This window comes from Leguminivora glycinivorella, chromosome 1 (genome assembly GCF_023078275.1).
Source record: "Leguminivora glycinivorella isolate SPB_JAAS2020 chromosome 1, LegGlyc_1.1, whole genome shotgun sequence".
Taxonomy (NCBI): Eukaryota; Metazoa; Arthropoda; class Insecta; order Lepidoptera; family Tortricidae; genus Leguminivora; species Leguminivora glycinivorella.
Genome location: NC_062971.1, coordinates 9,203,353 through 9,257,880, shown reverse-complemented (window position 1 = coordinate 9,257,880; position 54,528 = coordinate 9,203,353). Strand labels below are relative to the sequence as shown.

At 38.1% G+C, this 54,528-nt stretch overlaps 7 protein-coding genes across 11 annotated transcripts; 4 read left to right on the top strand and 3 right to left on the bottom strand.

Annotated features, from left to right (window-relative positions):
- Positions 1-7,803: 7,803 nt before the first annotated feature.
- On the top strand, positions 7,804-8,333 carry LOC125242565 (COX assembly mitochondrial protein 2 homolog). The gene is made up of 2 exons (XM_048151338.1): positions 7,804-7,968; positions 8,154-8,333. Exons 1-2 carry the CDS (start codon positions 7,888-7,890, stop codon positions 8,331-8,333), a joined length of 261 nt encoding a protein of 86 aa, XP_048007295.1. The 5' UTR covers positions 7,804-7,887.
- A 49-nt stretch (positions 8,334-8,382) lies between these two features.
- LOC125242557 (protein Abitram) lies at positions 8,383-8,928 on the top strand. The gene has a single exon (XM_048151325.1). It carries the CDS (start codon positions 8,383-8,385, stop codon positions 8,899-8,901), a length of 519 nt encoding a protein of 172 aa, XP_048007282.1. The 3' UTR covers positions 8,902-8,928.
- A 2,830-nt stretch (positions 8,929-11,758) lies between these two features.
- LOC125230902 (aminomethyltransferase, mitochondrial) lies at positions 11,759-13,164 on the top strand. The gene is given in 2 exon segments (XM_048136185.1): positions 11,759-13,012; positions 13,015-13,164. Coding segments are annotated over 2 exon segments (1,236 nt in total). The 5' UTR covers positions 11,759-11,916; the 3' UTR covers positions 13,155-13,164.
- A 7,808-nt stretch (positions 13,165-20,972) lies between these two features.
- On the bottom strand, positions 20,973-27,006 carry LOC125228350 (myosin-9-like). Its single transcript, XM_048132887.1, has 11 exons — positions 26,794-27,006; positions 26,316-26,451; positions 26,070-26,175; positions 25,775-25,973; positions 25,382-25,561; positions 24,794-25,058; positions 24,398-24,508; positions 24,068-24,258; positions 22,716-23,279; positions 22,421-22,591; positions 20,973-21,410 (listed from the first exon to the last, which is right to left on the bottom strand). Exons 2-11 carry the CDS (start codon positions 26,347-26,349, stop codon positions 21,315-21,317), a joined length of 1,917 nt encoding a protein of 638 aa, XP_047988844.1. The 5' UTR covers positions 26,350-26,451; positions 26,794-27,006; the 3' UTR covers positions 20,973-21,314.
- LOC125228359 lies at positions 26,873-31,620 on the bottom strand. The gene is made up of 9 exons (XM_048132899.1): positions 31,361-31,620; positions 31,164-31,275; positions 29,851-30,069; positions 29,451-29,527; positions 29,214-29,358; positions 28,713-28,869; positions 27,390-27,439; positions 27,089-27,155; positions 26,873-27,012 (listed from the first exon to the last, which is right to left on the bottom strand). The coding sequence occupies exons 1-8, from the start codon at positions 31,478-31,480 to the stop codon at positions 27,118-27,120; spliced, it is 918 nt and encodes a 305-aa protein (XP_047988856.1). The 5' UTR covers positions 31,481-31,620; the 3' UTR covers positions 26,873-27,012; positions 27,089-27,117.
- A 3,292-nt stretch (positions 31,621-34,912) lies between these two features.
- LOC125227393 (pseudouridine-5'-phosphatase-like) lies at positions 34,913-48,031 on the top strand. Of its 4 annotated transcripts, none has more exons than XR_007177179.1 (5): positions 34,913-35,195; positions 35,331-35,549; positions 36,371-36,606; positions 36,720-37,527; positions 37,744-37,819. XR_007177179.1 is itself a non-coding variant. In XM_048131713.1 (5 exons), exons 1-4 carry the CDS (start codon positions 35,138-35,140, stop codon positions 36,897-36,899), a joined length of 693 nt encoding a protein of 230 aa, XP_047987670.1. In that variant the 5' UTR covers positions 34,913-35,137; the 3' UTR covers positions 36,900-36,905; positions 47,343-47,461. The 4 variants fall into 4 exon arrangements, 3 of the variants coding, with proteins under 3 accessions (XP_047987670.1, XP_047987659.1, XP_047987679.1); XM_048131713.1 differs by lacking the exon at positions 37,744-37,819 and adding an exon at positions 47,343-47,461 and having other exon boundaries at positions 36,720-36,905; XM_048131702.1 differs by lacking the exon at positions 37,744-37,819 and adding an exon at positions 43,203-43,869 and having other exon boundaries at positions 34,914-35,195; positions 36,720-36,905.
- Positions 48,032-52,063: 4,032 nt separating this feature from the next.
- On the bottom strand, positions 52,064-53,685 carry LOC125227412 (pseudouridine-5'-phosphatase-like). 2 transcript variants are annotated; one of them, XM_048131730.1, is made up of 4 exons: positions 53,420-53,680; positions 53,104-53,322; positions 52,528-52,760; positions 52,064-52,425 (listed from the first exon to the last, which is right to left on the bottom strand). In XM_048131730.1, exons 1-4 carry the CDS (start codon positions 53,472-53,474, stop codon positions 52,249-52,251), a joined length of 684 nt encoding a protein of 227 aa, XP_047987687.1. In that variant the 5' UTR covers positions 53,475-53,680; the 3' UTR covers positions 52,064-52,248. The 2 variants fall into 2 exon arrangements, with proteins under 2 accessions (XP_047987687.1, XP_047987693.1); XM_048131736.1 differs by having other exon boundaries at positions 52,260-52,439; positions 53,420-53,685.
- Positions 53,686-54,528: the final 843 nt, after the last annotated feature.

The following is a 54,528-nucleotide window of genomic DNA, read 5'->3' as shown; positions in this document are numbered from 1 at the left end:
GGAAGGAAGGTAGGTAATTTTATATTAAGTAATTCTATGAGAAGATCTATATGTTTGACAAGTTTCTAACGTTCCTGTCCTGGCCTTCATATGTTTGACCTCGCTCCTATTTTTAACGACACCCATCTTTATTTTTCTATGTCAAACATGACATGACACAGGGAGTTCCGTTCGACACGCCGTCGAGGACGGACGCATCCTTGTCCCTTAAAGGCTGTAAAATCCCGGCCGCCAGAACAAAAGAGAGCCCGCGATAACGCCGCAGGCAAACTGACCGACCGACGGTCCAAGTTCCTTAACGTTTTGTAATAATTCGTGTTTGTATTTTCTCGGGATAGTGATAAAGAATACCCGTAATAGTGCAATATGTTACTAGTAACGAATTAAATCAAGTGCGTGTGGTTTTCGTCTCCATCATCATCCTGCGCTAGCGCGGCGGCGCCGCGGCGCCTTCGATCCAACGCCGATGCGCCGTGACGGCGGTCAGCTCCGCCTCTACAATGGCCAAATTGGTGAGCTCGTTCCATCTGTGTTACAGGCATCAACATCCTAGGTGCACTAAAACCAGTGTCCCAGGGCCCATGCCTAATAACTCTATATAGGTATACCTAGTATTTAAGCGATTGATTAGGATGTATTACGCGTGACGCGTGATCCTGTAACGACGCTTTTCCTGTTCGCTTCATTTTTATATCTAGCCAGAGTTGGTTCTTAGTACGACAATTCAAATCATTAGTTCTAGTAGTGAGACTTTAATTTAGCCAGCTTTAATCTACAGCCTACATACAGCAACCTGAGAGACAGCGTAGGCTTTTAGCACGTATAAGTTGAAGTAGGTAACGAGGCTGATTAAATACATAATTTATTTCAATTATATACCTCATCATCATCATTTTAGGACATAATAGGTAGCTGAACTGTAGGTAGGTTCGTAAATGTAACCCAGTGAGCTGCCATCTCAATGGGTTGCTAAGTGCGTTATCATGTATACGTATATTATGTTCAACTCGAAGTCCTGCAACCACATTTAGGTGAACAGTGGGACCTTTAATTGGCCTAATTAGCAATACGTTACCTAATGGAACAATAAGTTATCTAATGAAATAAAGTCAATACAGAAAAATAATATCTTCGCCAACAAACTCAAATCCGTGTTATTAGAAAAAGAATTCAGGCAGGACGATCTACATCGAAATTAAATACAATTTCTAAACTTAGAATGTTACAATGTAATAATGTGTGTAGCCAGTGTAGTTATAGCAAATTTAGGAACAAACTAGATATCATTTGGTATATAATTAATGTATAATAAATAGCCAATATTGCCATGGCCTACCGGGGTGCCATGCGACCTCCTTCATATTGTGGCACCTGTAATGTAATACCATGGTTTGCAGTAAATGATATTGATTGATTGATTAACGACAGAGGAAGTAAAAGCTAAGGGCCGTTCTATGTTTCCTTGTTTGCTTATATTTTGCATGGTCGGCATTGATTCAATGGATAAATAAATTACTTATGGTCCAGGTAGACCAGGCCCTCGCTAGGTTGCCTTGTAATCGCCATAATCCTGTTTTTTTGTGAACAGAGAACAAATCTAGTTTTTCTTATTATCCCTAGCCATATCACTTAATTATGCCTATGGAATACACAGGGCGTGCCTGGGACCATTAGCCCTTAGGTTACTCTTCGCGCACAGATCAGACAAGGTGTTAATAGAAACTTCGTCCGAACGACCTTACAACAACGGACATACGACAAATATCTATAAGTTTGAACCTATGTATGTATGTTAACTTAGCGACGGCACAAGCCCTATACTATTACTTATGAATTGCATACTATGTTCATCAAATATGAGCTAGTAATTGTCTCGATTTGTTGTACAGTTATGATTAATTGGTTTGTGTTTAGCCCGGGTTATCTTTGGCAAAGAAATGTGGCAATCAATATAAAGGAAATAAAATTGAACACCAGTTAATGACATCTGCCGACCAAACGTTGACGCCACGCTGTTGCGGCAATATTTATGGATACATTTTTGTTTATAAAAACTTAGCGACATTCCAAAGATGAATACAATTAAAAGCGTATTGTGAACTTGTCCCGTCGACCAATAACAACACATTTCCTGGTACAATAACTGCCGACCATAAAACAAAAACCAAATGTTTTGTAAAAAAAAAAAAATACTCGCCACAACATCTGGCAAACAAGGGGCCTGGCAATGTATCAAATACAACTCTACGAATTTGGACCCTTCGTTGGCTTGTCTGCGCTATTGTCCCTTGTCTACAAAATTCTTGCTTCGCTGAAATCGGGTACCGATCACCACGCGTCCATCAAACCAGTACACGCCACGCCAGAAAGATGCAACTGTAGACCTGCGACGTTTGACTTTTACCTTTTACCATGGCGCAGAAGAAGAATGCAACACCTACACAATAATATGGTAGACACTTAGAATACCTCAACATAAAAACGCACTTTGAAATTATTTTTAGAGTATTATGACATGAATTGCAACTTGCAACCGTGTGAAGCGAGAGTCATCAAGATTTACACATAAATTGAAGTTACACGATTAGCTGCCGAAACAAGAAAAGAATATTTGTCTTTGGCATGTTAACCACCAAAGCAGACTTATGACTGACAATGAAACTGTCTGATCCAATTTATAAGTATTTACTATTAAAGTGGTAGTGTTCTATATAAAAAAGTGATAACCACGTTCTACGTTGTTCCTTTCTTCTTCTAAAAGTGTCAGTGTTGTGCTAAGTGCAGTACTGAAATTCAGTTGAAACGTAAGAAATAAGTGCAATGAACCTTAACCTTATATAATTACGGTGTTGAGTGCTATGGTGACTATTGATACCTACTGTTTAATGTGCAGTGCTGGATGTTTGAAGTACAAATATTTTGTTTTTTTTATTGTGTTTGTTTTGTCTATTATATATAAGTGTCTAAAGTAAATACATACACTTAGTACGAAGTGACAAGAGATTTTCCTCCATTGAACTTTTCTCTATTACCTACTTCCAAATTCTCAATTAATCAACATGCAGCGCACCCTCTTTGGAATAAAATAACTACTGTGAGAAGTACTTCAGGATATCATAGACAAGGATCACCGACGATATGGATAACCTATCTAACATGCGCCGAAGACACGCGCAAGCGAGTTCGACGATGTCGCGTAAGAGCGCGGAAAAGGCACAAGACAGCTTGATGTCGCACCCTCATAGTTAAGGACCTCACAAGGACTGCATAGTGACATTAAAGACACTAAGAAAATCCTCATCTTAAAATACTCCTTGAAGACAAGTCAATCGAAAAGTTGATATGATGATATCTGATGACGATGGCTACAAACCTAGCGATGACAAAATTTCTAGTGAAACGAAAAGTACTTACATATTATGATATCTGATGATGATGGCTACGAACCTAGCGATAACAACATTTCTAGTGAATCGAAAGTACATACATATGATATCTGATGATGATGGCTACGAACCTAGCGATAGCAAAATTGGTAGCGATTGATCGTTTCACGTGAAAATTAAAACTGGCTATACTTATTATACTACTATTTAAAGCAATGAACGCAACTCAATCGCAGTCACTATCCTTTCGTACATATTTACACAAGTATTTATCTATCTTCCTTCACACTGGGCACGATGCTGGTATTCGGTCTGGTTCTTCTACTCCCGTCACTCCCATTCCCATTGACTGCACAAGCCCTACACTCCCCACCCGTAACATTGGCTCACCGGTGTCTCGGGCAGGAGGGTCCGCTGCCCATGCAGGGGCGGCAGAAGACGGTAGGAGAGCTCGAGCAAGCCCGGATGCTCGTCCTGGTTTGACACAGGCTCGTCTGGACGGAGGTTGTTAGCGTCCTGCATCATACGCCTCTGATCGACTACCTGGGTCATGCGTGCGCGTGCATCCGAGCAGGCTCGATGCACCCCCCTGTCCCTTCCTCCCTTTCGTGGCCGTCGCCTCCGAGTCCTTGCTGCAGAACTGCTGGCTGGTGTAGTCACTTAACGGTAACGGTAACGGGTCAAACATGACATGACACAGATCTGCTGAACAAAGTTTATTATTTATTCGAACTCTATTACACAGTAAAAGTTGTACAAAAGGCGACCTTAATGGCAGTGGCTGTCTGGCTGTACCAACGGCAAAAAAAGAAATAAGCTAAGTATGTTTAAGAAAATCGTAGGCTTTTTATAAAATTCTTCGCTTTCTTGTAAAATTTTGGTATGCTTACCTACACAGGTAACATCGGATGGAGGATACGATCGTATGCTTGAAATAGCTGCCAAAATATAGAGGTCAGCGCCACCTATTAAATATTATCATAACTACACTGATGATGCCTACAAACTTCTTTATTTCATAATGTGTATTGACGTGATCGTGATCATGAAATAAAGAAATATGTCATTTGGTTCTCATAAAGATATAAAAACACGCAAATATATTTGGGGAAAATATGATTTTCGCCACTTCCAGGCTGCGGAACGGCGCCATCTAGTTTTATCCCTAAAAGTCCCATACACTTTAGGGGTACCCACTTACTACGTACTTTTTTGTATGGGCTTTGTCAGTCCTGGTATGTCGTCCTTGGTGTAAGTAAATTACTCCCTATTCCTTATCAACACAAACAGTTTTGTGAACAGACCTATTGGTTTTTAACCCCCGACGCAAAAACGACGGGGTGTTATAAGTTTGACGTGTCTGTCTATCTGTGTGTGTGTCTGTCTGTGGCATCGTAGCTCCCGAACGGATGAACCAATTTCGATTTAGTTTTTTTTTGTTTTAAAGCTGAGTTAGTCGGGAGTGTTCTTAGACATGTTTAATCAAAATCGGTCCACTATGTCGCGGTCGGGGTTTTTTTCAAAATTTTAATTTTTGTGAAACGGAATTGAATTGACGTTTGCATAACATGTGAGAATGAAGAAGTATTGTACAGTCAGCTGTAATAACATGTTACTCTTCGATGGCAGCAATAATGTCAGACACGATCTTATTCGTAGAGTCAGAAGAACGTCCCATATGTTTAAGGCCTCTAAAGAGTAACTTGTTATTGCAGGTGACTGTACTAAACTCCAATTGCTAATTCGAGTCCAAAAAAACTACTACGATGTTGCCACTGCAATAAAATGTTTGTAAAATAGTATAATCCTTTTTTTATAAAAACACACGTCAAGATAAATTATTTATTATTTATTTCAATCCTTTGATTTATATATTTAATAGTCTTTTATTATTTACATAAATACTAGGTCGCTCGATTTTTTTTCTTTTTTTCCGTGATTTTTAGTTGTAAAGTTGGTATTGCGCTTGTATCACTTCAGGTATCAATAACATTTGGTGCTATATTTTGCGGTATAGAACAAACTATTGATGATATAGATATTGTGACCAATTTTTTATACATGTATTTTACAATTAGCTAATCAGCGAAATAGTGTATAGTGGGTTTATGGTTGCCACGGCCGCCATTGTTTTGGAAGCGGCCATGACCCATGACACCATGGTCTGTCAAACTAAACTAAAATCCATAATCCTACGGACCAAATTGACAAGTAAGTTTGAACAAATGTTGCCACAGTTTGGCCAGTGCCGTTCTTATCGATATTAAAATTATTATTACACCGTAGATTTAAGGTGCACCCAGACGGTACAATCAAATTGCCAATTTGATATTTTAATCAATATACCAACTTTTTTTGTGATTTCGACAGATCGAAAGGTCTGTAGACCCCTAATTAGATATAAAATGTTAATTTCAAACCAGCAATAATGTAAATGAAATTTATATACTTATTATGATAGTTTATTGAATCTTTACAAATGAATTATTACAATAATTATTGTGTTACAGCCGAAAGATGAAAAGATTGTGTAAATCACATAATAAAAACCGAGGACAAAATGTTACAACTCGACCATTTAGTGTACAATATCTCGGATCGTTTTATTATAAATGTAACTGATGATGATGATGATGATGAAGATGACGAAATAACGGAGCTTGGAAATGAATAATATTTTATAATAAAGACTACTCATTGTCGGACAACATATTTTTTTTTACTTACTGGTTCGGATACCTTTTTGTGCTATAAAACTAGTGGGTAAAAACGCATTTTATCCATCCACTACCTCGAAAACCGAACAAACCAAAATGTTTACCTTGTATTTAAAAGTAACATTCGTATTTTTTTGATTTAAACTAGTCTGTTATTTGTAGTTTACAACTTGTCGATATATTGTTATCGACATATACCCTTCACTATTTTTATTTCACTGTTCCTGGTAACATTTCATATGTCAGTCATTTGTCAATTTAGTCCGCAGAATTGTGAATTTTAGTTTATATTTGAATTTGACATTATTATTCGACGTCTAACTTCTGTTCTGATTGTTTGAATGTTTTTTTGCTCCGTGGTGATTTTTTGCCTTGTTGAGTTTTTGTTTTTTGTTAAGTTTTTGTTAACTGTTCAGTTACTGTTATTTCAAATCGTTGTTAAGATTGTGTTTTCTGCGAGGACTTTGCGTGAGCGCAAGCGCAAAAGTACGAGTATGATGGAACCTAAACCAGGGCCTTCTCGTCAGGTGATTCTTTCCCCAAGAAACGAAACCAACATTTATCATTAGTGGCGACTGGTGGAACTAATTTGACGTATGAGAATTAAAACAAAAAAACTAAAACGAATTTTCTTCACAATTTTATCATCAAGTATTCTTGGATTTCTTACGTGCCAAATAAAGAACGTAGAAGGTTGGCGAAACCTGAAAAGTATTTTGACAGTGACATAAGTGACATTGACAGCTGTGACATTGACGTATCTGTCGTAGTTTTTTTGGACTCGAATTAGCAATTGGAGTATAGTAGAAGTAAAGCGCGAGCGTACCTGCAGCCCACCGCCACAGCACAATGGCGGCAGACGGGGGGGTTGTTTAGTGGGTAGACTTGGGGTCTCATTAGCCCTTAACAAGGAGTCCCACATAACCACTCGGGTCTTTCCCCGTACCCGAGTGGTAATGCGTAATGCATTTTTCCCCTAAAAAAAAAAGTGGCTGTACTAACTACTAACACAGTATAATGTAATGAGGTATATTATTTGCAGGGCCAATTAAATCCATGCGATGCGTCGCGCGTTGTCGCGGTCGGTTGTTTTCCGTTTCACGAAATACATAGCATACATATGACACGTGTAAAATGTTTTCCCTAGTCATAATCGTAAATCATAATTCAATTTCTAATGACCTAAAATATGAATTGTCTGAAATGTCTGAGGTTAGACTTATATTTATTCCCATTTAAATGACGACGACATGCTGATATGCTGATAATTCGTAAAACGGAAAGCACGGCCTGTCAAAAATTAAAAATAAAAATGTCACAGTACACTTATGTCATTTCATTTGTATGTTGCCTTGCCATTGCCAGCCTAAGGCTCCCCACAGACAGTCTTAAAAATTCATAATCTTAAAAAAACTTGTATGCAATCTGACAGTTCAGATCTGTCAGTGTCTTGTCAGTGTCAGTTTGAACTGTCAGATTGCATACAAGTTTTTTTTAAGATTATGAATTTTTAAGACTGTCTGTGGGGAGCCTATGGCTTCCCACAGACAGTCTTAAAAATTCATAATCTTAAAAAAAACTTGTATGCAATCTGACAGTTCAAACTGACACTGACAAGACACTGACAGATTTGAACTGTCAGATTGCATACAAGTTTTTTTTAAGATTATGAATTTTTAAGACTGTCTGTGGGAAGCCTAAAACTGATTCAGTGGACAGTGAATCGCATGTGATTAGTTATTTTCTTTATTGAATATTACTTGGTTTTCCTTAATATCTAAGTTATGCATACAGATTTGTCACCCCATTTGCATACCGATGAGTGTAATGTTTTGATAAAAAAGTTAATGGACTGCCACTCCGAGGTAGATAACAGTTTATTGTAATTTGTCGTTTTTTTTTGTAAGAGAGAAGCGTGTTCCTTTTCTGCCCTGTTATAATTTTGTAAGTTGTTCCTATAATACCTTATTTTGTTTGTTTTAGCTGCCTATTTCAGCTTGAATAGTTTACGGGAAATGTATAAATCAAAACATAACCTTATACGTTTCAGCATCCATTCCTCAAATTTACGGGCTACTGCAACAGCTATGACAGTGATATGCGAAAGTGTTTGAAGCAAGAGCGTCTTCGGCGACAGAAAGCTAATCTAGACGAGTCGCGAAAACGGCATGCGGATATCCAAGCTAGAATACTAAACTCCCAGAGAGCAAAAGCAAGTCAAGCACAGTAATTAAAACTCAATATTAGTTATCTGCTTTAAGTATTTGTTACTTAGTATTATGGAGCACAGTATCTTAGATGATATACCTGATTTAACCACCTACCAATCTTTCACTGAGAGATATTTCACTAAAAGGTATGTGCTCAATGTGAATGATATTCCAAATAATGACATTATGATAATGTTCCATTCAAACAGAATAACTTTGATAACACTAGCCCCTAGTCACTTCTTCTTCAAGACAGATGGAGAATATAAGCTTAACTTTACTGTTGGTAATATTGACAGATTGACTAACTCTGTGAAAGGCAAAGGGAAGAAAGGTGGCCAAGCACTGCATCCAAAGTCTGTAGTGTGTAAAGTTGAGTTTGACAATGGCCCCAGTTTTGATGTGTTGTCCTGTATGAAAGGGACTCTTGTTGAAATTAATGAGGAATTAGTGAAAAATCCAATACTATTAAAGCAGTTCCCAGATTCTGATGGATTTATTGCCATAATATTGTCAAGCATTGCTGTTTCTGAAGCAAATAAAAATGAAATGCTGACTCATGAAGAGTATGTAAAAAATTTCAAGTAGAAACGAGTTATTAAATAGTTGAATTCATTTTTTGTATTTATTTAAATTTACAACCATTCTATTAGCATGCAGATTCTTTTAATAATAACCAAGATAAATAAAGGGAGTTTATAGATACTGTTGTATGTTTTGACGACCGGTCTGGCTTAGCGCGTAGTGACCCTGCCTGCTACGCCTCGGTCCCGGGTTCGAATCACGGTAAGGGCATTTATTTGTGTGATGACCACAGATACTTGTTCCTGAGTCATGGATGTTTTCTATGTATATAAGTATTTGTATATTATATATATCGTTGTCTGAGTACCTGCAACACAAGCCTTCTTGAGCTTACCGTGGGACTCAGTCAATCTGTGTAAGAATGTCCTATAATATTTAATATATTTAATCATTGAAGCAGAGATTAAATTGGTCTGCTTGGTAAGGCAATATTTATAAAAGTAAAAAAAAAGTACAACCTGGATATTCTAACACTTCACTGTGGTATCAGGTTGAAAGACCTTATACAAAGTATGGTTAATTACAAGTCAATTACCGTAGCAAATATATTAACAAGCAGAAAGCATTTGGTTGGTTACAATTTCTTATTCAACATTAACGTATTCCACATCAAACATAAGTATTAGCATTAGCACTGCAAAAATGTGATGCTTCCCAGCAACCCCACTTTGCATTTTAGCATTTTTTATTAAGTATATGAGGATTTAGTACACAATTAATACTTGAAATAATAAAATTAATATCTCTTTAATAAAGGAGCAAATTAGCCTTGCCTTAGATGTGCCTCAAGGCGAGTCAAGGTAGTGGACGGTTGTCACTGGTCTACATTTGACGTTTTTATGACTTTATGAAGTAGGTAACTGTTATTCATAAAATTGGCACTTAAAATGAGTTTTAACGTTCTTTTTTTCTAAAAACCTAATTTTTGAAAGGTTCTAATTTTCTGGGGGCACGGCAGTGAGCCCGCCAAGACGAGCCAAGCGAGGCGCAAGGGCACTACCTGCGTGATTCTCGAAGTGATTCGTCGTTTTTTTAAACCCTCACCATGCGCGGATCCAGGGGGGTGGCGGTCATGGGGGTCATGACCGGCCCCTGGAGCCTAAGTTGGCCATACAAATATACCACGTTACCTCAATGGTCCATCTTCGGTCAGAGTAGCCTACACAAAATCGATAAAAATGAGAATTATAAGAACCCAAAGAGCGATGGAAAGAAGTATCTTAAAGATCAGGAAAATACAGAAAATTAGCAGCACTAAAATCAGACAGAGGACGAAAGTAGTTGACGCTCTCACACACGCTCTATCCGTCTGATTTTAGTGCTGCTAATTTTCTGTATTTTCCTGATCTTTAAGATACTTCTTTCCATCGCTCTTTGGGTTCTTATAATTCTCATTTTTATCGATTTTGTGTAGGTCCATGTTTGGCAGCCGTATAGTAGACATGGCAGAAGGCAGGTGTCCATAACTACTTTCTTCATATGGAGGCTGTATTTGCCCTTTAGCACCTTCTGTTTTCAGGATATGATGTCATTACCTACCAACCTTATTAAACATAAAAAGATTTTATGGCATAGCTTTACCTACTTCACTTATGGAAGAGTCCTAGAAAGTTGAAATTTAGTATGTAAGCTACTTTTAGTACACAAACCACTAGAAAATCCACAAAAGAAGAACTTTCACCCCCCTTCCCTCTTAAACGGGGGATGATTGTATGTATGAGACTTATTTTAATGCTAGAAGTCTGAAATATGATATAGGGAGACCTTGTTATAAATAATAAATAAAATACTAACGTATTTCAGGATTTTCTTTAGTCATTAGAAAAACTCTTCAATTTAGGGCATGCTTACAAAAATAAGTGAAATACCACCAAAAAACATTTTCATGTAAAATGTTGCCAAGACGATGCCATAAGGCTGGCCACACAAAAAGTTATCAGATCTCATGTAGAGCCAAGCTTCTAACTCTACAAACCCCAATTTTACCTAACGTGTAGAGTTTGTGAAGTTGGGGTTTATAGAGTTAGAAGCTTGGCTTTACATGAGATCTGATAACTTTTTGTGAGGCCAGCTTTATGGCGTCGGCTTGGCAACATTTTACATGAAAATGTGTTTGGTGGGATCACTCTATGACATCTATTAATGATGATAGTAGGTAAGACTATTCTCCATAATGGCATCAACGCCGTTAAAAAGGCCTGTTGTGTTGAGTAACATTAAGATTATTTTTTTCAATTGGTAATAACTCTGAAATTAGGCGATATGCAGAAAAGTTTATATGACATTATAGTCTCGCAAATGTGGTGAGGACACTGTTAAAATCTTTCGGGTTATTCAGGCTCACGGTGTATACCGGCCGGGACTGACAATCTCGTACAATAAAGTGTACCCCTGAAATGTATGGGTCTTTTAGGGATAAAACTAGATGGCGCTATTTCGCAGCCTGGAAGTGGCAAAAATCATAATTTCACCAATATTTTTGCATGTTTTTTTAAATTTATTTTAAGAACAAATGACAATTATTTCTTTATTTTAATATCATGATATCAATTCAATACACATTTTGAAAAAAAAAACTTCGTAGGCATCATCAGTGTAGTTATGATAGTATTAAATAGGTGGCGCTGACAAATGGAGGTACGATTCTCAGTTAGGTATATGAAGATTGTCAATCCTTTATAAATCATCCGTGCTCAGTATGACCTACCTATATAATATATTATTCGGCCTGGAAATTCTTTATCGTCAAACTTCTATGAAATATCAAAATATCACTTGCTGCACACTCTGTTTCTGTGCTATCCCTAGTTGAAGTTTCTTTAAACAAAACTTTTATCAAGCTTATGCAACTTATTAGTCTCCACACACAAGTTACGTTATCAGCAACTATTTTGTTTGTTTCCAGCCGTTTAGTGACCCTTGACCCACCATTACGAGACACTGATAGTGATAAGTACAAATTGCAGTCTTCGCAAGAACACAGTTTAGAATAGTCAATAACTCGGTGTAGCTGTGAAAATGGGGTCTCTGAGCAGATTTTGCGCTTTTACTTGTAAACATTCCAATGTTAAAATCACACCTCTGTTTCAATTCCTACGTGCGTACAGTGACGGACATCAAAAGGCCGTGAAAACACCGCTGTATGATTTACACACTAGGTATGGGGGCAAGTTAGTGAATTTTGTTGGATTTTTACTGCCGGTACAGTACGCAGATATGAGCGTGACTGCCTCCCATTTATTTACACGTAAGAGTGCTTCAATTTTTGACGTATCCCACATGCTACAGACGAATGTGCGTGGGAAAGATTGTATATCATGGTTCGAATCGCTCTGCCCAGTGGACTTGAAAGGAATGCCTAATGGATCAAGCTCTTTAACAGTCTTTTTGACAAATAAGGGCGGCATCATTGACGACTTGATTGTGACCAAAGTGGATGATGAAACACTATACATAGTGTCAAACGCTGGACGGCTAGAAGTCGATAAAGAACATATGTTAAACTCGTCTAATATATTTAAACAACAAGGTAGAGACATACACCTCGAATTTTTGGACGTCAGTGAGAGAGCTTTGATCGCTGTACAAGGCCCAAAGGCCGCTTCGCTGCTACAGTCGCTGACAGACGTCTCTATGCCCGACCTAACATTCATGACTTCTCGCGTGGGCTCCGTCGCTGGAGTGCAAGGCTGCCGCATCACGCGCTGCGGCTACACCGGCGAAGACGGCGTGGAAGTGTCGATCCCGGCTGACAAAGCAGATCACGTCACGGAAGCCTTACTCCAATCGAATGACATAAAACTGGCGGGCCTGGGAGTGCGGGATTCTCTCCGGCTAGAAGCGGGGTTGTGTCTTTATGGAAACGATATCGACGAGACTGTTACTCCAGTGGAAGCCAATTTAACTTGGCTCATATCTAAGCGAAGAAGAGGCGAAACGAACTTTCCAGGAGCAGACGTAATCTTTCGACACATTAAACAGGGGGTCGAAAAGCGGAGAGTTGGCGTCCGTATGGAATCTGGAGCTCCGGCAAGAAAAGATGCCATCCTTAAAAATCCGGATACTTTGGATGTGGTTGGAAAAGTGACCAGTGGGTGTCCGAGTCCGTCGCTCGGGGGAACGTGGCGATGGGCTACGTGGCGGAATCTTTGAAGAAAGCGGGGACTAAACTGTTGGTTAATATTAGAGGGAAGGATGTCCCATGTGTTGTTGCCAAAATGCCTTTCGTCCCATCCAATTATTACACAAATAAATAAAATAAATATATATTGAAGTATTACTTTTATTCAAGAGTAGGGTACCTTTAACACATAACAGAAATAATACATTATAAAATACCTAATACTAATTAAAACAAGTCATTCATACAACAGTGTTTTGAGCTATAATTAATAAAACTAATTGAAAAAAGGAACGTCATGTCATCATATTGTTATATTACTTATATTACTCTGCTAATAGGCAGTATAACATAACGCATGTAAACATAGTGAGCATGGAATCCAAAGGAATGTCGAGTGATTTGGCACTTCATTTAAAATACTAATACTTTAATAAGAATATTTACATTGTACTTAGCGTTGACTATCACAGGATTACTTGAATGGAATATTACTTTTATAATCACATTCTAACTTATCAGTCCATGTTTTGCCAGAACCATCTTAACTGACCATTTGGGAACCGTATGGCTATGCACTAAGGTTCACAAATTGTCGGCTGAGAGTGTTGACGGTTTGTTTTCAGTAACTTTTGTTGTAATTTAGCAAAATATATATGTATAGGTAGTTAGACGAGGTATTCCTGATACTAAAACCGAAATAAATTACACATATGAAAGAAAAAGTGACCAAGTCCTCTGGTGCCTGAGGCTGGAATCGAACCAGCGTACTTTCCAATCGCGGGAAATGCCTCTATCCGCTCGGCCACCCAGGTCACAGCTGTCGAGGTCGAAATTATCTCTCATATGAGTAATCTATACAAGGACTCGTAGCGCCCTCTGTCCACCCCTAGGAACCATACCGTTCTGCCCTAGGGGTGGACAGAGGGCGCTACGAGTCCTTGTATAGATTACTCATATGAGAGATAATTTCGACCTCGACAGCTGTGACCTGGGTGGCCGAGCGGATAGAGGCATTTCCCGCGATTGGAAAGTACGCTGGTTCGATTCCAGCCTCAGGCACCAGAGGACTTGGTCACTTTTTCTTTCATATGTGTAATTTATTTCGGTTTTAATTTAAATACATAGTAGTGTGACTACTTTAAGACAGCACAAGTTGAAATATTTTCAATAGATTATGATTTAACTTGTGTTCATTAGAATTCATTAGAATATTCCTGATACCTATAATTTACTCAGTCATACTAAAGAATATGTACAGTAAAGTTGTGGATTGTACCTTAGTAGGCCTAGCACAGGACGGACGGGCAGGGCGCGACTGAATCTCATCCGTGAGATGATCTACTCGACCTTTTGTCACTGCATTAATAAAAAATGTAGTCCATTCCAGTGGACAAGATACTTTCACGCCCGTGTACTAGACATATACATATTACGAATCTAAATAAATTTTTCAGTACAGATGGTGTTTTTTTTACGCACTAGTGCGAGAAGTGGTTCATTATATGCCAGGTCGAAACTTCGGAGGCTCATCTGTACTGAAAAACGTCGTACGATACACGTGCGAAAAGGAAATTCGTAACTCGTGTCGTGTTTTAATTTATCGCCACTCGTTTCGAACTTCCTTTTTTACGCACTTGTATCGTAATGTACTATTTTAGCATTGGTTTTTTCTTTCTCTAGACGAAGAAGTCGTAATTTAAACTTTTAATAATACAAATTCACGAAGGCACTAGTCGCACCAAGGGAGCGGACGCGTTTAGCTTGTAGACTATTTTTCTCCCAAGGAACAAATAAAAGATAAAGATTCCGTGATTTCCGTGTGGTTAAACAAAGAGGTATTATAGATAGTTATTGCTGTTTTGACTTTTCACACTACCTACTCTACCTACAAGGACTCTCTTCACTAGTCGATTGGATCGATTAAAGCCTAGTGACATAACCATCGGAACTACAGACTAGCTTCCCACCAACTCGTTTCTAGTTATGGTTTGTATCTCTGCCAAATTGCTTCTCGCCTGTCGTCGGCTGTGGGACCAGGAGGGCGATTTTTGAATCTCGCATACGGGATTTTGTCACTAAAATACCGGTTGAAAACGGTGACTTGCTTATTATTTTCAGTGACAATTTTCTGAATTCGAACGCGTGAGACTCAAAAATCGGCCCGCAGTGCCGAAAGCTATCTGTTAGGACACTTGGGACCCTAAACGTTGTAGCGTCCCTGCGCTAATTGCTTAGTTTATTTTATTTTATTTGTGATTTAGATTCCAATATCTTATAATTACTAAAACTGTAAGTGAATATTTAAGTGGACTGCGACAAGTTAAAAACGAGCGCTTAAACTTGACAGATGAAGTTTAACTCCGTGAAGATTCTATTTCTAACGAATTCAGATATACATTTATCACGAAATACTTCGTAATAACTAGCTTAAGCTAGTCAGAAAAGAAGTTCTGTCATAAAGAGGCAATTTATCCAAAAACAAAAAGGACGGATGGATATGAAGTTACTAGTGAGCACTTTTGCCGTGTTTGTGCGACTGTACCAGTGTACCGTGTGTGTGTGGATTGAGTGAGCACCTTCCGAAAATAAATAAAAATATGCTGATCATTTAGTAAAAGTTCTAAAACAAATGTAAAACGAATCTCTGAATTTGTAAAAAGATAAATCAAAAGATACAGCCATTAACATGTGCTCACTCAGTTCTCACAAACTACCAACGAAAACAGTAAATATATTCATTTAACATATAATATTTATATACTAACATTTAGTAAAAAATAGGCCAACCTACCTCTATAAATATTAGATCACCTAGTGACGTATTTAATTTTTTACAAATAGTTTATTATGCTCACTCAATCCTCACACTTTTGAAAAGCCGAATTTTGATGAAAAACATAAGATTTAGACCGCTATTATATGTGTATAGTTTAGTAAAAGTGAAATGGGAATTTGTAAAATACAAAACGAACCACTAACGTGTCAGGTTTTTTTATAATAAAATTTTGTAAGTGCTCACTCAGTCCACACGTTTTGAGAAAGTTAAAAATGTAAATATCTTACGATTTGTAGCACCTAAGACACTCGAAAGTACTTCAACATTTAGTAAAAATTTTTACTAAATATCCACCATCTAATATTTTATATTCGTTGTCTGGTTTTAAAGATATTCAGACATAACTTTTCTCATACAAATGTATCAAGTAGGGTGACCACACTATGTCGGCTCCTGATTTTCCCCACCTTCCCATTGTCATATTGAGATTGGGGAGTTTCGTTCAATTTTGATAATAGTTTATATTAAACTAATACCATATTAATTCTCCATCTGCAAACAGTTTTTAGGTTATGTTCTTGGCCTAGTGATGATGTGTATTGTGTAATTTTTATCGACGTCAGGATAATAACCATATCGACATTCATGCATTAAAAAGGACATGAATGATAATTGGTAAGAAACAAAGAATATAATACTTCACTAGTAAGAAACCAGAACCTGGTAATCTAATCGTGCTAACAGATGAGCGTACCGGATTTGTAAGTGGGAGCGAGAAAATAATAACTATTTCTAGCTCCCATTTACAAGCTAGCAAGCATCCATATGGATGACTTTGGTGCGGTACGGTGCTCGTACGGTCATGTGTTAGCAGCTTTACAGCGTGCGTAGCCGAATGGCATTACTCCGACGCCAAACGAAAACGAAACGCCGTGCCAGTTAGTCTGGCTCTGTCGCGCCAATACGCACGAGCGATATAGATTTCGATATGGTTATTATCCTGACGTCGATAAAAATTACACAATACACATCATCACTAGGCCAAGAACATAACCTAAAAACAGTTTGCAGATGGAGAATTAATATGGTATTAGTTTAATATAAACTATTATCAAAATTTAACGAAACTCCCCAATCTCAATATGACAATGGGAAGGTGGGGAAAATCAGGAGCCAACATAGTGTGGTCACCCTACTTGATACATTTGTATGAGAAAAGTTATGTCTGAATATCTTTAAAACCAGACAACGAATATAAAATATTAGATGGTGGATATTTAGTAAAAATTTTTACTAAATGTTGAAGTACTTTCGAGTGTCTTAGGTGCTACAAATCGTAAGATATTTACATTTTTAACTTTCTCAAAACGTGTGGACTGAGTGAGCACCTACAAAAATTTATTATAAAAAAACCTGACACGTTAGTGGTTCGTTTTGTATTTTACAAATTCCCATTTCACTTTTACTAAACTATACACATATAATAGCGGTCTAAATCTTGTTTTTCATCAAAATTCGGCTTTTCAAAAGTGTGAGGATTGAGTGAGCATAAGAAACTATTTGTAAAAAATTAAATACGTCACTAGGTGATCTAATATTTATAGAGGTAGGTTGGCCTATTTTTTACTAAATGTTAGTATATAAATATTATATGTTAAATGAATATATTCACTGTTTTCGTTGGTAGTTTGTGAGAACTGAGTGAGCACATGTTAATGGCTGTATCTTTTGATTTATCTTTTTACAAATTCAGAGATTCGTTTTACAATTGTTTTAGAACTTTTACTAAATGATCAGCATATTTTTATTTATTTTCGGAAGGTGCTCACTCAATCCACACACACACAGTGTACCTACTCTGGGAAAGAACCCGCACGGCTAAGAAATGGTTTGTTTCTATATTATATATCGTAAACTAAGGTAATGCGAATGTCATATTGTATCCTCCCTTTACCATTTGTTCCTGTCACTATTCATTTGTAGGTCCTATTAAGAGATGGGCTGAATATGGTGTTTGCCGATTGAAAATATTCGGCGGAATGTTCAGTTCAGATATTACAGACCTATATTATTCTAATAAACTATTTGAAAATGCTTCCATCTCGTATTTTTACGCAACTATTTTTTTATTCCATTCAAATTCAAAAACATACTACGTATTTAAACGTCCTACGTCCCTTTCATGTATTTAAATACAAAAGGAAAATGTACCTGGTAAACAAGAGTCGATATTGCAATCAGAATGACTACAAAAAATGGCGATTTTTCTACACTAACGGAATGTGAACCTCGAATAACTTGTCAACTATAATTTTTGATCTATTTATAGTACCTACCATTTACATAGGTAGGTATACGGTATACCAGTTACAATATAATAACATTGCAATCACATAATTATTTTGTTGGATCTACTTATTATTATTGATCCGTTTTTAGAAAAAAACGCAATTATTATTAAGAGCGCTATGACAAAAAAAGGCGATATATTGTAAAATGTACAATATTTATCGGCAAAATTGTACACTTTACTCATACTAAAAGACAGTAAAAGTACTTGTTTCAGTTAGAACATCTAATTAACTGTCGGTTCATTAAAAAACATATGGAAGAAAAAGCTTTTTCAATTAGTAATGATTTTTTTTTCTGATGCTCGTTTAGGAAAAACCGCGCGAAGCACAGATTTCGGAGCTCTTATTATGTACAATTTGATAAGCTCACTCTCATAAATGCGGTAAATTTAAATTCCTAATATCTTGTACTTTAGGCCCATTAAACAATATTTATCATTTAATCCTTTGAAATTGAGAAATTGAAAGTAAAACGAACTCAATTTTGTCTTGAAAATACATCGAAACAAGTGATCATTTCTCCGAAAATCTACATGTTATCGAAGTTATTTCAGTATATAAATAATCTGCACAATGTGCTTAAATTGCTGTTACCCATTTATCGTTATAATATTTTATCATGATTTTTTGCCAATTTTTTGAAAACTAGCCTTCCTGTCGCTATTTTACCGGCGACGGACGCCTGCGATTTCAGTGCCGCGCCGGAGCTCGAGGAGGTCAGACGTATGTCGCTTCGCTCTCCGAGTTTTCATCGCGAACGTCGAGAATATTTATCGTTGTGTGGGTCGGACGCCTTGTTTATACACGGGCTATCCTCGCATTGTGTGTGTGTAAACAGCGACCAACGAATTTGATCCTAGATCCGTAAATATTTGCTTTTGTAATATTTTGTTATGTTTGAATGTTAAAGTATTACAACGTTATGATGATAAACATGTGAAAATTACAATACGGTCAAGATGATAAGACACATCAAGATGGTACTCGGGATCTGATGATGGAGCCAGAAGGTGGTCACCAGTACCAGTGAACCATGTAAGTAAACGACTTCGTGTTTAGGCTCGTTGGGTTCGTCTCAACAAGACCTTTGACAAGAGGTGGTACTCAGGGTCTGATGATGGAGCCAGATGGTGGTCACCAGTACCAATGAACCATATGACTAAACCACTTCGTATTTAGGCTCAATGGGATCGTCTCAATAAGACCTTTGACAAGAGGTGGTACTCGGGATCTGATGATGGAGCCAGAAGGTGGTCACCAGTACCAGTGAACCATGTAAGTAAACGACTTCGTGTTTAGGCTCGTTGGGTTCGTCTCAACAAGACCTTTGACAAGAGGTGGTACTCAGGGTCTGATGATGGAGACAGATGGTTGTCACCAGTACCAATGAACCATATGACTAAACCACTTTGTGTTTAGCCTTATTGGGTTCATCTCAATAAGACCTTTAACAAGAGGTGGTACTCAGGGTCTGATGATGGGGCCAGATGGTGGTCACCAGTACCAATGAACCATGGAACTAAACCATTTAGTAATCAGGCTCATTGGGTTCTTACTTCTTCTTAATAAGACCTTTGACAAGAAGTGGTACTGAGGGTCTGATGTTGGAGCCAGATGGTGGTCACCGGTACCAATAAACCCATGTAACTGAACCACTTCGTTTTTTTATGTTATTCAAATATGCGAGTTGATTTTTGGTGACCACAATCTCTCTCCATCATCAGACCCTGAGTAACACCTCTTGTCAAAGATCTTGTCGAGACACCCAATGAGCCTAAACACGAAGTGGTTTAGTCATATGGTTCATTGGTACTGGTGACCACCATCTGTCTCCATCATCAGACCCTGAGTACCACTTCTTGTCAAAGGTCTTGTTGAGACGATTTCAATGAGCCTACACACGAAGTGGTTTAGTTCCATGGTTCATCGGTACTGGTGACCATCATCTGGCTCCATCATCAGACCCTGAGTACCAGCTCTTGTCAAAGGTCTTATTGAGACGATCCCATTGAGCCTAAACACGAAGTGTTTTAGTCATATGGTTCATTGGTACTGGTGATCACCATCTGGCTCCATCATCAGACCCTGAGTACCACCTCTTGTCAAAGGTCTTGTTGAGCCGAACCCAATGAGCCCAAATACGAAGTGGTTTAGTCATATGGTTCATTGGTACTGGTGACCACCATCTGGCTCCATCATCAGACCCTGAGTACCACCTCTTGTCAAAGGTCTTGTTGAGACGAACCCAATGAGCCCAAATACGAAGTGGTTAGTCATATGGTTCATTGGTACTGGTGATGGTGACCACCATCTGGCTCCATCATCAGACCCTAAGTACCACCTCTTGTTAAAGGTCTTGTTGAGATGAACGGTGAACCCAACGAGCCTAAACACCAATTGGTTTAGTTACATGGTTCATTGGTACAGGTGACCACCATCTGGCTCCATCATCAGACCCTGAGTACCACCTTGAAGTAATTAGAATTGTATTTGACTTATTTTATCATCATATTAATATATACTTTACTCTAATACTTATCATATAACAAAAGCAAACATTTGGGATGGGATCTAATTAAATATGATCATAGTTTATAATTATTACTTTAAATTTTTAAATAAATTTTAACGTAATTAATATTATTTTGCGCTATATTCTAGTCTTTTCGTACAAAATAATGTTTATTAGAAATCAAAAGTTTATATCGAGATAGTAGATTGTGGTTGTTATCAAAATTCCATAGGAAGGATCAAGATTGTTTTGTCCATTATTGTAGTGCGAGCGAGTGATAAGACGTGCTAGAAAGGGTCGGCATATTGGGCTCGCGCGGCGGGTAAAATACCTAATTTCGCCCGACGCCGAAATGTTATAACGCTCTTAAACAAAGAGTATTTTACTCTAGTGCTCTCTATCATCTCAAACCAGTGCTATTTTTAACAGTGCTTTTATAAAGCGTTGAACAATACATTCAGTTAAACAATAACATCACTTCTCGGGAATAATTCAAATTTCAAACTTGTGACTATCAAGGTCAAATACGAACATTACTTTCAACGCATACATGAATGACTAATCGGAGAACCTCCAATACTATACACTTCATTCTTCTTCACATTCGAATTATCAGGACTGATTTAATTTTTAATAATAGCTTACCAACGGGTCTTATTTGTTGAGATCCGGATAATGACTGGTCATCGCAACTGTAGACTGAGTGAGTTCTGCAAACTCCTTCGTCAACTTGTTCATTTTTTCTGTAAACTGAAAATATAAAATATTATATGTAAATGCCTACTGAAAAGCCTAAGCCCTAAAGGGATATACCTATATTAATATTCTTTTACCTACTAGATTATGAACCAAAGTGAAAACAGGTAAGTCTCGTGCACCTTAGGCATTTTTATGCCCTTTTGCGCATAAATGTTGTCTGGAACTTACGTACGATTTTTTTATACCTGCACTGTCCGAGACTTTTTTTTCACTAGGGCTACAAGATTCTTCTTGGTGGCTAGTGAGCCAGAGACTTTCAACATTTAAAACAATATTATCCATACTAATATTATAAATGCGAAAGTAACTGTCTGTCTGTCTGTTACGCTTTCCCGCTTAAACCACGCAACCGATTTTGATGAAATTTGGAACAGACAATCTTTAGACCCTGAGACAGAACATAGGCTACTTTTTATTTCGAAAAAAAGGGATGAAGGGGTTGAAAAAGAGGTTGAAAGTTTGTATGGGATTTCTTAATTTTAAAAGATAAAACCATGAAACTTTATATTTTAGCACTTGATAAGAAATCATTGAACATCTTGATAACGGATAGGGATAGCGATAGCGATACGGATACGGATAATATGGGTACCTATCGTTAGAGGGATACGGATAATCGGTCGGCAGTCTCTTACAATCAATGTGCTCTAAGACGATCGTTGTTTGCTTGCTTGAAGATTACGTTTGCGATAAGTATAAGCAAAATGTAAAAAATTTTAAGGGATAATAGAAAAAAGTACTTTTTACCCACCGATCATAGTGTCGAAATACGGGCTATGTGGGATGTTTATAAAGGTTTCCCCAGCGTATATAGAATTACCTACGCTGTGGTCGATGTGTAATATTTCTACAATCATTGCAAGCAAAAGTATTATGTGCAATCGAAATAATCGCAGATAAATATACCTACAGAGAAACCTAAGGATCCAAATGAAAATCTTAATGAATACTATTATTACGCGGGCGAAGCCGCGGGTAAAAGCTAGTTATGCTATAAATACCTCGTAGTGATTCGTAGGCGTGGCGGGTCTCCCATTTGTTTTCTCCTCCTGTACCCGAAAGTTGGAAAGATAAGTTATCTGACTTTGCATTTTCACAAAGATTTTTCTGTACTCATCTTGAATTCTTTTGAATTCGTTATTAATATGTGCGTCTTTTTTTGAAATATATTCCTGGAAGAAAAGTTTTGTTATTAGTGTACATTTCTAATACATAATTATTATTATTACATTACAGGTTAAGAACGACTATTTTATATTATAATTTATATTAGGACTGAGTTAAACAATTACATACCCTATGTGTCATTACAGATTTTTTAGCATTTTTGTACTTCTCCAACAAGTTCCGGTGCTCTGCCTGCAAGCTTTCGTAACTCTGCTCGGAGGTAGCTACCCTTCTTTGCAAACTATTTATTTTACTTTTTACATTTCTTAATTCTTTTTCACAAGAACTGTGACTGTGTTCCAACTCCTCCTTTTCTTGTTTAAGTAAATCTAACCGCTGTATCTTTTTCTCATATTTCTCGGCTTTGATCTTCCACTCATTGAGGATGTCCCTAGTCTTTTCGCATTCTGCTTGCATCATATTATGTTCCCTTATCAACACGGATATTTCGTTCTCTTTTGACTCTAGTATCTGCGACACCTTAGATCTCTCAGTCAGTATGAACTGTTTGAGGGTCTCCACCTCCTGCATTTTGCGCTCTAGCAGCTCCTTCAGCTTGGTGACGGTGGCTATCTGCTCGTTTTCCATTTCCTTCAGCCGTCGCGCACAGTTCATTTCTGCCGTTTTCATTTCCAATGTGAACTTTTCGGCTATTTGATCTCGTATAGCTTTTTCTTTCATCATGAGAGCAGTCTGTAAATAAGAAACGAATCTAAATAATATTTCAAACAACTACATTACTACAACTACAACTTTTCTGCATTCTGCTTTGCCTAATGGTTGACTGGTAGAGAATGCCTTATGGTATTAAGTTCGCCTATTGTACGTTATATTTCTTTGTGCAATAAAGATTAAATAAATTACTTCTAACAGAGTTGACTTTTGGCATGATTTGTTATGAGTCGAAGTTGACCTTAGTGAAAGCAGAGTACAGCCTCTGCTCACTGCTGTGCACAATATGGTCGATGGAGTGGTCGCGGAGGTGAGTGTTGGTGGCGAAGGAGGCTGGAGAGTGTACTGGAAGCATACCTTGGTCGCTATGGCGTCGTCGCAGGTCTGCACCATGTGCTCGATGGAGTTGTCGGACGGCGTGGGGTCGGTGTTGGTAGCGACGGAGGCTGGAGAGTGTACTGGAAGCATACCTTGGTCGCTATGGCGTCGTCGCAGGTCTGCACCATGTGCTCGATGGAGTTGTCGGACGGCGTGGGGTCGGTGTTGGTGGCGACGGAGGCCGGAGAGTGTACTGGAAGCATACCTTGGTCGCTATGGCGTCGTCGCAGGTCTGCACCATGTGCTCGATGGAGTTGTCGGACGGCGTGGGGTCGGTGTTGGTGGCGACGGAGGCTGGAGAGTGTACTGGAAGCATACCTTGGTCGCTATGGCGTCGTCGCAGGTCTGCACCATGTGCTCGATGGAGTTGTCGGACGGCGTGGGGTCGGTGTTGGTGGCGACGGAGGCTGGAGAGTGTACTGGAAGCATACCTTGGTCGCTATGGCGTCGTCGCAGGTCTGCACCATGTGCTCGATGGAGTTGTCGGACGGCGTGGGGTCGGTGTTGGTGGCGACGGAGCGCTGGTCGCGCAGCTTGTTGAACCGTTCGAGGATGTACTGTTGGAAAAACTCCGCTTTGCCTTTTAACTCCTGCATTAAGGCTTCGTTGCTCTCTTGGGTTGCTACAAAATAAAAAGGAGAATGTATTTTATCGCCTCATTTATTACATTTACTAGTTAGTCAATTAGTATGTTTTCTCGAAGAAGAAGCTGTTTCGCTCGTATTAGACTTGCAAGCTTGGAGAAAACATATCGTACTTACCTAATTTTACACTGCATTTGCTGAGCTGCTCATTCAATTGTCGAATTTGCATTAAATTTTTCTCACATTGCGCGCAAGGTTCCATTTCCTTTCGCATCGCAGTTTTTTCATCTGAATAAAAAATTGTGCGGTTAAAGCAATTTCATTCGATTTTATTCTCTTCGCCGATGATTTAAACAAACCCGACGATATATAAACGCCGAGATATCATGTTAAAAGGCCCTGATTGATTATCGTCATTCGTTATTTTGCGCAGACAGTTATTACTTCTAACTTACATGCCGTTACCGTCTGGCAAACTGCTGTTAGTGGACCTCTAAACTGTGCGCGTGTTTGATTTTTATTTTGCATGATGTTGATGTGGTATAAAAATTGAAGTAAATTAAATAAACATACCTTCAAGATATTTGTTAAGCCTGTCAGTAAACTCCTTCTGTTTGTCGGTGAACTCTTTCTGCAGCTCCGATATCCTCTTGTTGGCTCGATCGAGCTCCTCCTTGGAGCTGGTGAGTTCCGCGGTGAGCTTCTCTAACTGCTGTCGTTCCTTCTCTATTCGTTCCACATATTCTTTCTCTTGTGACTTGTATAGGTCTCGCTCTTGTTGTATTCTTGATTGGACGTCTTTTAGCTCTCTTGACGCGCTGTCCCGTGTACTACAAGCCTAAGAGACAGTGGTGAATGAATAACATGTTAGTACATACTAGTTTATCAGTATATTTAAGAAGAAATATTCATTTTGAAAGGTTCCAAATCAACAAAAACACATCGAAAAGATGTGCATATTTCACAGTTTACTATAGGGAGTATTATGACTCCACGTGTATCAGTTTACTTCGTAAGTTCATATCGCGGTTTACAACTCTTCAGTGCGGAACGGGTTGAGTCGTGGACTAGGTATGTTATATGGGAACCAACAGATTCTACCGGTCTACCTCTTTTCACACAGAATCTACCATGCGGCTACCATGAGATGATGATGGGTACCTGCAGGTACAGCGTCTTGAGCTCGGTGTTGTCGCCGACGGCGGAGCGCAGCTGCGCGGAGCAGCGCTCCAGCTCTCGCAGCAGGTCGGCGTTGGCGGCCGCGGCCAGCGACGCGCGCCCCCCGCGGGACTCCTTCACCTTGTCGTGCTCTAACTCCAACTCCGTGTACTTCAGCTCCATCTGTGCAACACAAGAAAATTAACCCACTTGCGAAGGCCGCTTACGGTACGAAACGAACTGTTTATGCGAATCGTGGTTTTCTCCAAAATTGACAATGCAGTGTTTCATATGGAGTTATCCAGTGGTCTATGACGCCCATTTATGAATTATGGGTAATATGTAAGCACGTAACTACGTGGTCAAGCTTAAAGCTGAGCTAGTGGTACAACTTACATCTCTGAGCTGCGCGCGCACGTGGTCGAGCTCGGCCTGCAGGCGCTCGCTGAGCTTGTCGTCGCCGGTGCCGAGCGACTCCAGCTGGCTCTGCAGCACGGCCACTCGTGAACTTAGCTGCATTTCGACGCCCTTCTGTTCTTCTATCTTACTTCGGAGTTCAGATTCTTGTTTTCGGTGCTGCTCCAATTTTTTGTCCCTTTAAAATTGAGAAGGACGACACTAAATCTTTGCACAAAAATCACATATCTAACTTATTGGTTTTACAGAAATTAGAAACATATGATTTGCTTACCTTTTAGCAATTTCTTCTTGTAACGCCGAAACCTTGTAAATCTGTTGCTTATATCTACTTAGAGCATCTTTCAGGGTCGATAATTTACCCGGCGACGGAGGTTCACCTAGAAAAATAATAATTCTTATATGCTTATAAACATTTTCATTCACAAAACACATACATCATCCACTAAGCTATGTGGAATATATCAGATTGATATACCGAAATATCAAAACCACATTTTATCCAACATGTGCAACATACCAAGATATGTGTTTTCCGGGAGCGAGTCGACCATAATTTGGTGCAGCGCAGTGCGCCAGCTCTCGTACTCCTTCTGACTGGCGGCCAGCTTGTTCCGGCAGAGGACCAGCTCGTGCGCCGTCACCTCTAGCTTAGACTGAAATTAAACATTTACAGATGTCTTGTTTAGCTATGAGAAAAGTGTCATGAAAATTTGTGATCTGAACATACGGATGAACGCGATGAAACATTGCGTGTTTTGTAAATTGAACAACTACCAATTTTTTAAATATTAAGAGAGCCTTAAACCCTGGCGTCCACTAGGCTCGCCGAGTCGAGTCTCATTAATTCGCCTTCTGCATTTCTTATGAAACTGCGTTCATTAGCTTTAGCGACGCATCGAATCGCATTCAAATGTATGAGGACTCGATTCCGTCTAAGTGGACGCCAGGCTTCACCACTAGTCGTGGTAAAATAAAAAATAAGTTTTGCCACTTACCCCTAATTCCTTAACCTGTTCCCTGGCCGCATTCCTCTCGCTGGACAACTGCGCTACCTTCTCCTTTAGCCGCGCGGTCTCGCCGTTCACTAATCGACTCTGCGCCGCTTCGAGTTCGCTCGCCAATCTATTGATAGTTGCCCCTTTGTCGATCAACAGTTCCTCTTTCTCTTTGTCTTTTTCTAGGCATCGCTTTTCGAGTATTTTTATTTCATTTGCCTAAAATAATAAGATATAAATATTATATAAATTAGATGAAGAAAATACAAGTAAATTTAGATAAACAATAACTTACTTTCTCCTCTAATCTGCTTTTAGCTTTCGTTAAATCTGCGTGTAGTCTATCGACTTCCTCTCTATGTCTGGAAAAACAATACAAAACATTTTTTTCAGTACAGATGGTGTTTTTTTTACGCACTAGTGCGACAAGTGGTTCATTATATGCCAGGTCGAAACTTCGGAGGCTCATCTGTACTGAAATTACATATTAGTCTAGGAGAAAATGGCGGTCCTTCTATCGGTATGTCCATTAAGGTGATGAGAAATTTCGTTATTTGGATTGAAAGGTACTGAAATACTTTCTATTATGCACTTACCTCTCCTGCTGTTCTCGAAACAGTGCATCAGTGTCGTGCGTGTGAGCAACCTACGAACAAACAGAATATCCCAATAATGCCACTGTGGACGTACCAAATTATTGCAGTGCACCAAACTTTCGCAAGAAGAACTAGCCGGGTCCACACAGAGCGAGGCGCTGCAATCGTTCATTGTAGACGTGCCTCGGCCGAGGATCATTTGCCATTTCATTGAACATTTTCCGCGCGAACACGTTGCCTCGTGACGTGCCTCGCCCTGTGTGGATCCAGCTATTGGCGTATTAATGAAAATTGCTGAAATGAATCTTAAGCAAATAATACAGTAATCGTTTCGACGCCTGGAAGACGACGACAAGACAAACGCTTATCCACGTACTGTGAGTTTACTAAACATGTCGCGCCTGTATTACTCAATGACTTTAGTTAAACCATTATGATATGACGCCAATTTAAATTCGACAGTCAATCTTATGCTAAGACCTTGAAACTTTTCATGAACTCTTTCTCGCTCTCACTTACAAGATAGTATGTGGATGACCTTGGCGCGGAGCGGTCATGTGTCAGCACTAATAAATCCATAATGATGCAAAATCATTAAGAGGGCTTTCGTGTTAAAAATAGTGAAATCGCAACCGAGCGCTCGATCATACCGTGTGTGGTATCAAATTAAAGGGCTTTGCGAGTAGTTTATAAATATATATCACATTATAGGACTTTTTCTACTTGGTCTAACAAAATATCAGAAAATGTCCAAAAGTGGTAATAATTGTACCGGTGAAGGCTCGTTTTCAAAAAATTGGCAAAAATCAATAATAGCAATTTATAATCACTAAGACATAACAGCAATTTAAGTAAACGTTGCTGATTAATTAAGTACAAAACTTACTTCGATGTGATGTAGATTTTCAAAGAAATTGTCACTTAATTTTAGGTAATTTCTGAAAAAATTTGAATTCGCCTTAGGCTAGTTTACTCTTTTTCAAAAACTTAAAATAAAAATCTAGTCTGAAATGATTGTGGTACAGGATATACGAATTATAAATTTACCCGTTTTAATATTCAAAATTGTCAAAATTTTGCAAATTATATCGACTGATTCAGCTCTATACGTGCGTTTTTCTAAACGTGCATTAGAGAAAAATTCATAATTAATTTAGTAAATTAGTTTTCAAAAATCCAGTCTTATAAAAATCAAGATAATAAAATGCTCTAACTGGAACTTGAATTAAATAAATCTATTGGATAACGGAAAGTGTAGTATTTCACCGACTAAAACTATCAATTTTACATTCTTTTGACGATTTTTTTGAAAGCAGCCTTAACCTGAAAAGTGTGCAGCCGCTGCTGCACCTCCTGCAGGCTGACGTTAGCGGCGCGCAGCTCATCTGCATCTGCTCCTTCTCCTGCTCACTGAGCACCAGCTTCTCCGTCAGGTGAGCCACCTGCTGTTCCAGTTCTATCATTTTGTGTTTACTGGAAGCTGTAAGCAAAAGTTGTTTAAACCCTTAATTTGGCAGAAAATGGTCATGGTTGTGAGTTCAAGCCTCATCGGCGCTCGATAGTACTAATGATTTGATGATTCAGAAAAAAATACAAAAAGAGGGTCAAAGGTCATTTTCGGCAGGGCGAACATTATCCGATTAAGGCTTAATAACCTTGCAGGACACTACTCCAGACAGAAAAGAACATGATTAGGTACGCTATGCCTATAGGCATTTAGTGTCCACGAAGGTGTTAAAAGAGTTGTAGAGTCAAGAAGGAACTGCATTATTTGTTTGGAGTATTAATAGATTTTGGGGAAACCTTTAAAAATTGTAATATTACCCAGTAAGTGGTGTGCTTCTTGCAGCGACAGCTCTGACTTGTCCCTGTCATTGACGGCAGCTGCTAGTCTGGCACGGAGACTGTCTATTTCTGTGTCCAGTTTTTCCATCTGTGCTGCTAGCTGTTGGCATTCTTTTTCACGCATCTGAAAATGAAAAAAATTGTGATCAGTCTACAGTTGCCTTGTTTATATTGATTGACTTTTAAGCTTCAAATTTGAAATTTGCAAATACTTACCTCATACATGACCTTAAGCTTTTCATTATTCATGTATTCTTGTTTTGCATCAATGGTGTTCATTCCATTCAAATGTCCTGAAAACAATTGCCGAAATTGTGACACAAAATACTTTTAGGTTATGTATCATATTGAATTGCTTCACATATTATTATCATAAAGAAAAATTTTAAATTTATTTAATCTTTATTGTACAAGAAAGAAAAATTTATAGCTCAGAAGGCGGACTTAATGCCAAAAAGCATTCTGTGCCAATCAACCTTTAAATTACTATAGGACAAAAAAAATTGCAAGATATTGGTCTTTTTTTTAAAGTTTAGTTATTGCTTCTGCTATTTTGTGTTGTGAATATCCTGTATTAGAGAGTCAAAATTATAAAAGAAGTAAAAAATTTGCTAACCCCTATATTCCTGTTGGTAAAAATGATTCTGCCCATCACCAGCCCCATAGGGGCTGAACTGCAGTTTCACTGGGTCTTCATGGTGGTGGGTGGGGGTGTGCCTATTTTTGGGGGTTTCATGGATATTTGGAGAGTCACGAGTGTGCTGCAGTTCTTTAAGGTGATTTAGAGAATCCACATAACTTGGGGGCAAGCCGGCCCTAGGATGATTAGGATGACCTGTAAGTAAGATGAATAATTACAAACATACAATTTTATTAAACTGTACAAAAGTGGATTTGATTAAAACATGGAATTTAATTAATTTTTCCATTTATTTCTCTCTGTTTTGAATATATTCATGCATATTTTGAATGTATCTGTGTCTATGTGTGTGTGTAATAGTTTAAGGAATGACACAAAATAGTACAGAGGTCTGACGTGATACAGGCCTGTCCTAGTGTGGAGCACCTGCAAATTCCGTGTTTGAATTAGAAAGAGCATTAAAATTTAGCTATTCATACATACATACATACAATCACGCCTGTTTCCCAGAGGGGTAGGCAGAGATCACGGATTTCCATTTACTATGATCCTGACAAACCACTTTCGCTTCACACACTTTCATAACGTTTCTCATACACGCTCGTCGGTTTCGAGTACTTCTGACCTGGCCTTTTTGCAATATTTCCCCGGTTTGAACAAGAAAAGTTCGCCTAGCTATTCATATCTATCTTCTTCTCTTCTTCCTCCTACCCTTATCCCACGTTATGTGGGGTCGGTACAACACGCCTTCCATCTCTTCCATTCTCCTCTATCTTTCATCATCTCAACACTCACATCTTTCTTTCTCATATCCTCTTTCACACAATCCATCCAGCGTTGTTTGGGTTTACCCCTCCCTCTCCATCCATCAACCTTCATCTCCAACATTCTTTTGCCTATATGACATTCATCCCTCCTATTCATATCTATCATAAATTTAATTTATCGAGATTTTCTCCATTTAGACTTCTTCTTCAATCTAGCGTTTTCCCGGCCGATCGCCAGGGTCCGCTTATAATTTAAAAAAAAAATCACAAAAAAAATATTTTATAATGAACCCCCCATCCTCAAGGGTATTGCAGATGTTGAATGTGGGATATGAGTACAGGTTGAATTGTGGTATGGACGATGGGCTAGCAACCTGTAACTACTACATCACAATTTCGTTATCTATCAACCCCTTAATTGCTAAGAGTTGCACTGGAACTTCAAACTTAGCAATGTCATGTGCCCCTACCCCTTTTGGGAAATCAGACAGTGAGTTATGTATGTGTAATAATTTTATTTACCATTTCCTCCGTTAGTTTGAGCGTCCAATGTAAAGTTGCCACTACTATTCACTGAGCTCGCTTCGTCGTCATCTTGAAGATCGTCAAAAGCGTTTGCTAGTTTATGTTTCAACTGTAAATATTGAAAAATGTATCATAAATGAAAACGTCAATTACAAGAATAGTATTTGAATTTACGAGTAATAATAATTAATTACCTCCTCATTCCGTCGCTTCTGGTCTTCAATCTCCTCTTGTTCCTCTAGCCTGTCCTGAGCACTATTGTTAATATGAATGCTGGCGGCCCCTTGGAACAGACTCATACCTGGTCCCTCCATTATATTATGAAGCACAAACAATTATAGGAACTCATAAAACAAGTATTATATCAGTGCAATACTGATGTTATTGCTTTCCGTCGCATCTAAACAAAATTATTATCCAATGTTTTTAGTTTTCTAACCTTCGCGTAGCAACCGTTGACGTCGCAATCGCAAGTCGTTTGTTGACAAGTAATGACAACAACATTTTAAAACGACAACACTTGTCTATGGTTTAATGTTGTTCAAGCGCACATTTTTTATCTTTATCTGATAATTCATCGTGTTTTTCACAAGTTGACGTGATAACGTCTAATAACTCGTTACTACGGGCTGCATGCACGAAAAAGATGACGTCATTGTCCCGTTCCCCAAGGCCAGCAAGCGAGAGCGCGGCACGAAAGGTGGTTTGTGTATGGACCATTTTCAGGCTCCCCACAGACAGTCTTAAAAATTCATAATCTTAAAAAAAACTTGTATGCAATCTGACAGTTCAGATCTGTCAGTGTCTTGTCAGTGTCAGTTTGAACTGTCAGATTGCATACAAGTTTTTTTTAAGATTATGAATTTTTAAGACTGTCTGTGGGGAGCCTATGGCACACGCTAGCCGTTCCGCCGGCGTAACATGTGGCAGAGGAGAGGGCCGCGACACGCCCGCCTGTAAATACAATAAACTTCCCATAGAAATAAAAAATGAAAAATTGGACAAAGTATTCACCAAAAAACTAACTAAATATACAAATTTGCAGTGCCCTTACAGGGTTCATAGATGTTCACAAAATAAATACTGTAATAACTTTATGTACCTATGAATTTGCAATAAATTACTGATTACTGATTACTGATTACTGTATAGTCTTAGTCGCGCGGCACGTACTGCTTTTCTGAGTATTACGTAATACGTAGTAATTTATTAGTACTAGTGATCTTTTTTGTTTCTGTTTTATAATAGGGTAAGGTGGGCAACAGAGAACCAGTGGTACACAAGGAACCAACGGTTTTATTCGAAAATGCGACGTTGCCAAACTGCACTGCGAACATAGGCACGCGCCGCTAAGGTTCCCCCGCTCGCTCCCCAGTCGGCGGCCGGTCCGCGTTGAAATTGCACGTGTAGTGAAGTATTTTGTGATTTTGGACAAGAAAACAAAAAAAATTAAGTATTTAGTTTTTTTATTTTCTCAGAATGTAGTTATGTTTGATTTATCTAATTAACCAGTTGTGCGGAGTGACTATTTCTCTATCTTTTTGACATTCATTGATGCGGCTTTCTTGTGCCGTTTATTTTTTACCGAATTTAAAAAGTGAAAATGTATATCTAGCACACATTGAACCACAAGGATAGAGTACTCAATGAACCAGGAGGTTCTCTAGGTGATTCTCTAGTTAGCCTTTGGAAGGTCTATTTTGTACAACTTTTGCCATGTTTAAGAGTTAATATAAATATATCTAATATAACGTTACTAAATAGTACAAAAATATATGATAATACATATATTATTTAAGTTTTTTGAAGTGCAAGACTTTATTTTTCATATAACGAAGAATATTGTGACGATTACATTAGTAAACTACTCTTAGTTTAAATAAATAAGCATTTTTGACATTGTAAATGTTGTATTTATTAAATTGCCCCATATTTACCTAAATCAGTTTGTATATTTTGCAATTATTTATCAAAAACTATGCAATTATATAATGGTAGGTTCATTGTGTACTAGGCCGGTTCATTGAATACATAGTACCGGTTCAGTCTGTACCAGAGATTGTACACAATGAGCCATTGTTCATCTTTTAAAAAAACTAAAATATCTCGACTTCTATTCAGTTTTATTAAAAAATAATGATGAAAATTTAGAGCTAGATAAATAACAAATGCACTGAATAAAAAAAAATTGAATTTGGACCTATTATGACTGACTTATTAAGATTTAAATTTTTGGTGGCTCATTGTTGGCAACCTCACCATATAATCTAAAAAAAGTAAATGACCATTTATTTTATAAAAGTAAATCATAAAATTCATAAAATATTTTTGCATTTTATTTCATTGGGCCGACCGACCGGCGCGGCGACCCTAAGTGCGTTTTCACATTATCCCATACATTACAGGCGCCATCTTGGATTTTTTCTATTCAAACCCTTCCGACATCCGATATCGGATCGGATAAATTTAATGTGAAAACGGTCTAACGTATTAATCACACCGGCCGCAGTCATCGCTCCTAGCCTAGCATAAAAGATACACGTGAACTCAAATGTTTATAAAGTGAAGTGAAATGTTATTGTGATTTTCATGTGTGTTCAATACAATTGCGGCAATATAGATAAGTATAATTCTTGCATTTGAATATCTCATCGTTTAATCTTTACCTCAGAATATATAATAGTACAAGTACAGAAGGCCCACTGCTTTGATGTTCACGAAATGCCACCTTTTGAATGCCTACAAAATTCTAACAAAGAAACGAGCCGCACGTGCGCAGCTTTGGACGATAGGGTTGCTTATGAATTAAAACGATTTAATACTCAGATAAAATGCTATTATATTCAAGTCTTGGGTACTTTCTAGGTATATACATGTACAGTATTTATATATTATTGTTGAAATCCCAACATCACAAGCCTTATTGAACTTTTCCGTGTGACTTAAGCAATAGTAGATCTGTGTAATATTGTCCTATTTTATTCATGATGTTTATTTAACTAAGCATTATAAGCCATTCACTTTAAAAGAAGCTTTAAAAAAATTCGCGACTTAAAGTAACAATAGAAAGTGGGAACGTGAGTTCCGTGAAAACGCACCGCGCGCCACTCATTATTAGGCCGCGAACTCGCGGCCGCCAGCATGTACTTTGTAGCGCGGCGATAGAATCGCGGAGTGAGCCGCCCCTGTCTATACTACTGTAATGTTTGACGTTCTCACGTCAAACTACCGTCCGTAATCCGACTTTACAGACAACCAATTTTTTTTTTTAACTATACCTTGTGTAGTTTAGAAGATACAGACGTTTTTGTAGAAAGTTGTGGATGCGCAGCGCGCTGCGCGCGTCACTTAAAAATCCGGACTGTTGACCGGAAAATGGTCGCGCGGGCTGGACTGTCAAGTGGCTAAATTAGTAGGTTTTTAAAAAAACTTTAATTTATAAAAGATGCTTATTTTAATGCATTCTTTCAAATAAGAACAAAAAAACGTGAAAAAAGTCCCAGAATCGGGCCCCTTTTGCTATACTCTGACCGCCCCTGTCTATACTACTGTAATGTTTGACGTTATCACGTTAAACTACCGTCCGTAAAGCGACTTTACAGACAACCAATTTTTTATGAATAATTTTATTTATAATTAATTTCAAGTGGGTTGTACAGATATTGCAGGTAACTGTGAATTTTAACACGCTTCCTCAATTTCATATAATAAAATCCTACTTTCTAACGTTAATAATATCTGAACGAACCTTCTTAAAAGTCAATGTCAAAATTGTCACTCTTCTCTTGTGTCAAATCCATGTGAAGCACAGACCTATTGATGTGAAGGCGGTGTGTAAGTGTGTAGTGTGTACCAAAGAAACCAAAGTGTGTAATCTGTATAAATTATTAAAATAAGTGATCAAGTGTTTGAAAGTGAATACTTATACAATAACCAATAACTATTTATTTGACGAAGATTTAATAATAAATATGGGTGACTTTACTCCGGTAACACATGTACTTTTTGACATGGACGGACTTATACTTAGTAAGTTAGAAATAGTTTTTTCTAGTAGTTCTAGCTTCAGTTATGATAAGTAGTATTAGTATTAATATTTTATTGTGTGGTTCAATGCACAATTTCTATATTTTACTGTTTAAACAATACTATGCCTTGTTTCAGATACTGAGGACTTATACACAGTAGCGTTTCAGAATATTGTGTCAAAGTTTGGTAAAAATTATACCTACGAACTAAAAATAAGCCTGATGGGATCACAAATGCATGAAACTGCTGACATGATCATTGAAAACTTAGACCTTCCAATGACTCGGGATGAATTGATTGATGCAAGTAAAAAGGAATTTGCTGCTTTGTTTCCAGATACTGAGGTTTTACCAGGTACTTTTTTTTTGTGTTTACTCACTCATCCCACTAAAAGCGGGTAATTGATAAGCCATCGGCGCTGGCGATAAAAAAGGAATATAAGATAGTCACTAGGGTTGTAAAAAAACGGTTTTTTTTCTGGCTTGAAAAAAAAACATGAAAAAAACCGTGAAAAAAAACAGTTTTTTTTCTGGAGTATGTTTTTTTTCTAAAGTACGAAATCTCAAAATTTGCAAAGTAGTTAGTACTTTTATACGGTTTTTTAGACTTAATGTTAACTATTAAACGAATTTAATCAAATAACTTTAATTTCTGGTCTTATAAAAGTAACATTTACGAAATCTGTAGTTTGTAGTTATCACTATTTACTGTTGGCAACACCACCGCCTCTCCACGCTGCACGCCGCATCGGGGATTCCCCAATAAACGTTTGTATACTGAATTAAAATGTACGTTATTGTTATTGAAACACGTTACAACTCACGAAAAACCGTTATTGTCGTATTATTTGTTCATCTGAAAAAAAAAACATATTTAGAAAAAAAACCAAGGTGCTCGGTTTTTTTTCATAATTCTGAAAAAAAAACATTTGTTTTTTTTTCTATTTACAACCCTAATAGTCACTCCCATATAAATAAAAGAGAGAGTGAGTGATTTATAGTTCATCACTAAGCTGAAAATATCATTGCGTCTCTTTTATTTACACAGAAGCAACTATCTTTCTTTGTTCATTACTATGACCAATAGTTCATCGCTTAATTGCTTTTGATGGGACAAGTACCTAAAATCCATAATAGACCTATGCTTGTATTCCAACTTAATTGTAATATTTTCAGGTGTTAAAAGGTTGATTCAGCATCTACATAACAACAATATCCCTATTGGATTGGCCACAAGTTCAAGTAAAGAAAGCTATGAACTGAAAACCAACAAGCACCACCAGCAACTGTTCTCACTGTTTCCCTACAAAACATTTGGCTCATCTGATCCAGAAGTTAAGAAAGGCAAACCATACCCCGACATCTTTCTTGTAGCAGCATCAAGGTTCCCTGATAAGCCAGCTCCAGAGCAGGTATGGCAAATTCTAAGAATAACATCCACTTCTGAACTGATTATTTATTTGCAGAAATGCTTTGAAATTGCACCTTTATGTATATAAACTCATAACTTATATGCTTATTTCAGTGCTTAGTTTTTGAGGATGCTGTTAATGGCGTCAAGGCAGCCCGAGCAGCAGGAATGCAAGTTGTAATGGTGCCAGATGTAAAGCTTGACAGAAGTTATACCAAAGAAGCTACCCTTGTATTAAACAGCATGGAAGAATTCAAGCCAGAACTCTTTGGCTTACCACCTTTTACAAATTAATACTATGTGAGCTGTAGACATTTGATAATTTATGCTTAAATACTTACTTTTGATAAGTGAAAAACACTTACGGCCCAGCCACGACATTGGTCTAAGCGCGGCAGCGGCGAGCGGCAGCCATACGTGCGAATGAAAAGTCCCATCGCTGTGTCTCGCTTCAATGTATGGCCGCCGCTCGCCGCTGTCGCGCTTAGACCAATGTCGTGGCTGAGCCGTTAGTCTTTATTTCTGCATTTTGATTTAATTCATGGATTGGTAATAGTTATTTGTTCAACTGTACATACCAATATTGATACCCAACCAACCAATCAAAAGGTTCCAATATAGGTTCAAAATGTCGCCCACGAAACACGTAGATATATATCTCTATCGCTCTTGCGTATTGGCGCGACAGAGCCAGACTACCTTTCGCGCCGTTTCGTTTTCGTTTGGCGTCGCAGAAATGCCATTCGGCTATGGCACCTGAAGATTATATCACTAAAATATAGCCGAAGTTCGGCAGAGCATAATTATGTTATTGCGTACCTGACAAATCCCGACTGGTTTTGTTAAAGTACCCTCATAGAGCTTGACAAAAAAATTGGTTGTCTGTAAAGTCGGTTTACGGACGGTAGTTTAACGTGATAACGTCAAACATTACAGTAGTATAGACAGGGGCGGTCAGAGTATAGCAAAAGGGGCCCGATTCTGGGACTTTTTTCACGTTTTTTTTGTTCTTATTTGAAAGAATGCATTAAAATAAGCATCTTTTATAAATTAAAGTTTTTTTAAAAACCTACTAATTTAGCCACTTGACAGTCCAGCCCGCGCGACCATTTTCCGGTCAACAGTCCGGATTTTTAAGTGACGCGCGCAGCGCGCTGCGCATCCACAACTTTCTACAAAAACGTCTGTATCTTCTAAACTACACAAGGTATAGTTAAAAAAAAAAATTGGTTGTCTGTAAAGTCGGTTTACGGACGGTAGTTTAACGAGATAACGTCAAACATTACAGTAGTATAGACAGGGGCGGTCAGAGTATAGCAAAAGGGGCCCGATTCTGGGACTTCATGTTGGAGACAGACGATATTGACATATTTGCTGATATGGTGTGTTTTACAGAAAACTCTTAAGGTTCATAGACTCTACACTCCTTAGGTGATTAATATAATAACCATAGTTTAACTTTTAAGTGTGTTTGCTTTTATTTATGTCAACTTAACATGTACATAATTATATTACCACATAAGTGCTTTGGTGAAATACTGTTAACTTTTGTGTATTTTTAATAAATAAATAAATAAATAAAAAAACGTGAAAAAAGTCCCAGAATCGGGCCCCTTTTGCTATACTCTGACCGCCCCTGTCTATACTACTGTAATGTTGACGTTATCTCGTTAAACTACCGTCCGTAAACCGACTTTACAGACAACCAATTTTTTTTTTTAACTATACCTTGTGTAGTTTAGAAGATACAGACGTTTTTGTAGAAAGTTGTGGATGCGCAGCGCGCTGCGCGCGTCACTTAAAAATCCGGACTGTTGACCGGAAAATGGTCGCGCGGGCTGGACTGTCAAGTGGCTAAATTAGTAGGTTTTTAAAAAAACTTTAATTTATAAAAGATGCTTATTTTAATGCATTCTTTCAAATAAGAACAAAAAAACGTGAAAAAAGTCCCAGAATCGGGCCCCTTTTGCTATACTCTGACCGCCCCTGACTATACTACTGTAATGTTTGACGTTATCACGTTAAACTACCGTCCGTAAAGCGACTTTACAGACAACCAATTTTTTATGAATAATTTTATTTATAATTAATCTCAAGTGGGTTGTACAGATATTGCAGGTAACTGTGAATTTTAACACGCTTCCTCAATTTCATATAATAAAATCCTACTTTCTAACGTTAATAATATCTGAACGAACCTTCTTAAAAGTTAATGTCAAAATTGTCACTCTTCTCTTGTGTCAAATCCATGTGAAGCACAGACCTATTGATGTGAAGGCGGTGTGTAAGTGTGTAGTGTGTACCAAAGAAACCAAAGTGTGTAATCTGTATAAAAAATTAAAATAAGTGATCAAGTGTTTGAAAGTGAATAATTATGTTATTGCGTACCTGACAAATCCCGACTGGTTTTGTTAAAGTACCCTCATAGAGCTTGACAAAAAAATTGGTTGTCTGTAAAGTCGGTTTACGGACGGTAGTTTAACGTGATAACGTCAAACATTACAGTAGTATAGACAGGGGCGGTCAGAGTATAGCAAAAGAGGCCCGATTCTGGGACTTTTTTCACGTTTTTTTTGTTCTTATTTGAAAGAATGCATTAAAATAAGCATCTTTTATAAATTAAAGTTTTTTTAAAAACCTACTAATTTAGGAGTTAGAGTGGTGCAAAGTTGCAAAATTTTCCCGTAGCATTACTAAGGCGCCAGAGACAGAAAGCGATATCGACGGAGCACCGCTTACGCGGGGCTCCTATTCTGTGCAGTTTGGCCTTCGGCCGTTTGAAGACACCTAACGAACCTGTCATTTTGTATCCTAGACCGTTTGCGAGACACGCGTTAATTTTATTAAAGTGCTAGTGCCATTTACTAATCTTAGAACCCTAATATCTCAGTAAATATTAATGGAAAAGAAAAAGTTTATATAACAAAACATCCTTATTTAAACGTGTTCTATATATTTCTATATTAAAGGAAAAATTGGAAAAATTTACGCTTCCGGCGGGACTTGAACCCGCATCCTTTTTGCAATCCGTGCAATGCTCTTAACCAATTGAGCTACGGAAGCCACGCCGGACATCGCAAATCTTTCCATGCCTTTCCTTATGTACACACGTCTTGGGGTGACGTCTAGCGCCATCTACCGACAGACTATTACGTCTTGTAACGGCACTGGAGTCTCAAGTTATATTGAGAATTCACCAGTAACAATGTGCTAACCCATACTAAATTAAATTTTTTTTAACAAGCAGAAACGTCTGCTAACGATTCTAAACATTTTTATATTAAAGGAAAAATTTGAAAAATTTTACGCTTCCGGCGGGACTTGAACCCGCATCCTTTTTGCAATCCGTGCAATGCTCTTAACCAATTGAGCTACGGAAGCCACGCCGGACATCGCAAATCTTTCCATGCCTTTCCTTATGTACACACGTCTTGGGGTGACGTCTAGCGCCATCTACCGACAGACTATTACGTCTTGTAACGGCACTGGAGTCTCAAGTTATATTGAGAATTCACCAGTAACAATGTGCTAACACATACTAAATTTAATTTTTTTAACAAGCAGAAACGTCTGCTAACGATTCTAAACATTTTTATATTAAAGGAAAAATTGGAAAAATTTACGCTTCCGGCGGGACTTGAACCCGCATCCTTTTTGCAATCCGTGCAATGCTCTTAACCAATTGAGCTACGGAAGCCACGCCGGACATCGCAAATCTTTCCATGCCTTTCCTTATGTGTGTATGTTGTGTGTTCTATATGTAGGTAAACCGACACGAGTTACGAATTTCCTTTTCGCACGTGTATCGAACGACGTTTTTCAGTACAGATGGCCCTCCGAAGTACGATACACGTGCGAAAAGGAAATTCGATTTTCTGTTCAAATAGACTTTTTAGAGAGAACATTTTGTGGTTTGATTGAAAAAAGAACCCCGCTACATCACCCACACTGGTGACCCGACGTTTGGACAATTACCGCAGCTTTCTTCTGGTGAACTTCCATAACAACCTACGGAAACCGTAAGTCAATCATAATGTCTGATAACGAAGAAGAACGTGCTAAAAGTGGATGTTTTTATATAAGTATTTGTGTTTATTATTTATGTTTAGTGTGATAGATATTATAGTATTAATGGTATTTAGTAGTTATGTATATAAGTAAATATTATGATGATTATTTAATGTTATATACATGTATTTAATAGAGGTAGGTAGGTACAGTGGTTACACCACAGCGCGACTACACCGAACGACCACGGGCGCGCCATCTGTCGCAGCTGTGGTGCTTTACTCAGGCCACACACTCGCGCGCAGCGCGCACCCCGCGCCGTTACAACCACACCGAGCGCATCGATCAGCCGCTTAGTTCCTACGCGCGCCAATAGATGGCGCTTTCGCTCTCTTGGGAAACGGGACAATGACGTCATCTTTTTCGTGCATGCTGCCCGTAGTAACGAGTTATTTATTAGACGTTATCACGTCAAAAAGACTAGAAATGGAACTATTATTTTTTTAATCATAGCAACACTTTTCTTATACAGAAGTGATTCAATAGTTGCCACTTGCAAAACGGTTTAGATAGACGGTGGCGCCCCTATTACTTTCTACTCTTTTTTTACCGGTCTGTATTTCACACTACATGCCTAATTCCCTTCGAGATAGTTCACTAACACCAAGTTTCACAGTTTATTAATGTCCACTAAAAGGTGCATACACTGTATCAAGCATTTATGCTAAAACTTAACTACAATACAATACAAATACTCTTTATTGCACACCTCAATACACGAAACAACATAGCAAGTATAAACAACAACTTAAGAGGTAAAACAAGAGGCGGTCTTATCGCTAAAGAGCGATCTCTTCCAGACAACCTAGGTAGTGGAGAATAATAAATTTAACCTTGAAAGTAGGTGTACTAAATGTAGACCAAGTGCGTTTTCACATTATCCTATCCGATATCGGATGTCGGAAGGATTTCAATGGAAAAAAATCCAAGATGGCGGCTGTAATGTATGGGATATCGGTCCGACATCCGATATCGGATCGGATAATGTGAAAACGCACTTAGAGGAAATCTAGCACAAACTATACTACCTACATCATCTACTAACATCATACATATACTAACTACTTACATCATCGTCAAATATTTAAATATACGGATGTACTCACGTTCGGCGACGTTCTCAGTCATATAGAGATTGAGATCCGTCATCAGGCATGAGTGCAGACTGAGCAGAGCTGAATGGGCTGAGAGGCGAGCGGCGCGGGCAGTGCAAGTATTCTAGCCGCCGCGAACACTCGTGCCTGCAGGGTTAGCACATGATTGCCGCGGGAGTATGTCGCCGCGAGATAGACTACCCGTCCGTATGTCATTAATACAGTTAGAAGAAGACGTGTGATCTATCTCGCGGCGACATACTCCCGCGGCAATCATGTGCTAGGCCTACTGATGACAGGTCTCCATATAACTCTAAACACGTCGCCGAACGAACGCGATGTATTAACGTATCGTATTCTAATAATAGTCTTGGTTTGAATCTTTCTAGTTTGAATGATTTTTCTTACTGCACCCACATTCGCGAATTTCTGTTTTGCCCTAGGGTTGACTGGTAGAGAATGCCTTAAGGCATTAAGTCCGCCATTTGTACTTTTTTTTATTGTGCAATAAAGTTTAAATAAAGAAATCTGGCTGCTCATAGTCAACGAGTGACATGAGAATTACCAGTTGACATGAGAAAATTTTAATGTAATCATAGAATCTGGTCACAATATTTCACGAGCGAGACAGTTGAGAATTGCGAGCTCTAGAGGCGAACATCCGGACATACAAATTGAGTTAAACCGTAGTAGACCTATGTTATTGCTACGGCCAATAAAATTATAGATCCAAATTAGGAAAAATATTAAAAGTATATTTGCAACACATCAGTGTGTTGTAGGCATTATGTAATTATTGATAGTGACAGCATCATAAGTGATCTCTGCATCGTGGTAGGCTTATCTACTTCACTGGCTGTTACTTATCTAAAACTAATTTCAGAGACATATTATACAATCAGTTAAATTATTACTTTTAGGTGTTCTTGTGCTACTCATTGGTGTTAAATTTTTCTTAATAAAGTAGGTATGTTTCGACCTGTGAGCCATGTTTTATTTGACATGGATGGACTAATATTAAGTAAGTTGATGGTTGATACATATCTACGTGTTTCAAATAATTTAGTTTTAGACATAACAGCTTCAGCTTTACTTTGGTATAGGTATCTATCTACCTACTAATAATACATGATCAAACTTACCTGCGTCCTTTGCATTAGGTAAAAATAAAGTTAATTCGAAGAATGCAATACGTATACATAAATATGGTATATATACATGTATGGGGCCGTTCAAGTATTACGTAACTATCAGATAGACTACCCTACCCTCTGTCATCAAACACAAACAAAAAAAAAGACGAGCCCTATAGTCTATAGTGCTTACCTCCGTAATACTTGAACGACCCGCGGTTGTACTTGTTGGTTTTGTACGTAGTTAATTTGGTAAATAAGTATTATAGATATCTTTATATTCCACATTTTTCATTTTTCAGATACCGAAGAATTATACACAATAGGGTTTCAGAAAGTAGCATCTCGGTATGGAAAAAAGTTTACCTTTGAGCTAAAGTGCCAAATAATGGGCCAACAGAGCCGAGAATTCGCAGCATCCATAATTCAGGGTCTCGACCTACCACTAACTGTTGAAGAGTTCTTGGACGAGACACGGGCTATATTTAGTGAACTCTTCCCTGATTGTAAGATAATGCCTGGTAAGAGACTTGCACCACTTAAGTCTTAGGTACTATCAGATTCTTGTTAGAAAAAAAAAACATATAATTGGCCTCGATATTATAATTATTTGTCATCCATTGCCATTTGTAAAAACTGGTTAAATATAGAAATAGAACACTGACGACCTTGGGCTATTTGGCTTGGCACGTTTTTCGGAAGCAGTTTGCTTTATTATATGGCTCTGCCCATCTGCCGAGTATTCTAGTAGTATACTATAGATGGCGATGGCGCTGTTTTATTTATTATTTATTTATTTAACCTTTATTGCACAACATAAAGTACAAATGGCGAACGTAATGCCTTGAGGCATTCTCTACCAGTCAACCATTGGACCAAACAGAAACTTACAATTGGTGCGGAAAATAAAACAGAAATTTAAATAGATATAACTATAAGTCACTATCTCAATAATATATGCATCATCAATAATACATACATAAATAAGTACAATCATATACATACATAAATAAACTAACTAAAAATATATACATACATATTATACACCGCGTTTTTAGGGTTCCGTAGCCAAAATGGCAAAAACGGAACCCTTATAGTTTCGTCATGTCCGTCTGTCCGTCTGTCCGTCTGTCCGTCTGTCCGTCTGTCACAGCCGATTTACTCGGAAACTATAAGTACTACAGTGATGAAATTTGATGGGAATATGTGTTGTATGAACCGCTACAAAATTATGACACTAAATAGTAAAAAAAAAAAAAGAATTGGGGGTGGGGCCCCCATACATGTAACTGAGGGATGAAAATTTTTTTTCGATGTACATACCCGTGTGGGGTATCAATGGAAAGGTCTTTTAAAATGATATAAAGTTTTCTAAAAACATTTTTCTTAAAGTGAACGGTTTTTGAGATATCAGCTCTCAAAGTCGTAAAAAGTATGTCCCCCCCCTCTATTTTTATAACTACGGGGTATAAAATTCTAAAAAAAATAGAGGTGATGCATGCTAATTAACTCTTTCAACGATTTTTGGTTTGATCAAAGTATCTCTTATAGTTTTTGAGATAGGTTGATTTAACTGTAATTTTGGCAGGTGTATAAATTGACATAATAAGTTTATTATATTTGCTGCTACGGAACCCTTTGTGCGCGAGCCCGACTCGCACTTGGCCGGTTTTTTTTTGTTTCCGTTAAATTCGACACGTAGGTTCATTATCAGGAACCACCCTGTAGTCCCTGTACATCACTTTTAGTTAAAATCGCAAACGGCATATGTCAAAACAAATAACATTAGGAATTGGTGAAGGCTGTCACACACATGTTCAGTAATTATCTTTTCCCCTCACCAGCTCGGAAACACGTGTTTTGTCCTTTAATACCAGCGGGTAAAAACGCATTTTATCCACTAGTGGGTAAAGTAATTTGACCTTGAATAAAGTCAAATTAACTGCTTTAAAATTTATAAAAGTAGGTGAATCTAGTAATAAAAATGATTTACCACCTGTGGAAGTACTGGAAGCAGTGATATTTAAACGCATTTTTTGCGTTGTAGTTTCCTCGCTATAGTGAGGGGAAAAGTTTTGTGTTACACTCGGGTGCAATAGTACATTACATCAGAGGCCGGGAAAATGAGGATTTCCGGCCAAGTGGGTATATACGGCCGAGCGAGCGTGCGAGCGAGGCCGGATAGGGATACGAGGCCGGGAATCCGTTTTCACGCCGAGGCATGTATAGTGCTTTTCTCAAACATACAATGAAATAAAAAAAAAATGCTCTAAAGGACAATATTTTATAAAAAAAAAGTTACTTTGCAGGCCTAGGCCTAAAAAATAATATGAAATCCTTTTACAGTCCTCTCGAGTTGTTGCGCCCAAAAAGCGATACTTCCCAGCCCATTTTAAGGAACGTAAAGACAATATTTCATTGCATGTTTGAGAAAATGTATTTTACTTCTCGTGTGTTAAAAAAAATCGCAAGTTCAGGATTCTATTCTCGAACCACTCGCTTCGCTCGTGGTTCAACTATAGAATCCTTTCACTTGCTCGTTTTTCAATTCCACACTCGGCGTTAAAATACAACTTTGCCCCCTTGTATAACAAATAACTATTATTTTTTTAATAACTCGATAACCGTAAGAGTTAAGACTCTAGTTTCTTAGAGAAATTAATTGTATTGGATCTAAAGAACCTTCCCTTAAAGTTAAATAATGGAATTCAATAAAAACAGGATGTACATATATGTATAGTACCCATTTAACCATTACTGTCTAACAACGTTGGTGTAAAATATTAATAAGTACCTATTGGTGTTTTCATCAATATAATATACCTACATATACAGCCTGGGAAAATAAGAGTAGAAATTTATAAAAAAAAATGCAAAACGATTTACATAGACGGTGGCACCCCTATAGATTTCTACTTTATTTTGCCAGGCCGTAATTAACTTTTTTTTCAGTACAGATGGTGTTTTTTTTATGCACTAGTGCGAGAAGTGGTTCATTATATGTCAGGTCGAAACTTCGGATGGCCATATGTACTGAAAAACGTCGTACGATACACGTGCGAAAAGGAAATTCGTAACTCGTGTCGATTTAAAACACTCCCTTCGGTCGTGTTTTAATTTATCGCCACTCGTTTCGAACTTCCTTTTTACGCACTTGTATCGTAATGTACTATTACCTACTTTCAGGAGTTGAAAAACTTATTCGACATTTACACAAAAATAAAATTCCAATTGGATTGGCTACAAGTAGTAGCAAAGAGACATACGATCTAAAAACGGAAAAGCATCAGGCTTTCTTTGATTTGCTGACTTACAAGACATGGGGTTCGTCCGATCCCCAAGTCAAGTTAGGCAAACCACATCCGGATATATTTATAGTAGCAGCAGATAAATTTCCTGATAAGCCTCATCCAGAAAAGGTACCTAAATCTTCAATATACTTTTTATTTTTATTATTATATCAAAACCACATACCACATCAACATCACAAATAAAGTCGAAAATAAATCAAGGAAGTAAAGTGATTCTGTAACTAATATTCATAAATAGCTCTTTTAACTATTACATAAACCTAAGTTAATAACTTACTTATTTGTCATTAGTTTTACTTTTTAACCGCCTTCCAAATCTCAAGGGAAGGGGTTCTCAATTCGTCTGTATTTTTTTTTTAATGTTTGTTCCTCGATATCTCCGTCGTTACTGGACCGATTTTGAAAATTTTTTTTTTGATTGAATGTATATGCATACAGATTGGTCCCATTTTTCTCAGAACCCAGTTCTGGTGGTGGGATCCTGGAGAAATCGAGGGAACTCCTCAAATCTGAAAGGCATACATATGGTGATTTTTGTGTTTTTAAAGGAACAGCATGCATTTACGTACGGAACAGTGACATTTGGTGCAGTGGAACTCTTGATGATGGTCAGAATGGAACTCCTCAAATCTGAACGGCACACTTATAGTGACTTTGGTATTTTTATAAGAACAGCATGCACTTACGTCCAGAACAGTGACATTTGGTGCAGTGAAACTGCTGATGATGGTCAGAACGGAACTCCTCAAATCTGAACGGCACACTTATAGTGACTTTGGTATTTTTATAAGAACAGCATGCACTTACGTCCAGAACAGTGACATTTGGTGCAGTGGAACTGCTGATGAAGAGTGAGCCGCCCCTGGTTAGAGTTCCGTTCTGATAATCATTCTCATCTGTAAGTACTTCAGAATCATCCAAATTTCAAAATTGGTTCAGAAATGACGGAGATATCGAATAAGAAACATTAAAAAATATACAGACGAATTGATAACACAATCCAACATTTGAAAGTATTTATCACCAGAACCCCAAAGGAAGGCGGTTTTTTTTTCTTAAAAATTATTCAGCTCTTAAAGCAGCGCAGCTTTCCCTATTATGTATGCGTCAGTGTAACATTATTGTTGACAGTGCCTAGTGTTTGAGGACTCTCTGAACGGCGTGAGAGCAGCGCGGGCGGCCAGCATGCAAGTGGTGATGGTGCCGGACCCGCGACTGGACCGGGAGCTGGCCCGAGAGGCTGGCGCCACGCTTACGCTTCATTCCATGGAGGAGTTCAAACCTGAACTATTTGGTTTGCCACCATACACTGACTAGTAGGAACTAGTAAAGTAGTATTAGGAACCTGCCTGCACAGATAGACCAGAGCTACTGGTAAACACAGATTTATTCCCAGTAGCTACTACTAGTAACAGGTGGTAAAATATCTCCAGAAGTTGCTGTCACATTCTCTTGGTCAATATTGAATTTTTGAAAAGAGTGTGTCCATAACTTTTGGAATTGAAGACCTATTCGTTCAAAATTAATAACAAGCAGGTACCTACCCAATAAAAGGAGTAGGAGCTAGGGGGAAATAGACTGGAGCACCCTTCATGTTGCATTTGCGTACAAAAAATCTGCCGACTTCCGCAAAAAATTACCTACTCACAAATGCAAAAAGGAAAACTTGCGAAAAGGAAAGTCGTAACTCCCTTTGGTCGTGTTAATTTATCATTATTACCACTCGTCATAATATAAAAGATAAAAATTGTAATTTCATACCATGTTTTTGTATACGGTGGTTGAGCGTTATTTACTGTCTGGCAAAAAAGAGTAAAACTAATAATTTTTAAGAAAAAAAAAACCGCCTTCCTTTGGGGTTCTGGTGATAAATACTTTCAAATGTTGGATTATGTTATTAATTCGTCTGTATATTTTTTAATGTTTGTTATTCGATATCTCCGTCATTTCTGAACCAATTTTGAAATCTGGATGATTCTGAAGTACTTACAGATGAGAATGATTATCAGAACGGAACTCTAACCAGGGGCGGCTCACTCTTCATCAGCAGTTCTACTGCACCAAATGTCACTGTTCTGGACGTAAGTGCATGCTGTTCTTATAAAAATACCAAAGTCACTATAAGCGTGCCGTTTAGATTTGAGGAGTTCCGTTCTGACCATCATCAGCAATTCCACTGCACCAAATATCACTGTTCTGGACGTAAGTGCATGCTGTTCTTATAAAAATACCAAAGTCACTATAAGTGTGCCGTTCAGATTTGAGGAGTTCCATTCTGACCATCATCAGGAGTTCCACTGCACCAAATGTCACTGTTCCGTACGTAAATGCATGCTGTTCCTTTAAAAACACAAAAATCATCATATGTATGCCTTTCAGATTTGAGGAGTTCCCTCGATTTCTCCAGGATCCCATCATCAGAACTGGGTTCTGAGAAAAATGGGACCAATCTGTATGCATATACATTCAATCAAAAAAAAAATTTAAATCGGTCAAGTAACGACGGAGATATCGAGGAACAAACATTTAAAAAAAAAAAAAAAAAAAACATACAGACGACTTGATAACCCCTTCCTTTGAGATTTGGAAGGCGGTTAAAAATAATCAATTTGTGTGAGAAAACGGGACAACACTACTTAATTTCTACTCTTAGCACATACTTATATACAGCTTGGCACATTGTGCTCTGAGCACACGCGGGCATTTTTAATTACCAGTAATCTGTGGCGCGCAACAATCATGTGAATGACCATAAATTGATTGTAGTATTTACGTGACTTTTTGCACTGTGTTTATCACATTTGTAGTTTTGTACAAGTTTTTTGGCAATGACGTACCTGTCTGAAAGGTGTCTCCAGTGGTCCAGTCTAGAGTAGAAGTTATTTATAGAAAGGGGAAATTTTATTGAAATTAAACTAGACATGCTTAAAAATCTGAATTGCAGTTTATTGCAATAAAATATACTTATACATTTAATCTTGTGGTTCAATAAGGATGTGGATAAAATAAACAGATTACTAATGTAAAGAGAAAGAGATTACCTGCTAATAAAAAATACCATAAAATGTTTCTATTTCTAAGTATGATATGACAGTTACTGATGTATTAAGTACTATGTAATGGTATTACCATAGCTGGGCACCGTTAATCAAATAGTTAACTTCGATAATCGTTAATCCGTTACTTAAAAAGTTAACTTCGTTAATCGTTAAAGCGATACATTTCGGTAGATTTAACGGAAGTTAAAGTTAATCGATAATCCGTTAACACGTCATAAAAATAGGTCTTCACTGTAGGTATTATGTATTTGTATTTACTAAGTATCCACCAAAAACCATACCTGTGACGCCAATCGGTAAAAAACCGAAATGTAATAATTACGGTTTCTTCGGGCTTTTACCGCCGTTGGTTGGCTAAATCCTAGGTTTTACTTCGGATTGGTAATTATTGGGTCATTCATGCGGTCGCAATCGTGGTGTGTCGGTTCTTCAGATTGAGATTTGAGACGACAACTCGATGCTGTGGGCCACGATAACTTGGTAGAGTAATCTAAGGCCCGCCGGACTCTAACTCGATGCGTCGGTTGCGCGATTTGTCTGTCATGCCTGATGATTGCACTCTATTCCCAGGTTACGCCGTGGCTTGCGTGGGCGAGGGTCGCGCGATGGTCGCGCGACGGCGATGCGACGCATACGAAATCAAACCTTATCGATATGGAAGTATGAGACGCGACGGCGACGGTCGCGCGACCAAAGACAAACAACAAAGACAAAGGCGTTAGTGATCGATCTAGCACGTCTAATAAGATTTAGAAGATCTCGAATAAGTGATCCAAAGTCGCCAATTGGTCTTTAGACTGTTTATAACCGACGGATCTGCTTTTACCGATAAATCCTAGGTTTTGCCGTACTACGGGCTTTTACAGTAGCAGTCAGGACGTGGTATTCGCGGCGCAGCGAGCCGCTTGGGGTGCTGGATTAACGATTAACGGACTCGATGAAATTTAACGGAAGTTAACGAATCCGTTAACATTTTTTAAAGTTAACTTAAAAGTTAATCCGTTAACCGAAATGTTAACTTCGTTAATTAACGATTAACGGATTAACGAGTTAATGCCCAGCTATGGGTATTACATACTAAAATTGATTGACTAGAGGAATAAAGTTAACACAATTTTAATTAATAACTATGAACAATGATGGTAGAAATTATTCAGTAACAATGAAGCCAATTTTGTGCTATACTTCCTTATAAATAAAATCTATACCGGGTGCCCGGTAATTAATGGACAACCTTTTAACCATCAAGAGGGAACCTTATACTGGTCCAGAAAATCGACTTTAAGGTTTAGTAAAAGTCGCCTGGTTTTCGAGATTTTCACACTTTTTAAAATTTTAGGTAGTATTAAAATTTTAAAAATTGTGAAAATCTCGAAAACCAGGCGACTTTTACTAAACCTTAATGTCGATTTTCTGGACCAGTATAATCATAATCCGCATCCCATAGAATTCGTACATCGCGGTGTTAAGATTTTTCCCGATTTGGTTAGGCTCGCCGGTTGAAACTTGACATGTATCGAATCATAGATACGGACAATATTTACCTATAGTCCCCTGCTTCCCTCGTGGAACTACGCACTATAGGAAAATAACGTCTACAAACGTGCTTCCGCTCCAGTTCTCACTCTCGCTCTAACTGGTTGGGGAACGCGTCAGCTTCGTCGTCATTGTAAAAACTCCGTAAAAACAAGTTTACGTACCCGTCGAATTGGCTTTCCCTTTACTCCCCGCGCACCCCCGCCACAACTGGCGCCCAACGTGGGGCGTAGCGAGCTCACGCATAGTGCAGGAGGTGCTGTGACTGATGAAGAACAAAGCCAAGGACGTCGTTCACCACTTATAGCCCACCACTGTCTGCAGAGCGACTACGGGACATCTGGAATAATGTCACCACGGCCTCTGCCTCGACAGCTGTCTCGGCTGCCGCCTCCTCATCAACGATGGCATGGCTACCGACCAAGTCCCACGCGCCTGTCGCCAACATGCAGACTCCAGCTCTTTCGAGTACTTCCTTCACCGTTACCATGTTGCCTAAATTTTCATGCTATGGCTGTGGCAGCCCTGGCGTTGTACGGAGCAACTGTCCAACGTGCGCCAAGTCTAGGGGGAGGGCCACTGCTGCAACCAGCTTTGTCACACTCGGGGTGCGACAGAGCCCAGCTACGAAACCAACCACCTCGACCCAAACCACATTTCGGTTCTCTTCGCCGGGTCGTCTTCAGGAACCGAGGGGGAGTCTGTAACACCAACAAAGCATGCAGCGAACGCAGACCTACTAGCGTCCAAGACGCCGAGCGGAGACACCGGTTTAGTTACCAAAAAACCCGCTAGATGGCGCTGACCGCATCCCATAGAATTCGTACATCGCGGTGTTAAGATTTTTCCCGATTTGGTTAGGCTCGCCGGTTGAAACTTGATATGTATCGAATCATAGATACGGACAATATTTACCTATAGTCCCCTTCTTCCCTCGTGGAACTACGCACTATAGGAAAATAAAGTCTGACAAACGTGCTTCCGCTCCAGTTCTCACTCTCGCTCTAACTGGTTGGGGAACGCGTCAGCTTCGTCGTCATTGTAAAAAACTGCGTAAAATCAAGTTTACGTACCCGTCGAATTGGCTTTCCCTTCACTCCCCGCGCACCCCCGCTACACTACCTCAAATTTTAAAAAGTGTGAAAATCTCGAAAACCAGGCGACTTTTACTAAACCTTAATGTCGATTTTCTGGACCAGTATAAGGTGCCCTCTTGGTGGTTAAAAGGTTGTCCATTAATATCCATTGAAATTTTAAAAAGTGTGAAAATCTCGAAAACCAGGCGACTTTTACTAAACCTTAAAGTTTTTCTGGACCAGTATAAGGTGCCCTCTTGGTGGATAAAAGGTTGTCCATTAATTACCGGGCACCCTGTATATCTAACAACCATCTATAAATTATGCAGAAAAAAGAATTTTAACTATCTCACCTTTTTAAAGCTTTTAATCAAATGCTGGAAGGCCAAATAACTCTGGCTTAAATTCTTCTAACAAATTCAAGACTAGAGTGGCAGTATTTAGTAAGGCAGGGTCTATTCGAGGATCAGGTACAGCAACTACTTGCATATTAGCTGCATTTGCAGCCTTTACTCCATTAACTGCATCTTCGAATACAAGACACTGGAAACAATAACCTTTATAAGTGTACAACAGAATACAAATCCTCTGCACAACTTAAATTAAACCAATTTATGTATTTTAACATTGAATAAATGAACTTACATCTTCAGGTTTAGGTTTATCAGGAAACCTAGAAGCACACACTAAGAAAATGGCTGGGTCTGGCTTGCCCTTGGTAACTTCAGGGTCTGTTGAGCCCATTGTGAGGTGGTGAAACAGACCCAACAACTCTTGGAAGTTTTTCATTTTTAAGTCCACACTGTCTTGAGCAGAGCTAGTGGCTAGTGCTATAGGAACACCCTTGGAGTGTAAGTGCTCTACTAGTCTCTGTGCACCTGGAATCATTTTAAGGATAATTAGAAGTCTTATTTTAATCATACAACTTACACAACAAATGCAGAATATATTTAGACAATGCAAAAAAGTCTTTTACTTGTATACAAATATTACTGGTAGACAAAAAGACCATAAAAACACAGGTTTATTTAAATAAATGTGTAAATTATTTATTTATTTTTTAGTTAATGTTATTTTACAAGTTGTACAAAATACATAAATAATTAAATATGTTATAAATACTTATCTAAAGTGTAGTTTGCGGTCCTGACACTTAAGAGGTGCATGTACAATAGTCAACAATGCATGCATACACATATTTGACGTTTAATTAAAATTTACCTGGCATGAGCTGGACTTTGGGGAACAGTACCTCATATTCCTTTTGACATAATTTCATGAAGTCTTGTTTAGTAACTGGTAGCTCCAATGTTGTTATTATTTTCTCCGCACATTCATGGCCTTGGAAGCCCAGCAAGCTCGACTTCAGTTCCCATGTGAACTCTTTGCCATATTTAGCGCAAACATTGGTAAATGCTTGCGTGTACAAAATTTCAGAATCTAAAGCAGGAAGACAATAGTTTTGAACAAATTTTATGAGATAATTATCGATTATTGAGGTAATTATTGATTTTGTTGTGTGTTAATAACCTCTTACCTATTAGTAGACCGTCTAAATCAAACAACACATGTGATACTTTCTTAAACGCCATATCTAAGCTATAATGACACGGATTATAGTGATGTAATATAATGAATACACAGCAAAATATCAGAAATTGACGAGATTTAATGAAATATCCTTGAAACTGGCATCACATCACGAATAAAATCAAAAATGTGACGTGACGTCGTGTTGACACTGACAGTAGTGACATTGTCACTGTCATAGATTTAGGTATATTAAGCTAGATTGAGTTGTTAGGCCAAAAAGTGTGTCCACATGAGAGGGCCCAACTTTAGGGCTGGTGTCCCTCTCGCACTTATTTCCACTGTCAAAATCATTTGAATGACGTCATCACTGTCATACTTTGGGGATACCAGTTAATATTCAAAGTTACTACCAAATCTACTAATACCAATTAAAGGTTTTTTTTAATTGAGCAAATCTTTGGTTTTATGGCTTCATAATAATGATTTACCAATTCGTTACAAGGTATTAATACCCTTGCCTCGATATAATACAAAAATAATTTAAGAAGTTTATAAACTTAGTTATCATACAGGTAAAAATACTACTACTATAGTAATCTCTTTAACACTGGTCACACGTGCGAGAGGGACAACAGCCCCAACTTTGACCCTCTCATGTGGACACACTTTTGCTAGTCTGACAAGAACGCTTTTATGCACCAGTGATAAAGTTCAATTTAGTATGGCAAAAAAAGTGTGAGCTCAGTCCCTATTGAAAGTCCATGGTCACTGTCAAATGGTCAATTGACTAATGCCCAGCCAAATACAGCTCGACCTATACTTCGTTTTTTTTAAGATTAGAATTATCTGTCAAACGGGTAAACAAATAATTTTTAAGAAAAAAAAACCGTCGCCTTTCGGGTTCTGGTGAAAGCTACTTGCGAATGTTGGATTATGTAGAAATGTGTAAGTATTTTTTTAAACTGCTTTTAATGCTTTAATTATTAGATGGCAACACAAATGAATATACGTATAACGTTAAGGTTTGAGGAGTTTCCTCAATTCCTCATGAATCCGATTATATTATAAGAAATCGAAGCTTGACAAACTTTGACTTGAAAACTCAATATGCTT

Coding starts and splice junctions, on each gene's coding strand:
- LOC125227412 (XM_048131730.1), bottom strand. CDS start 53,474: ATGGCGTTTAAGAAAGTATCACATGTGTTGTTTGATTTAGACGGTCTA. Junction 53,323..53,419: donor TTTAGACGGTCTACTAATAG/GTAAGAGGTTAT, acceptor TTCCTGCTTTAG/ATTCTGAAATTTTGTACACG. Junction 52,426..52,527: donor ATAAACCTAAACCTGAAGAT/GTAAGTTCATTT, acceptor TATTGTTTCCAG/TGTCTTGTATTCGAAGATGC.
- LOC125242557 (XM_048151325.1), top strand. CDS start 8,383: ATGGAGCACAGTATCTTAGATGATATACCTGATTTAACCACCTACCAA.
- LOC125242565 (XM_048151338.1), top strand. CDS start 7,888: ATGCATACAGATTTGTCACCCCATTTGCATACCGATGAGTGTAATGTT. Junction 7,969..8,153: donor TAATGGACTGCCACTCCGAG/GTAGATAACAGT, acceptor TATACGTTTCAG/CATCCATTCCTCAAATTTAC.
- LOC125228350 (XM_048132887.1), bottom strand. CDS start 26,349: ATGGTCGACTCGCTCCCGGAAAACACATATCTTG. Junction 25,974..26,069: donor CAAGAAGAAATTGCTAAAAG/GTAAGCAAATCA, acceptor TCAATTTTAAAG/GGACAAAAAATTGGAGCAGC. Junction 25,562..25,774: donor TGCGCGCGCAGCTCAGAGAT/GTAAGTTGTACC, acceptor TGTGTTGCACAG/ATGGAGCTGAAGTACACGGA.
- LOC125228359 (XM_048132899.1), bottom strand. CDS start 31,480: ATGGAGGGACCAGGTATGAGTCTGTTCCAAGGGGCCGCCAGCATTCAT. Junction 29,359..29,450: donor AGCTTAAGGTCATGTATGAG/GTAAGTATTTGC, acceptor TTTCATTTTCAG/ATGCGTGAAAAAGAATGCCA. Junction 27,440..28,712: donor AGCGGCTGCACACTTTTCAG/GTTAAGGCTGCT, acceptor GTTTGTTCGTAG/GTTGCTCACACGCACGACAC.
- LOC125227393 (XM_048131713.1), top strand. CDS start 35,138: ATGGGTGACTTTACTCCGGTAACACATGTACTTTTTGACATGGACGGA. Junction 35,196..35,330: donor CATGGACGGACTTATACTTA/GTAAGTTAGAAA, acceptor GCCTTGTTTCAG/ATACTGAGGACTTATACACA. Junction 36,607..36,719: donor ATAAGCCAGCTCCAGAGCAG/GTATGGCAAATT, acceptor TGCTTATTTCAG/TGCTTAGTTTTTGAGGATGC.